The sequence below is a fragment of the Macrotis lagotis genome, chromosome 6, assembly GCF_037893015.1.
Source record: "Macrotis lagotis isolate mMagLag1 chromosome 6, bilby.v1.9.chrom.fasta, whole genome shotgun sequence".
Classification (NCBI taxonomy): Eukaryota; Metazoa; Chordata; class Mammalia; order Peramelemorphia; family Peramelidae; genus Macrotis; species Macrotis lagotis.
Genome location: NC_133663.1, coordinates 190,822,399 through 190,894,487, shown reverse-complemented (window position 1 = coordinate 190,894,487; position 72,089 = coordinate 190,822,399). Strand labels below are relative to the sequence as shown.

The 72,089-nt window shown below is 35.2% G+C and overlaps 1 pseudogene; it reads left to right on the top strand.

Moving 5' to 3' along the window:
* The first annotated feature begins 37,272 nt into the window (after positions 1–37,272).
* On the top strand, positions 37,273–37,787 carry LOC141491953 (vesicle-associated membrane protein 4 pseudogene; annotated as a pseudogene).
* The last annotated feature ends 34,302 nt before the right edge of the window (positions 37,788–72,089 follow it).

Below are 72,089 nucleotides of genomic sequence, written 5' to 3'. Positions count from 1 at the left end.
CCCGATCCCATCAACAACAATACCGAAGAGAGACAGTTTTTTTTCTATTTTGTCTCTGCATGGACTTGTTCTTGTTTGGTTCATTCCTAACTTTCTCCTTGCCTTGATTCATCTACTCTCTTTACTTAAAAAGTTGCATTTTCACTTCAGTGAATTTAAAGTCTATATTTCCTTCAAGTTTCAGCTCAATGTTAATTGAGTAATTAATGTCATGATTATTTTTTGCTTGGATTTTCTTTTTTATCTTTTTTTTCCAAAGTTTTAATTTATTTTGAGTTTTACAATTTTCCCCCTAACATTACTTCCCTCCCCCCACCCCCCACAGAAGGCAATTTGCCAATCTATACATTGTTTCCATGGTATACATTGATCCAAACTGAATGTAATGAAAGAGAAATCATATCCTTAAGGAAGAAAAATAAAGTATAAGAGGTAACAAAATTACATAATAAAATAACTTTTTTTTCCTAAATTGAAAGTAATAGTCTTTAGTCTTTGTTCAAACTCCACAACTCTTTCTCTGGATACAGATGATATTCTCCATTGCAGATAGCCCCAAATTGTCCCTGATTGTTGTACTGACGGAATGAGCAAGTCCATCAAGGTTGATCATCACCCCCCCCCATGTTGCTTTTAGGATGTACAATGTTTTTCAGATTCTGCTCATTTCACTCAGCATCAGTTCATGCAAATCCCTCCAGGCTTCCCTGAATTCCCATCCCTTCTGGTTTCAAATAGAAAAATAGTGTTCCATGACATACATATACCACAGTTTGGTAAGCCATTACCCAGTTGAAGGACATTTACTTGATTTCCAATTCTTTGCCACCATAAAAAGGGAAGCTATGAATATTTTTGTACAAGTGATGTTTTTACCCTTTTTCATCATCTCTTCAGGGTATAGACCCAGTAGTGGTATTGATGTACCAAAGGGTTTACACATTTTTGTTGCCTTTTTGGCATAATTCCAAATTGATTTCCAAAAAGGATGGATGAGTTCACAGCTCCATCAACAATGCATTAGTGTCCCAGATTTCCCACATCCCTTCAAACATTGATCATTATCCTTTGCGGTCATATTGGGCAGTCTGAGAGGTGTGAGATGATACCTCAGAAATGTTTTAATTTGCATTTATCTAATAAGTAATGGTTTCGAGCAGTTTTTCATATGACTATAGATCACTTTGATTTCCTCATCTGTAAACTGCCTTTGCATATCCCTTGACCATTTGTGAACTGGAGAATGGCTTGTTTTTTTTTTTTAAATTGAGTCAGTTCTCTGTATATTTTAGAAATGAGTCCTTTGTAAGAAATACTAGTTGGAAAGATTATTTCCCAGTTTATCACATTTCTTTTGTTCTTTGTTGCAGTGGTTTTGTCTGTGCAAAAGCTTTTTAATTTGATGTAATCAAAATCACCTAGTTTGTTTTTAATGATGTTCACCATCTCTTCCTTGGTCATCAACTGCATCCCTTTCCATAGATCTGACAGCTAAACTACTCCTTGATCTTCTAGTTTGTTTATAATATGGTTTTTCATGTCTAAATCCTGTATCCATTTGAATCTTATCTTGATATAGGATGTTAGGTATTGGTCTAATCTAAGTTTTGTTCATACTGACTTCCAATTTTCCCAGTTTTTATTGAAGAGAGAGTTTTTATCCCAATAATTGGACTCTTTGCATTTATGAAACAGCAGATTACTATAATCATTTCCTGCTATTGCACCTAGTTTATTGCCCTGATCTACTATTCTATTGTCTTAGCCAATACCAGACAGTTTTGATGACTGATGGCTTATCATATAATTTTAGATCTGGTAGGGCTAAGCCACCTTCTTTTGTATTTTTTTCATTGAATCCCTGGGAATTCTTGATATTTTATTTCTCCATATGAATTTACTTGCAACTTTTTTGGGGGAATTTTGATTGGTAGGGCACTAAACAGTTTAATTTTGGTAGAATTATCATTTTTTATTACATTAGCTTAACCTATCCATAAGCAGTTGATGTTTGCTCAGTTATTTAAATCTGATTTTATTTGTGTAAGAAGTGGTTTGTAATTGTTGTCAAAAAGTTTCTGAGTCTGCATTGGCAAATAGTCTCTCAGGTGTTTTATATTGTCTGAGGTTACTTTGAATGGGATCTCTGTAGCTCTTCCTGCTTTATTTTGCTAGTCAGATATAGAAAAGTTGAGGATTTGTAAGGCTTTATTTTATATCCTGTGACTTTACTAAAGTTCGTAATTGTTTCCAGTTGTTTTATAGATGGTGTTTTGGGATTCTCTAGGTATAAGATCATGTCATCTGCAAAGTGAGAGTTTTGTCTCTTCTCTCCCAATTCTAATTTCTTCAATTACTTTTTCTTCTCTTATTGCTGAGGCTAACATTTCTCATACAATGTTGAATAGTAGTGGTGATAATGAGCATCCTTGTTTCATCTTTGATCTTATTGGGAATGCCTATCCCCGTTGCATATAATGCTTGTTGATAGTTTCAGATAGATAATGCTTATAATTCTAAGGAACAGTCCGTTTATTCCTTCACTCACTAGTGTTTTTAGGAGGAATGGGTGCTATATTTTTGTCAAAAACTTTTTCAGCATCTATTGATATAATCATATGGTTTCTGATAGGTTTGTTATTGATATAATTAATTATACTAACAGTTTTCCTAATATTGAAATAACCCTACCTTCCTGCGATAAATACTATTTTATAATAATGTATTATCATAGTGATAACTTGTTGTAATCGTTTTGCTAAGATTTTAGTTAAGATTTTAACATCTATATTCATCAGGGAGATGAGTCTATAATTTTCTTTCTCTGTTTTAACTCTTTCTGGTTTAGGTATCAGCACAATATTGGTATCATAGATAGAGTTAGACAGAGTTCGCTCTTCACCTATTTTTCCAAAGAGTATATACAGAATTGGGAACAACTATTCCTTAAATGTTTGATAAAATTCACTTGTGAATCCATCAGGTCCTGGAGATTTTTTCTTAGGGAGTTCAATGATGGTTTGTTGAATTTCTATTTCTTAGATAAGGTTGTTTAGGTATTTAATCACCTTTTCATTTAACCTGGGAAACTCATATTTTTGTAAATATTCATCCATTTCACTTAGATTGTCAAATTTATTGGCAGAGAGTTGGGCAAAATAATTCTGAATTATTACTTTAATTTCCTCCTCATTGGTAGTGAGTTCACCTTTTTCATTTATAATACTAGCAATTTGGTTTTCTTCTTTCATTTTTGTAATCAAATTGATCAGAGATTTATCAATTTTATAGTTTTTTCATAAAACCAATGAATTTTTATGTAATAATTCAATAGTTTTTTGTTTTTTGATTTTATTAATTTCTCCTTTAATTTTTAGAATTTCTAATTTGGTATTTGAGTTTTTTAATTTATTCTTTTTCTATTTTTTTAGATGCAGATTTAGTTCATTTATTTCTTCTTTCTCTAATTTATTCATGTAAACATTTAAAGATATAATATATCCCCTGACAGGTGCTTTGAGTGAATCCCATGGGTTTTGGTGTGTTGTTTCATTATTGTTGTTATCTAGGATGAAATAATTAATTCTTTCTATAATTTTTTGTTTGATACACTCATTCTTTAAAATGAGGCTATTTAGTTTCCAATTAGTTTTGGGTCTATATCTCCCTGACCCAATATTGCATATGATTTTTATTGTATTATGATATGAGAAAAATGCATTTGCTATTTCTACCTTTCTGCAATTGATCATTAGATTTTTATGCCCTAGTACATGGTCAGTTTTTATGTAAGTGCCATGTACTGCAGAAAAGAAGTATATTCCTTTCTATCCCCATTCAATTTCCTCTATAAGTCTATGATATCTAGCTTTTCTAACAATCTATTTACTTCCTTAACTTCCTTCTTGCTTATTGTATGATTAGATTTATCTCAATCTGAGAGTGGTCTCTCGCTAGTAGAGTTTTGCTGTCTATGTCTTCCTGGAGTTCTTTCAGCTTCTTCTGTATGCTATCCCATTTGATGCATACATATTCAGTATTGAAATCATTTTATTTTCTATGGTACCTTTTAGGAGGATATAGTTTCCTTCTTTATCTCTTTTAATGTTATCTATTTTTGTGGCTGCTTTGTCTGAGATAAGGATTGCTACCCTTGCTTTTTTCACTTCAGCTGAAGCAAAATGTAATTTGCTACAACTTTTCCCTTTATATGTATCTCTCTGCTTCAAATGAGTTTCTTGTAAGCAGCATATTGTAAGATCTGGTTTTTTAATCTACTCAGCTATTTACTTACATTTTAAGGGAGAGTCCATCCTATTCACATTCAAAGTTATAATTACTAATTCTTTATTGCCCTCCATGCTATCTTCCCTCTGATTGAATTTCCCCCCCACCCCTGTTTCACATTGTCTGTATTCCCCAGTATTTTGTTTCTGAATACCACTACCTTCAGTGTGTTTTCCCTCCTATATCCACCCTTCCCCTTTCTTTCCCTTTTCCCTTTTTCCCTTTTTCTTTCCCTTCTTTCTGTTAATTCCCCTTTTGCCCCCCCTCACTGTCTCTGTCCTCCCCTCCCCCTTTTCCCTTTTAATACTTGGAAGGTAAAATATTTCTAAAGTTAACTGTATGTGTGTGTGTGTGTGTGTGTGTGTGTCTGTGTGTATGTTAACCTTAAACCAAGTCTGATGAGAGCAAGATTTAGGTGTTTCTCATCTCCTCCCTTCTTCTCCTCTATTATAATAGGTCTTTTGTACCCCTTAATGTAATGAGATTTACCCCATTCAATCCCTTCCATCCTCTGGTCTCCTTCCTGTCTCCCTGTTTAAGCAGGTATTGTTTTTAAATCATTCTATCTGAGTGAGAGAAAATCATGAGTATCCATCACTTCTGATGAAGTATATTCTCTGGGATAGAGTTACAATTCTCAAGAGTTATTAGAGTCTTTCTCCCAAATAGGGATATAGCCAGTTTCTTCCCATTGGATAGCAGTCTCATAGATAAGTCATGAGCATCCATTACTTCTAGCTAAGTATATTCTCTCTCATACAGCTACAATTCTCAAGAGTTATGAGAATCTTTTTCCCATTCTGGGAGATAGCCAGGTTCATCTTATTGGGTAGTAGTTTTTTTTTTCCCTTTACCCCCCCCCCTTTTTTTAATCTTTTCATGTGTCTCTCGAACCTCCTGCTTTGGTGGAAGTCTCCCATTTTGTTAAATGACCATCTTCTTCCCTGGAAGAGAAGGCTCAGTTTTGCCATATAGTGGATTCTTGGTTGCATTCCAAGCTCCCTTGCTCTTCGGAATATCTCATTCCAAGCCCTTTGATCCCTTGATGTTGATGCATCCAGGTCCCAAGTAATCCTTACTGTGGCTCCTTGGTATTTAAATTGTTTCTTTCTGGCTGCTTGCAGAATTTTCTCTTTTATCTGATAGTTCTGGAATTTGGCCACAACATTGTTTGGTGTTTTCATTTTAGGATCTCTTTTCAGAAGGGATCAATGTATTCTTTCAATAACTATTTTGCCTTTTGGTTCCATGATATCAGGACAATTTTCCATCACTAAATCCTGTAATATTAAGTCCAGGCTTTTTTTTCTCTTCAATGTTTTCAGGAAGGCCTATAATTCTCAGGTTGTCCCTTCTGGAGCTATTCTTGAGGTCAGTGGTTTTGCTGATGAGGTATTTTGCATTTTCTTCTATTTTTTTCAGTTTCTTGGTTTTGTTTAACAGACTCTTGATGCCTCATGAAGTCATTAGTTTCCACAGACTCCATTCTTTTTTATTTTTTTTAGGTTTTTGCAAGGCAGTGGGATTAAGTGGCTCGCCCAAAGCCACACAGCTAGGTAATTATTAAGTGTCTGAGGCTGCATTTGAACTCAGGTACTCCTGATTCCAGGACCAGTGCTCTATCCACTGTGCCACCTAGGCACCCCTTCATTCATTTTTTTAAGAATTTTCTTCATTTACTTTTTTCAACTCCTTTTCCAATTGGTCAGTTCTATTTTTGAAATTTTTCCATTTGACCAATTGAGGTTTTGAAAGAATTGGTTTCTTGTTCCAAGGTGTTAACTTTCTCTTCCAAATTTTCCAATTGAATTTTAAACTCCTTCCTTATTTCTTCAAGGAAATCTTTTTTGTGCTGGAAGCAAGTCATATTCTCCTCAGAGGTTCTAGGTCTCTCTAAGTTAGTGTCTTTTTTCTTCCAAGAATTTTCCTATGGACCCTCCTTTGTGCTGACCTTTCTTCATTATCCTAAGACCTTGTGTTGGATAGGGGCTGGTTCACAGAGGTTTGGTGTTGGAATCCCTATGGACTTTACTCACTGAGTGTAATATCTTCATCGGGTCAGTAGGGGGTGCTGGTTGCTTTCTCTGGAGTGTCTGTGACCTTGAGTGAAGCCCTCTCCCTTGGCCTGGAGGGAGTGGTTGAAGCTGTGGAATACTTTTATCTTGATCACTGGTGGTCTATACCCTGGGGTGAGTTAGTCACTCTCCCTATTCACAACTGAGGTGGTTCTGCTGCTTGGCCTTAGCCTGATGCAGAGGTGGGCTGTACTTACATTTGTTCTGGGAAGAGCCTTCAGCTAAAATGAAGGTATGGACTCTGGGTTTTTTCTGACCAGAGGAGCCCAGGGATCAATGTCTGCAGCTCTACCATACCAGAACTCTCCCTCCAGCCCTGCAGGCAAGCTTCAAATGGTTAGTGCCACAGTCAATGCCTCTGCTCCCTAGTTGGCCTGAGACCCTGTGGCTGACCAGGCTCTAGCCCCACCGCTGATCAAGCTGGTCCTGTTCTCAGGCCCTCAGGCTCTTGGGCACCTGCCCCACAGCTAATCAGACTAATTGGAAGCTGATCCAGGCTCCCAGTCTCACTGGTCCGTACTCCCAGTAGAGTCTACCCTCTAGACCCAGACTTACCCATGATTGGGGAAGACAGCTCCTGAGGTGGATGTTCTTCTCCTGGCTTTTCTTTCTGGGTTTTATAGATTGGATTTCTATTAAGAGGTTTGTTTCATATCCTATATGAGGGAAGATCAGGAGGCATTTAGCACTGTGCCTGTCTTCTCTCTGCCATCTTGGCCAGAAGTCATTGCTTAGATTTTCAATCCAAAAATTTGAACATAATCTCTGACAATTTTTTTCCCTTCTGATTTGTGAAATACACTTACTATTTTATGTGTTATCCAGATTGACTTTTAGGAGCTAAATTGTTGCTGTTTTTATTGTTGTTTGTCCTTTATTTTGAAGAGAACCATGGCATCAGGGAGATGATGCCATTTTATACATGTGAATTGGATTTGGGAGAAGAGGTGCTGTGCTGTCACCAGTCTCAGTTTCTCTTCCATAGCCATTTGGATCCAGTGGTCAGATATCAATCAGGACAATTGGAGATGAACCTGGATGGGAAGTAATCAGGGTTAAGTGACTTGCCCAGGATCACACAGCTGGCGTGATATATCACTTTATTACAAAGTGATAAATTTATCAAAACAAATCTGTCTGAGGCTGTATTTGAACTCAGTTCCTTCTGACTCCAGGACTGGTACTCTATCTATTATGTTACCTAGCTAAATTAGACAGATCATGACTACCAAGCCCATATGTGTGTATATCTCTCTATCTCTCTATCTCTATCTATCCATCTATCTATAGAGAGGGAGGGGGGGAGTGAGGAAGGGGGAAGAGAGAGAAAGAGATAGTAGAAGTATTAGAAGTATTTCCAAATATTCCAAATATTCAGGAGCAATCAATATGTTTCCTTGACCCAACACTCCTTAGTTTTTTGGGCAAGTCACTTAACCTATCTTCACCTCAGTTTCTTTATTTGTAAGTAGAGATATTAGTAACCCTATTTCATAGGGTTATTGTGAAGATCAAATTAAAAAGGGAAAATATAGGTAAACACTGCAAACTTTTTATAAATGCTAGCTATTATTACTTGGGAAAATAGTCATACACTTGTTAAGTGACTTTTTTGGTTCTTCTTTCTTCTTCATGGAGGGTTCTAGATAAGGCATTTCCTCTAACAATACTAATCACTTCTGTTCGATTTATGGTCTTAAATAGTTACTTGAGACAATAAGATGTTAAATGGTTTGCTCAGGATCCCATAAGTAGCTTGGTGACACTGTTGACAGAGCATTGAACTGGGAATCAAGAAGATTCAACTTCCAGAGAAGGTAAATCCTGCAGAAACTTACTAGCCATGTGACTCTAAGTAAGTCCCTTAACACTGCTTGCCTTACTTCCTCATTCATATATACTAGAGAAGGAAATGGCAAACCACTCCAGTATCTTGGTGAAGGAAACTTCAAATGAAATCACAAAAATTCAGACATGACTGAAATGTTTCCATAAATGAATAAAAAATCATTTATTAAATTCTTTTAATGTGAAAAACACGGTGCTAAGGGCTAGGGACACAAGCTGAAAAGCAAGAAAACTGTTATCTTCAAAGAGTTCACATAATAATGGTAGAAAAAAGTCACATAGAAGGTTTTAGCTGGAAAGGTCTCATGGTTCTTAGGTATAGCAGGAATGAAGATGTTAATACATCTTATTTAATATCATTTCCTCTAATAAAATCATATCAGTTTCTGTTGCTGAATCATTTGACAGTGCCAAGGACTTTGGGCAAGAACTTTCTTTTCTGGATTTTCAGTAACTGTGACTGTAGCCCATGAAGGAAATTTTGTCAGGTTATAATTTCCCAGGAGTTTTTTCCTACAATAATGACTATTGGGGCTGGGTCAGAAAGATAGCCAGAGCAAATTGTTTTTCCAAAACTCTTGGGTTCAAGGTCTTGGGTTATCATCATGGGGTAAGAGGGGAGGTGGTATGTGTTTTGACTCACCTAGTATATGCTCCTTGTTTCTCTTTTAGGTGACTTACAACTTTAGCTAGTATACTAGAGTAATTATACTGTGGTGGCATTTGATGGGCATAACTGGCCCATTCTCCAAATACATTCTTTCCCTGAATCATAACCTCCTGTCTTTCCCTTAAGGAGTCTTGTTCTTTCCAAACCTTCACACACAGTCAATTATTTGTCCACAATATGGCTTTGAAGTGAAATCCCCAAGCAAATCCATATTGCTAGTAATACCTATAATATTAAATATTATTATATTAAATATTAAATACCTATAGTAATAGTATGCTTAGAAAAAATAAGAGCTGTTGCTCATGAGAACAAATCCCAAAAATCTGAAATAGATCTAGAAATAAATTTATTAAGTTGTTTGGTAGAAGAGAACAAGTCATAAAAGAGACATGGATTCCTTTCCATCAGCCACTGGAAGATTTACATTATATAAAATTTAGATGAGTGCAAACCACACAAATGTTTGAAGTTATATCATCAAGAATGCAACTTGAAAGTTCAGTAATTGAGGGTTGAGCCAAGATGGCCACATGAGAACAGGCTCTCTCCAAAATATTTGAAAAATGTTAAAATTATGACTCTAAATTTTTGAGATACAGAACCCACAGAAAGATTCAGTAAGGCAAGTCTCCAGCCCAAGTTAACCTGAAGATCATGGGAAGGCTCTGCTCATCGGAATTTGAGGGGATGGCAGCACACACAGGATCACTGGATGCAAGCGAAGTTGCATCAGCCATCTGGAAACAGCATAGGGGGGGCCTTGGTTCCTGGAAGCAGTGGCTCCTGGCAGCAGAAGCCATTTCCTGACCTACTAACCCAGGGAACACCGTGCACAACTTGGAAGAACAGTAGGTAAACCTCGGCCAGAGTGAGCAGGGAGCCAGCTTGGCACTCTGCACAACTCAGATCCCAGGAAACAGAAGCAGGCTCACAAAGTTGCCCAGGAGGGAGCCACTCAGCAGCTAATTCCAGAGTACTCAGCCCATGGAAGGTAAGGGCCTGGGGGGAGAGAGTGTCAAAGTCTCTCCTCTGTCCCTAGGACAGGACTCTGGTGTTTTGCCCATATTCAGACCCTGGTCACAGTCTGGGCCCCGCCATTGCCATGGAGCAGGGACCCTCCTCACAGCCCTGGGGCAGAGGGCTGTACTTGTAATCATTCACAGACCAGAACATAGGCAGGAGAGCAGTCAGAGCCTCTCATAATACCTTGAAGGAACTGAGGCCCTGTACGGGTGTCACAATAACACTCAAAAGGTCAGAAAACATCCCAAAACCAGGGCCCAGACTGGGGAAATGAGTAAACAGGATAAAAGGAACCTGACCATAGACAATTACTTTGGTCCCATGGAGGATCAAAACATACACTCAAAAAAATGACAAAGTCCAAGCTTCTGTATCCAAAGTCTCTAAGAAAAATAGGAGTTGGGCTTAGGTTATGGCAGAACTCAAAAAAGATTTTGATAATCAGGTAAAGGAAGTAGAGGAAAAATTAGGAAGAGAAATGAGAGTGATGTAGAAAAAAATATGAAAACTAAGTCAGCAGCAAGGAGATTGCAAAAAATGCTAAAGAAAATCACAATTTAAAAAACAGTTTAGGTCATTAGAAAAGCAGTCCAAAAAGTTGATGAGGATTAAAAAGTAGAATTGGCCAGATGGAAAAGGAGATAAAACTCTCTGAAGAAAACAACTCCTTCAAATGTAGAATAAAGCTAAAGGAAGTGTATGGCTTTGCAAGGAATAAAGAAACAATAAAACAATGTCAAAAGAATGAGAAACTAGAAGAAAATGTGAAATATCTCATTAAGAAAAACAACTGACCTGGAAAATAGATCCAGCAGAGACAATTTAAAAGTTGTTGAGCTACCCGAAAGTAATGATCTTGACTTCATTTTTAAAGAATTTCTACAAGAAAATTGTCCTGATATCCTAGAGGCAGAGGGCAAAATAGACATTGAGAGAATCTACCAATCTCCTGAAAGAGATCCACAAGAAAGAAATAACCCCCAGGAATATTATAGTCAAATTCCAGAACTTCCAAGGCAAAGAGAAAATAATACAAACAGTCAGAAGGAAACAATTCAAATATTGTGGAGCTACACTCAGGATTACACAGGACTTAGCAGCATCCACATTAAAAGCTTGTAGGTCTTGGAATATAATATTTTGGAAGGCAAAAGAACTTGGCATGCAACTGAGGATCAACTACCCAGCAAAACTGAACATTTTCTTCCAGGGGAAAGGATGGACATTCAATGAAATAGGGGAATTTCAAATATTCCTGTTGAAATGGCCAGAGCTGAACAGAAAGTTTGATCTTCAAGTACAGGAGTCACATGAAGCATTAGAGAGGGTAGAAGAGAAGGGATTTTATGATGGGATTTTATGAGGGATTTAATAATGATGAACTGTGTGTATTCTTGCAAGGAAAGATAATAATGATAATGCTCATATGAAGCTCATTTAATAGAGCAGTTAGACAAGGCACAGGAGGGAGTCGAATTTGATCGTTTAATATATTTTTTAAAATGGAACCAATGGGAGAAAAGGGAATGTACTTGAATTAAAGGAAAGGAGTGGTAGAATGGGCTAAGATATTTCATGTAAAAGAGTCAAGAAAAAGCTTTGCAATGGAGTGGAAGGGGGAAAGGTGAGGGGTGTGGAATGAGGGTGATTTCATTCTCATCAAAAATAGTTCAGAAAGGTAACAACATGCATACTTAATAGGGTATAGAAATCAAGAGGAAAAAGGAGAAAGAGGGGATGGGATAAAGGGGACAGTGGGAGTGGAGGGGAGATATAGGTGATAGAAGGGAGGGTAAATCATGAGAGAGGCTAGTTGTATATAACACATTTTTTTTTACTTGTTGCATGGTGGTAGCATTGGGTAGCCTGCCCAGGACCACAGGGCTAAGTGGTTGCTGGGTTTCTGGGGTGGGATGTGGGCTTGGGGTCTTCTGGCCCCAGGGCTGGTGCTCTGTCCACTGTGCCACTCTACTGCCCCACATCACAGTTTTAATGAAGGACAGAGTGAAAGGAGAGAGAAAAATATGATAAATGGTAGTGGGGAGGAATGGATGGAGGGAATTACAATCAATAAGAGCAACTGTGGAAAAATATGAATGCAATACACCCCAGAGACAGAGCTGATGATATATAAACACAGACTGAAGCACATTTTTTTCTCTTTCTTTCACTTAATTTCTAGAGGAGATTTTCTATTTTTGTGAGGGGGATGGAGGATTACATTTACTCTTTCAAATTTACATTTTTATCTATTTACACATGAGTAATGTGTAAATAGATAAAAATGTAAATTAAAATTTTTTTAAAAGTTTTGGTGATTGAGATAGGGACATCTGTAAGCATTCAATAAAATTTAGGCAAATCCAAAAGGAAATCCAAAACACAAAAGTGGGTATCAAAATTCCTGGATATAGGAACCTAAAATAAGAATGCTTGGAAAATCTCAAATACTTTGTAGCCATCTCTGACATTCCTAGATATATGTACATATATATAAATATATATATGTATATATACATATGTATGTATATATACATATATATAAATACATTCCTAGAGAGTTAATGTTGTTAGGTAACATTGTGAGCATGAATAAAATTTTAAACACACAAGATTGGACTTAAATTCTATAATAATATTTTTCATTCTGAATAATATAATAAATCATTCCTTGCCCCTTCCCCATCACCCCCAGGGCACTGTGTAAGAGTCATGCAAAAATTCTTGTACCAAGAAGAACCATTTCAAATTATATTCTTCTCTACTAATTTATGAACAATAAGGGGAAAAGTTCTTTGACATAATTTTCAATAATTAACACAATTTTAATTAAATTTAAAACCAAAAAGATTCAGATATATGCTAAATATATAAATAAAATAATTAGAAATTGGCAGTAAGGTTCAATGTGGAGGACTTATAAACAGGAAGACATGGTTTCAAGTATAGCTTCTGATACTTTTGAGAGGTGTAGCCATGGTCAAATCACTTAACCTTTAGGAATATAAACTGAGAATAAACTGCCAATTAATATTTATAAAAGAACTTCTGCACCTACCACCAGTATCAGGATGAAATTACAAATCCAGAAATAGATAGATAGATAGATAGATAGATAGATAGATAGATAGATAGATAGATGATAGATAACATATATGTACATGTTTTGAAATATAATCCAAAAATGTTATATATTATCTACAACATAGCCTTTATATACCTATAATTTCTCTCTCAACCCCCCCCCCCCACACACACACACACACAGACAGTGAAAGGGTGCTTAATTAGGAGTCAGTACCTGTATAATCTTGGACAAATTATTTGATTTTTCCAATGTCTTTGTAAGTTTCACCAGGATAATATCTTATGAATGGTGTTTTCTTAGACCTAACAGAGAGAGCTTAGCAAAGTACTGGGGAAACAGTAGGTACATAACAAATGCTTTTCAAACCAAAATGAACAGAGAAATACAGATTCTTTGGGGGAGGGGTTATAAGTCATTAGTTTTTCCTTGAACTGTATTTGCATAATTGTTCATTTAGGAATAGCTGGAAATCAGAGTATACATGCTTTTTGAAGAAATCATTTATCAATTCCTGGTTAGTGCACCAGGAATTTCCTTGTTCCATGGATGAACAAAATAATGAGACAAACATTTGTGTAACTTTCTTGGAAATTAGTTTCTTACTTCACAATCATACTTCCGAAGGTGTTTGACATTCTCTTCTGGTACAATATTTTAGCATAATGCATACTTTTGCATGACACACAGAGATTCTTTAAATGAATGTTTAACTATAGTTCTTTATCATTAAAGAAGGAAAATCAACACGATTTATATTTGTATTTGTTGTAGTCATTTCTATATGCTCTTTACTTGGAGAACTAGGATACCTCAATTTTGCAGGAAAATGCAGAAAGTAGTTTTATTCATATCCGTTAATTCTTCCATTAAAACTTTGAGCTTCTTATCTCCTACTATATCACAGTGATAGACCTACAACTGAGTTGAGCTGGGAGTAGATTTAGCCAGAGTTTATACAGCTTAAGTTAAGTCCCAACTCCAAGGAGATGATTTGGCTGGGAGGGGGTCCTTTTGTGGGCATGAAATTTTCATGCCTTTCATAGGTTACCAAGAAGTCTTGACATGTCACTAGTAATGAAAGTGAGAGATTTTATGCAACTACTAACTAGTCTTTGGTGAGGGCTGTTCCGATCTCAGTTGCTGGTGAGTCCTTAGAAAAGCATCTTGTATTTATTTTGTGAATATGTAATAAATTATATTATATTTTATTTATGTATGTATATGCAGTCTATATATGATCCATTATTTATGCTTATATTTATCTGCATAAATTTTAAATATAAATACATATTATACATTTTTATATGCATAATAAAATTTAAGTTTGATGATGGTATGTACTTTCATTTTTGTCTTTGTATCCCCAATAACTAGCACAATTTCTGGTACATAGTGAAGACCTCCATGAAGTTGACCTTAATAAAGAATAAGACCAATATGTGTTAACCTTCAGAGTTTGTTCACAAAAAAAGAAGAAACACAATTAGATTAACATACGTGCATATTGACTTCTTTAAGTGTGAGAATTATACATGGGTGTGTGGGGCCTGGCTAGAAAATAGTATGCAAAATGTGGTTTGGAGGAATGATATTTGTACAATTTCATAATAAGAAGACAGGATCTATGACAGCTAGGTGACATAGTGGATAGAGCACCAGTCCAAGAGTCAAGAGGTCCTGAGTTCAAATAATGCCTCAGGTACTTGCTCCTTACTAGCTGTATGACCTTGGGCGAGTTACTTAACTTCATTGCCCCACCCAAAAAAAAAAAAGCAGAATCTCACCAATTCATATTCACTGGGGTAGAGAATTTGCTATTAGAAATTCCATTAAGAGTGTCCCCTCCTTATCAGTTATGCTAAAGACTGCCACAATCTTTCCCTCCAGTGATCACCAATATAATGTGGAGAATCATATTTGTTATTAAAAAGAGAAAAGCAGATAATGAAGTAGGGGAAATGTTGGACAAAGAAATATGCTTTATAATTGTTGATCTGGTCCCTCTGCATATACTTTACATTAACATTGACCTCCCTTTCCCCTATCTCAATGTCCAGGTTTTGAGATGTGGGCAATGAACTTTAATAAAGTATCTTGTCCCTCTCTAGCTAGGATTCAGAAAATCCTGCCTCCAGACAAAAGACAAGTCTCTATCAATATGACAATGAATCCTTGCCTTAGCCTGAAGAGATTATCTTTGAGCTACCACCCCAAAATTGCATATCTCTCCTTATTCCATCTCTGCTCTCTGAGCTACCAGCCTTCACTCCCTATATTTTGCTCACTCCTCAGTTTAGTTTCTTGTCTTTATGTGAAGCTTATCCACTCTGGAGGAGCCTGATTCTCCACCCCTATGCCCTTCTTTACTACTTATTCCCTATTGGCATGCTTTCCTTTGGAGAGCAGCCCTCTCTAGAGAAGCATTATCCCCCGAACTCTTCTACACTCTTCTTTATGCTGCTGGACCCATGTGATATCAGGTCCATGCTGCTGGATCCATGTGGTTCCATCTCTAAATTCGCAGACTATGTTGTCTAACTGGAGAGCCAAACCCCTGAAAGATACTCTTAAAACTACCTTGAACTCTATGGAGGTGTAGCCTCTGGCTACTTGAGTTTGTTTCTGCCTATGAGAAATCATTCATACTCAGGAAAGCAAGAGTGGAAATAAAACAAAAAAAATTATTTAAAAAGGTTACAAAGCATAGGAAGGGATAGGGGGGAGAGAGGGAGAGAGAGAGAGAGAGCGAGAGAGAGAGAGAGAGAGAGAGAGAGAGAGAGAGAGAGACCAAAAAAAGTCCCTATCAACAAAACCATGGATTCCTACCTTATCCTGAAAGGATTAAATCTTTGAGCTATCATCCCTTATCTACATATTAAATACTTCATTCTTCTCTCTTGTTACTGCATCAACACATACCTAAATTACCTCATCTTCCTGCCCATTTAAAAACTCACTCACTTCTCTTTTGGATTGCTCTTCTTCCTTTTAGCAGAGCAGTAAGCTCTGGGGGAGCATGATTCCCAACCCCCCCCCCCCCCCAATAACTTCTCACATTCCTATGCCCTTTTTTCTTACTTAACCCCTGATTACTTGTCCTCCAGTGAAGCCAGGCTGCTCCTCTTGGGGAGCATAGTTCCTCATGTAATCTCTCTTGCTACTTTTTCTTATTGCTGATTCTCTCATGACAATTTAGGCTGCTTAGATTGTTTAGAGATCAGTGGTTTCCTCCCTTTGATCTTTATTTTCCTTAGCTTCTACTATACTATGGATGTTTTATATATAATATATTTTATAGCAAAGAAACCTCAAAGAAACCTTTTTGTCCCTAACATTTATTGTGGATCCGAGTTAGTCTTTTACATGAATTCTTTCCTATTCTTCCCAAACCTTTAGCTGTCTATATTTTACCTTCAGCACCAGTGTTAATGGAGAACAAACCCTCATAAGTTCTAGTGAGCTAGAAAACTTTCCAATGTAGCTAGGTAATGGACTGGAGCAATTTAAACCTCAAAGACATTCATCTTCAGGTTGTCTGAAAGATAATGAATATGTTGATTCCATCAACCCACAGATGCTATCCACCAAATTCTAGAGTAGTTGGAATCTGTGTTGGTCAAAGGAGGATAACATCAATTAATTTACAAATCTCTGAAGCATTGTTATTAATCTGTCTGAATTAAAGAGTTGAGAGGTAAAACAGATGTAAGAGTTGTTCTTCAGGGGAAGATTTTTTTCTTGATCTTTAGACACTAGAAGAATGATACTAAGGGAGAGACAATGATTTTGTAGCTGCTGGCTAGTTTCTTGAATTCAATAACTGCCCCAAGATGAATCAGAACTCAGACTCAGGAATACAGGTGTTTGGAAAGAAAATAGAGATTTTTTAAAAAGAGGCTACATCACATTAAGAAAGTTATAGAGGGGTGGCTAGGTGGTACAGTGGATAGAGCACTGGCCCTGGAGTCAGGAGTACCTGAGTTCAAATTTGACCTCAGACAATAATTGCCTAGCTGTGTGGCCTTGGGCAAGCTATTTAACCCCATTTGCCTTAGAAAAACTAAAAAAAAAAAAGGTAATAGAAGAGTTTAAAGAGAAGACCACGTGGATTGCTGATTGAACTGGTCAGGCCAGCTGACCAGGGTTTTCAGCAGGAATCTGGAAGGTCAAAGAGCCCCCTTACTCTTTCTCCTTAAATTCTCCCTCAGAAGCCATGGAAGAGGTGGTGATCTGGGAATGACCCAAATGGGAGATTTTGCCTTTTTGGGAGGGTCTCTTTTGGATGGTCCTGGGTGTTTTCAGCACCTTCAATGCAATCCAAATCAGGTTGAAGGTCAGGCCCTCAGGTGTGGCCTAAATTAGATGATAAAGGAAGAAGGAAGATTCCCTTAATAATGCAAACAAAAGATTTAAAGTTTGTCTTCAATTGATCTCATCACCCCATATGCCCACCTTCCTCGGCATCAGTTGCATCTTGTAGTAAGTATTTAAAGAACTGGAAAGGAGCTGTGTTTAAGGAGAAAGAAGATACTTTTTGAAGTTGTCATTTGATTCTCACAATGACTCTGGAAAATAGGCATGTTATTCCTATTTTACAACTGAGGAAACTATTACAGATAGCAGATAAGTGAGCTTCCCAGAATCACACAACTAATGTGTCTGAAAAGAATTTGAACTCAAATCTTCCAGCTTTAGACCCAGAACTCCAGGCACCCTAATGTTCCCTAATGGTGCTGTAAGATTTGAAAGATTTATTTTAGCAAAATTTTATTTTTATTTTATTTTATTTATTTTTATTTTATTTTAGCAAAATATTTTTTATTAGCAGCATGGTTGAGAAAGAATCAACACTTATTAAGCACCTGCTCTTCTTAAGACACTAGGATGCTAGGAATAACAGTCAAGAATGAAAGGGCCCTGATTGCCTAGTATTAGGGGAGGGGTGGCTAGGGAGAAGGAAGACTACTTGCATACAATTAACGGTGCATACATGATAAAACAAAAGTCAAGGAGAGAGAAGACCTAAACAATGAGTCTCAGTAAAGGCTTTGTAGAAGAGGAGGTATTTTCTCCAGTAGGAAGAAAATTAAGAGCATATTCCAGCCTTGATATCTGGGAAATGTTGCTTTAACGACTACATGAATTGGATTTGAATGAGGAGGTGCTGTGTAAAGTCACCAGCATCACTTTCTCCTCTAAGAGTCATCTGAGTCCAGTGGCCAGATCAGGATGATTGGAGATGGTCCTAGATATATCCCAGGGGAGAATAGTTGTTCAAATTCTTTAGTGATAGATTGAAGATTGAAAGTTCAGGTCAAGGTGTAATTTGTTCACCTTCCACATCAAATACAAGATACAATTCTGATGAAAGATAATTTGAAAAGGTGGGAGTGAGAGTAGGAAGAGACTCAAAGTAGGGAGTAATAAAATACTTAAAGCAATAGTTCGGGTGAAAGGGATGATGAGTACCTGGACTAGGGATATGTAAAAGAATATTTACATGCACTTTGGTAGAATTCATTCATTCTCTCCAAAAATGTTTAACTCCAGACCTGGTGGCTCATAGGGATCCTGAACAGCAGACTAGCACACATTGGATTTTTTCTTTCTTCTTGCAGACACACAATATGCCCATGATCCCTCAAACTCAGTGAATCATTTTATCATTTGTTCAGATTAGTAATGCTATGGCCTTTATAGATTTAACATGAAAGTCCTACCCAAGGTGAAAGGGAGAGTTCCAGGGCAACAATCTCTCTCAGATCTCACAGCTTTTAAAGGTTTCCACTATGCCAAGCCTTGAGGCAGTTTTACTGTCATTAATGTCAACCACAGTTTGAAAAGTATTACAGATGACAGTTCTTTTATATCTACTTATTTATTTATTCTATGCATTTCTATGGCAACAATTCATGTAATCACTAGATCCTCATTAATCCTTACACTGTATATATGAGCTAAGAAGTATATAGGAGATAATACTTATCTCTATGTTGTAGAAAGAACTAAAGGTTAGCACTATCTGTTACTGCAGTAAGAATGAGAAAAATGTCATTGTGTCCCTTGATAGAATGCAGTCTGCTTGAGAACTTCTATCTTGCTTTCTTTTGCTTTTCCTTTTTCATTCTTTCTTTTTCTTCCTTCCTTCCTTCCTTCCTTGCTCCTTTCCTTTCCTTCTTCTCCCTCCCTCCTCCCCCCCTTCCTTCCTTCCAATTAGCCTGAAAAAGGCTCTTTTGAAAGCACACCCCTATGTTGGCTTTTGACCTGACTATTCTCTATAAGCAATAGTTTCAACTTTTGTTTTAATTATCTCTTCACTCCAATAATTAGCCACAGGTCAAAATTATTACAGAAATGGGGAAAGATAAGCCAACCAACTATGACCTGTTTAGGATTGAGTAGGTAATCCATTTGAACATGAACACCTTATGGATCAGTGAATGCTTAAAAATCAGCTCTTGATTTATTGTTTTATTGGTTATCTAGATTTAAAAACAGATTATTAATGAAGATTCAAAAATACTTAGTAGTGACTCCTGCATATACATCCCCCTGCCCAAATTGATTATTAAACATTTACAAACACATCACTGGGTCTAGGCATTGTTCAACATCATTTTGGGGCTCATCTGCTACCTGGGTCAACTAAAAAATTTGGTCACAGGTAGATGGCATGTTTTATAAGACATGGAATTTTTCTGCTACATATTCAGCTTATTTTGCCACTGTCCATATTTCTTGTGTTGCTTTTATGTTCATTACTATTCTCTATTGCCAGAATTCAGGCACTTTTGAAATAATATTGGATTAGTCTAAGGTGGTAAAACTTGACTACCAGCAAATTCAATGTACCAAAAACTAACAGGGCAGGAAAGAAATTTAATGACATTGCACAGATATAATAACCTCTTCAAGAAGAATCTTTATGTCTTGATCCAGGGACTAAAATTAAAATCAACATTAAGATTAGCCAAGTAATTCTTTTTCAGACTTGAAGTATTTACAAAAAATGGTATCAGAGGGGTAGGTGATTGTGTGAAAGTGTGATAAGATGTTTAAAGAATGAGGATAAGAAGGAAGCTAGTAACAGTATTAAGGCACCCTCTATCACCATCTTCTCTTCCTGCTAGTGCCAAAGAGAGTTGGCAAAGGAATCATCTCTCTAACATCATTTTATCTAGAGGTATTAGTGGAGAATTTACTTTCTGCATTAAATCACCCTAGGTTTCTGCCTAAGAGGTGAAGGTAGTATTGGTGGAAAAACTAGTTGCAAGAAATGGGGATTAATTTCCTGAATATGTATATTGTACTGGAAAGTACTCCTTCAGAGGGGAAACTGGAGGCATTGGAGTTGGGAGGAGAAGAATTAGATTCAAGTACTTGGAAACAGATTCTTCAGTCACAACTCAATGAAATGGTACATGGGTTAGTGGCATACTTTGGTTGTGATTTTCATGCAATGTGACAAGGAAATAGCATAGTTGTCCTTAGGTTTTTGATTTTTTGTTTCATTTACTGCCCATTCCTATTTTCTATTGCAAGAATTCATATTCTTTAGAAATAATGATGGGCTGATATCAGCTAATAAAACTATCTGCCAAGGAGATCAAATATTCTAATGGCTAATAGGGCAAGGAGGAAATACACTGACATTTTAAGGATAAATAATGATTTTCATAGAACCTTGTTAGGTCAGAACAGTGACTAAAATTAAAACCATCATTAGGATTAACAGGTGTTCTGGCTTATGCCTGACTCAGGTCAGTGTACTGGTTATCTAGATTTGATAATGAATGAATTAGGCTACTTGTAAGTCATTCAACAGTTAAATAGAGATTTACTTAGTTATAGCAAGAAGATAGGCAATGAAGATTCCTCTGAGCAAAGCTCCCATCACAATCTGCCAGGTAAGCATCTGAGATGTCTTGGTGTTTCTCATGGCCTCTTTGTACTCAGGAAATGAGGAAGACTGACCCCCTTAGATGGCCAAGTCAACCAAATCTTAAGGAATGTTGCAATAATTTAAAAGAAAAAAATAATTAGCCCAGCCTGCATTGGGGGGAAGATTAAATAGTTCCTTCCACAACAGTGTTGTACAGTTCAGGTACATGGTGATCACATACAATTTTAAAAGGATGCGTGATTGTGTTAAAAATTTTTGTTTAAAGGAAAGAAAATAGCATACCCCTAAGGACATATTTTTTTTTAGGTTTTCTTGCAAGGCAATGAGGTTAAGGGGCTTGCCCAAGGTCACACAGCTAGGTAATTATTAAGTGTCTGAGGCCGGATTTGAACTCAGGTACTTCTGACTCCAGGGCTGGTGCTCTATTCACTGAGCAACCTAGCCACCTCTCCTAAGGACATTTTTAAGTGAAAATTTATGAGTTCAGTAATAATCACTCTGAGTTCCCAGTTAGGTAAATTCCAACATTTAGGCATAGTTCAAGTTCTCTGATTAACTTTATAATATAATCCCAGCCTATGTATGGATAAAGCAGTTTTAGTTTATTAGAAATGTCTAGTTATTGAAACATCATTTTATATACTATGAATAAACAGGAACAGAGAGGGACAGTTGAGGAAAAAGTTGTCCTGCTATCATAGATTCAAGAAAAATAAACTACTGGGGCAGCTAAGTGGTGCAGTGGATAAAGCACCAGCCCTGGAGTCAGGAGTACCTGGATTCAAATCTGGTCTCAGACACTTAATAATTACCTAGCTGTGTGACCTTGGGCAAGCCCCTTAACCCCATTTGCCTCACAAAAAAAAAAACCTAAAAAAAAGATTGATCATCAATCTCATGTTGCTGTTATGTTGTACAATATTCTTCTGGTTCTGCTCATCTCGCTCACCATCAGTTCATGCAAATCCCTCCAGGCTTCCCTGAATTCCCATCCCCCCTGGTTTCTAATAGAACAATAGTGTTCTATCACATACATATACCACAGTTTGTTAAACCATTCTCCAACTGATGTACATTCACTCAATTTCCAATTCATTGCCACCACAGAGCTGCTATGAATATTTTTTATAAGTGGTGTTTTAACCCTTTTTCATGATCTCTTCAGGATATAGACCCAATAGTGATGTTGCTGGATCAAAGGATATGCACTTTTTTTTGTCCTTTGGTCATAATTCCAAATTGCTCTCCAGAAAGGTTGGATGAGTTCATAACTCCACTAACAATGCATTAGTTTCCCAGATTTCCCACATCTTTTCCAACATTGATCATTGTCCTTTCTGGTAATATTGGTCAATCTGAGAGGTATGAGGTGGTACCTCAGAGATGATTTAATTTGCATTTCTCTAATAAGTTATGATTTAGAGCAATTTTTATATGACTATGGATCACTTTGATTTTCTCATCTGTAAATTGCCTCCATATATCCTTTGACTATTTGTCAATTGAAGAATACACTGCATCATTAAACACACACATACACACACACACAAAAAAAAACCATACATAAAACCTCTTGTTTTTGTGATGACTTACACTAATTTACATTTTTCACCATATCCCTTAAAAGCAAAATAAACTTGATCATATAAGTTCTGTGTCAAGACAAAAGTCAAGATGACAATGATAGCCCAGGATACATCATCTTTGATACTGCTCTGCAACAACTGTTTCAGCTACCTTGATAGCCTATTATAATAAATTGTTTTCATCCATCCATTTTGTTGAGGAAAGGTTTCACATGCTCGTGGTAGACATCCCCCTAATTCACCCTGGTTTGAGGTCTGTGGGTTACTTTCAAATCGGTTTAATCCATCTGTCAAGATACTTTACTGGGGTGAGGCCACTGCACGTGCTAATGCTTCTTGGAACAACAAGTGAGAATTGGCTGATAGATGGGCATCACTAAATAGAAGGATAAGCATTCAAATCCAGATCCTCTGAACAGGGCAGAATGATAAAATAAAAAAACTGTGGCTCTGGGATCAGGGTATATTCAAATCCCACCTCTAATGAAAAATGACATAAACCAACTATTTTCTCCAGGACTCATTTCTTCATCAGTAAAATGTGCAAGTTATATTATATGGCCTTTGAAATATGTTCCAATATATGTTGCATTATGTTGCTTAGATATCTATTCTTTGTCACCATCTTAGGATGACAATATTAGTTCTACACTATTTTCTCTTAAATCTTCAGGCTATTCAGATCAGCTCTAGTCTTTCCCAGGCCAAGATCAAGCTATTTTCTTCTCTGTATCCATTCCAGAGTGTCTTCCTGAACCTTTGCTCCATTTTTCCCACAAAAAATTTTCTATATGTCTTTTTTATTTTTTGTAAGAAATTCTTTTTAAATCAGAAGATATGCAGAAACAATTCTCAAAGAAAACAAGACCTTTTATAACCATATAAAAATATTCAAGTCATGAATAATCAGAGAAATGAAAATTAAAGCAACTCTGAGATACCTTTTCACTTCATTGGATAGGCAAAGTTGAGAATAAAGGAAAAGGACAAAATGTTGCAGGGGTGCAGGGGAACAGGAAAATGGGCATAAGATTATATTATTGATATAACTATGAATTGGTGTAGAAAAGCACTTCAGAGAATAATTTTGAACTATGCCTAAAAGTTATAAATTGTGCATATTCTTTGATCCAGGAATATCATTTCAAATCTATACTTCAAAAAGATCAAAGAAATCTAAGAAGAACCCATAACACAAAATTTTCATCTCATTTATGTTTGTGGTAACAAAGAAAATAAAACTAAAGAAGAACCCATTAATTTATGCCAGTTCCTAATATTTGACATTCATTTTACCAGCTTATTGTGGGTAGTCATGCACTTCCTTGTCGCACATTAGCGATCATTATGTTCTTTAATTCTAACTCCTCCAAGATCTGGAACTTTGAGATTTTTATCCAACTACAATCTTAATTTCTTGCTCTTTGCTCTTCTATACCTATTAACTTGTCTTTTAACTCTTCTTTCTGTCCATCAACTTCTTTCACAATGTCATTCATTTACCAAATCTTATGTCATGTTGATGATTCCAACATCTCCATATCTCAGAGGTTTTTGTTTGTAACATTTGTGGGAAGTAATCAATATAATCAATTGTGATTAAAGAAGCATAGTATTGGAGATGAGACAATATGATTTAAGATTAAGAATTGGAAAGGGCCTGATAGAGTTAGTCTCAACTCCATAGTTTACAGTTAAAGACACAAAACCCAGAAAAGAAAAGTAATATATCCAACTTACATTGGTGAGTAGTAGATTCAAACCCAGATCCTCAAAACCTAAATTCAAAAATACTTTTGATGGGCCACCACCTCACCTCTACAATATCACCTTCCACCAAAAATATGAAGAAGATGAAATAGGACTTTGTTAATATTAGCCATCTTTTTTTATAGCATTCCTTTTCTATGTCACTCTCACCTTCTACCTTTGTCGGGCATCCAGTTAAGCTTGCCAAACTCACTTATAAGAGACTATTCCAGCTTCTTCAAATTCTTTGTTGGAAATGAAGTTAAGCATTTTATTTCTTCTATTATTCTGAGCTTATAGTTTTATAAATATTCATCTATTTTTATTTTTATTAATAGTTTTATATGATATATCATATTAATTATATTATATTTTATATGGTTGTATATTTATATATAATCATATGTTATATTATTATATATTTATATATAATCATATATTATATATATTATTACATCTTATATATTATACAATATATTATATTTATATTAATCTTTTATATTTTAATAAATATTCTTCCATTTTACTTATGTTGTCAGATTTGTTGGTATATAATTAACAAAATAGTTCTGTTTTATTATTTTAATTTTTTCCTCATGGGTGGTGATTTCACTTTTTCATTTTTGATGCTGGTAATTTGGTTTTCTTTCATTTAAAAAATCAAATTAGCCCAAGGTTTATCTATTTTATTGATTTTTTTCTTTTTTAGGGGGTTCTTTTTTTCTTAAAGCCAACTCAATTTTATTTATTAGTTCAATAGTTTTCTTGTTTTCAATTTTATTAATTTCTCCTTTGATTTTCAGAATTTCTAATTTGTCATTTAATTGGGAATTTTTAATTTATTTTTCTCCAACTTTTTTTTAGTTGCAAGTCTAATTCATTGATCTCTTTCTGTAATTTATTCATGTAAACATTTAGGTATATAAAATTTTCCCTATTAACTGTTTCAGCTGCATCCCAGAAGTTTTGGTATGTTTTACATTATCATTTTCTTTAATGGAATTTTTTATTACTTTTGTGATTTTTGTTGTTTGATCCATTATTCTTTAATATTAGGCTATTTAGTTTCCAATTAATTTTTAACTTAACTTTCCAAGGTCCTTTTTTACTTACAATTTTGACTGCATCATGATAAAAAAAATGTATTTAGTAATTTCTGCTTTTCTGCATTTGATTGTGAGGGTTTTATGCCCTAAAATATGGTAAGTTTTCATGAAGGTACCATGTACCACAGAAAAGAAGGTATTCCTTTCTATTTACATTTAGTTTTTTCCAGAAACCTATCATATCTACATTTTCTAAAACCCTATTCAATTTCTTAACTTCCTTGTTGTTTATTTTGCGAATGGAGAGGGAGGTTGAGATCTCCCAATAAGATAATTTTATTGTCTGTAACTCATCTAGTTTCTCCTAATAATATGGATGCTCTACCACTTGGTGCATATATGTTTAGTACTGATATTACTTCATTGTATATGGTACATTTTAAGAAGATGTGGTTCCCTTTCTTACCCCCTTTTAATGATATCTGTTTTTGCTTTTACTTTGTCTGTGATCAGGATTCCTATCCCTTTTTTTTATTTCAGTTAAAGCATGATATATTCTGCTCCACCCTTTTCCCTTTACCCTGTGTATAGCTTTCTGCTTCAAATGTGTTTCTTGTAAACAGCATATTGCAGGAGTTTAATCCACTCTGCTATTCTCTTCTATTTCATGGGAGAATTCATCACATTTACATTCACAGTTATGATTAATAACTCCATATTTCTCTCCATCCTAACTTCCCTCTGTTTGTACTTTTCTCTTTCCTTTCCCCTTATTCCTCCTATCAATGTTTTGCTTTCGGCTTCTGCCTCTGAATCAGCCCTCCCTTCTGTCAGCGCTCTTCCCTTTCTTTCTCTCTCTCTCCTACTTTTTTTAAACTTTTACTTTAATTTTAACTTTATTTTACTTTCCCTCTTCCTTTTATGATGTCTTCCCCCGCCCCTTTTCCCCCTTCTCTCTCCCTACTTCTCTTTAGGGAAGGATAAATTTTTAAAGTGAATTGGAAATGTAAACAATTCTCTCTTTGGGTCAAATCTATTAAGAATTACATTTACTCAGTGTTCACACCCTCCCTTTTCTCCTTCTAGCATAATAGGTCCTTTATGCCTCATCATATGGTACTATTATCCTTTATTGCCTCACCTTCTTCCAGTGTATTCTTTCTTTTCATGTCTTAATTGTTTTATTCCTGTCTTATACCCACAACCTCTATCAAGGTATATTCCATTTATCTGTTCTCATGGAAGTACAATTTTCAAGGGTTGATTGATTGATTGATTGATTGTTAAGCATCACTACTTCATATGCATTTCTTTCCCACAGCCTCTGAGTGCACTCCCCTGAATGGTTTCATTGGAAATACATTTATCAAAAGTCATAAGTGTCATCAAATTATAATTAATTTTTACCCTTTGTCTAATTATGTTTTTGTAACTATCCTAAGAGAAGTACAATTCTCAAGAATTACAAGTATTGTCTTGCCATTTACTCTTATTGATTAACTTCTCTTCCTTATTCTTATTGACTGACACTTTTTCTTTCCCTTTAGCTTTTAACACATCTCTTGAGTCTTGGGTTTGAAGATCAACATTTCTGTTCAGTTCCTTATATCAGGAAAGTTTGAAAGTCTTCTATTTCCATGAAAATCAAATTTTCCCTTGAAAGAATATGCTGATTTTTTCAGGATAGTTGAGTCTTGACTGTAATTCTAGTTTCTTTGCCCTCCAAAAGATCATATTTCAGATCCTCCAGTCCTTTAATATTGAAGTTAATATGTCTTGCATAATTCTGACTGTGGTTCCCTGGCATTTAAATTGCTTCTTCTTGGCTGCTGGTAGTATTTTCACAAGTGAATTCTATTAAACATTTAAGGAACAAATGTTTCCAATTCTATATAAACTCTTTGGAAAAATAGGTGAAGACAGAACTCTGCCCAACTCTTTCTATGACACCAATAGGGTGCTGTTACCTAAACAAGGAAGAGTTAAAACAGAGAAAGATTATAGACCTATCTCCCTGATGAATATAGATGCAAAAATCTTAACTAAAATCTTAGCAAAGCGATTACAACAAGTTATCACTAGGATAATACACTATGACCTGGTAGGATTTATTCCAGGGATGCAGGGATCATTCAATCTTGAGAAAACTGTTAATATAATTAATTATATCAATAGCAAACTTATCAGAAATCATATGATTATATCAATAGATGCTGAAAAAGCTTTTGACAAAACATAGCTCCTATTCCTACTAAAAGCACTAGAGAATATAGGAATAAATGGTTTGTTCCTTAGAATAATAAGCTGTATCTATCTGAAACCATCAACAGCATTATATGCAACAGGGATAGGGTAGAGGCATTCCCAATAAGATCAGGGCTGAAGCAAGGATGCCTATCATCACCACTACTATTCAATATCATATTAGAAATTTTAGCCTTGGTAATAAGAGAAGGAAAAAGAAATCGAAGCAATTAGAATTGGGAAGCATGAGACAAAACTCACTCTTTTCAGATGACATGATGGTATACCTAAAGAATACAAAAAAAATCATCTAAAAATCTATTAGAAATAATTACCAACTTTAGCACAGTCATAGGATATAAAATAAAGCCTCATAAATCCTCAACTTTTCTATATATGACTAGCACAGCAGAAAGAGCTAGAAAGAGAAATCCCATTCAAAGTAACATCAGACAATATAAAATACCTGAGAGTCTATCTGCCAAGGCAGACTCAAAAACTTTTTTGAAAACAATTACAAAACACTTCTCATGTGAATAAAATCAGATTTAAATAACTGGGCAAACATCAAATGCTAATGGATAGGCCGAGTTAATATAATAAAAATGACAATTCTCCCAAAACAAAATTGCCTGTTTAGTACCCTACCAATCAAAATTCCAAAAAAATTACTTCAACAAATTAGAATAAGTTGTAAGTAAATTCACATGGAGAAATAAAAAAAGTCAAGAACTTCCAGGGATTCAATAAAAAAAGTGCAAAAGAAGGTGGCTTAGCCTTACCAGATCTAAAATTATATATTATAAAGCATCAGTCATCAAAACTGTCTGGTATTGGCTAAGAAATAGAGTGGAAGATCAGTGGAATAGATTAGGTGCAATAGCAGGAAATGATTATAGTAAACTGTTGTTTGATAAACCCAAAGAGTCCAGCTATTGGGATAAAAACTCTCTCTACAATAAAAACTGTTGGGAAAATTGGAAGTTAGTATGGGAAAAACTTTGGTTAAACCAACACCTCACCCCCTATACAAAGATAAGATCAAAATGGATACAGGATATAGACATAAAAAATATCATTATAAGCAAACTTGAAGATCAAGGAATAGTTTACCTGCTAGATCTATGGAGGGGAAGCAGTTTGTGACCCAAAGAAGCGATGGAGAAATCATTTATAAATAAACTAGATAATTCTGATTACATTAAATTTTGCACATATAATAAATAAATAAATAAAGCCACTGTAACCAAGATCAAAAGAAATGTAGTAAATTGGGAAACAATTTTTATAACTAGAATTTCTGACAAAGGAATAATTTCTAAAATATACAGAAAACTGAGTCAAATTTTTAAAAAAAGCCATTCCCCCATTGACAAATGGTCAAATGATATGCAAAGGCAGTTTACAGATGAGGAAATTAAAGCAATCCATAATCATATGAAAAATTGCTCTAAATCATTACTTATTAGAGAAGTACAAATTAAAGCATCTCTGAAATACCACCTCACACCTCTCAGACTAGCCAATATGACCAGAAAGGACAATGATCAATGTTGGAAGGGATGTGGGAAATCTAGGACACAAATGCATTGTTCATGGAGCTGTGAATTCATCCAAACTTTCTGGAGAGAAATTTGGAATTTCATCCAAAGCGCAACAAAAATGTGCATACCCTTTGATCCAGCAATACCACTACTGAGTACTGAGTCTATACCATGAAGAAATCATGAAAAAGGTTAAAAACATTACTTATACAAAAATATTCATAGCAGCCCTGTTTGTGGTGGCAAAGAATTGGAAATCAAGCAAATGTCCATCAATTGGGGAATTTTATGCTTGGTCTCTGAATCAGATTCTTTACCAGAATAGCCATCTTCTACTTCCATAATTTCCAGCTCTTCATTTTTTTCCCTCTTGCCCTTGCTGATGCATCATACCATCACCATTAAATCTCATCATCAATCTTTTATTCCTCTTCTTCATTACCAGTCATTTGTTCTATCTCCTACTTCAGAATCTCTTTTTCCCCATCATTTCAGGCTCTACTATTTCTCATGCCTGGCCAACCTTACTCTGTATCTGCATTGATTTAGTTCTGCAAACACTGAAGTTGATAATCACTTGGTGGGTCTGCTTCTTGCTCTTTGACTTTCTTGACTTTTTATCTGAGAACTCCAAATATATAATATATAATATTTCACCTTCACTTTACCCATTCAAATCTCTCTCTCTCTCTCTCTCTCTCTCTCTCTCTCTCTCTCTCTCTCTCTCTCTCTCTCTCTCTCTCTCTCTCTCCATTTTTTTCCTGTCACATATAAAGGCAATTTTCAACAATCAATTTTTATAAGATTTTGAGATCTAAATTTTTCTCTCACTCCCCTTTTTCAAGACACTAAGCAGTCTGATATAGATTACATTTGCAATCATGTAAATCATATTTTCATGTATATAATGTTATGATAGAAGAAAAATAACAAAAGAAAAAGCACAAGAAAAAGATAAAGAAAATTGTATGCTCCAATCTACAAAATTTCCCCTTTCTCACTACAAACACTTAGGGACATGACTTTGGAAGAATGGAGAGGAAGTTCTATGAGGGCTCTTGGTTCTTCACATAATCATAAAATGACATGTCTGCTGCAACCCCTGAAACACAAAGAACAGTCAATACGAACAATGAAAATTATGCCTCCCTCTTTCCTAGTGATAACTACCAATAGGGTAGGAAAGAGGCCAGAAGTATTCATCAACATGTTCAATTAGTGGTTTGTGACTTCAAGGCAAAGCAGATTATGGGTTTCTGAGAGAAGAGGTGCCATGTAACTCTTGACAGTTATGTTTTAATCATACAGTAAAATTCCTTTCTTGTCCATTTGAATAGACAAAATGTGTGTTGTTTAAAATATATATTCATAAACTTTCACTGAGGACTTGCAATTTTATTTAAACAGTTAATCTTCAAAGCAAAATAAAAATAAACAATAAAACATGGTAATTATTCCCTCCTGGGGTGATGTGGGGAGAAGAAGAATAGACCACAATTTGTGGAATCACTGGCATCACTTTACTGTGCTGGTTTACAGAATTTCATAGTAGGAAAAATTTGTTCTTCATGTTTCTTTTACATTTCAAAACCATTGGAAGGAGAGAATTTTTCCCCCATGTAAAGAAAGCTCCCTATATATGAATTACATTTTTGATGTAAAATGCAAGCATCATTTCTCTCAAGGTTAATTTTTTAAAGCCAAATGGTTATCTTTCTTGGAAAATTTGATTATAGTCTTATGAGGATACAGAAGGGTAGATAGGATGTCTCAGAATCTTTACCATACTAAGAACTGTGATATTGTCTCGATAATGAAGAATATTTCTGCCCCTCTCTGCATTCTTAATCCTATTATAATAGGATCATGGAGGAATATGTCAGCACAGTGAGCTGAAATGACTTGCCCAGGGTCATACATTTAGTAAATGGAAGAGGAGGGGATGTTAATTCAAGCCATCTGATTTCAAATTCAGAACTTTATTACACCTCACTGGCCTAGGTTTTGAATCTTAAGTCTGCTACTTTGAATTTTATTAAGTGACTGGTGTAACCTAGGTCTATGTTTTCTGCCTATTACACTGAACTATTTAAGTAAATGAGTATGTCTAAGACATTTTGTAAATGTGAGAGTTAAGTGACATTCTACAGATGCAGAACCTGAATTCAAGAAAGGCAAAGGAAACCTACATCTCCAGAGAAATAGAACCAGGATATAAATCCTAGTTCCAAATTCAGCATTTTCCCCGGGTCTCTATTATTATCATTATTATTATTATTATTATTATTATTATTATTATTATTGCCAACATTATTATTTTGAAAGGAAGCATGCTTCAGTGGATGATCTAGAAACCAAGAAGATCTAGGTTTGAGACCCATCTCTTTCATAAACTCACTGTGATCATATCATTCAACCTTAGGTCTTCAGGAAATACAAAAAAACTATACATTGTAGAAAAAGTCCTGACCTGGATTGGGAGAGTGAGTTTTGTCAATCGGGAAATTCCTCCACCAAATTTTTTCTGATGATAATGATGATGCCATGCAGACCAGATGTTCTTTTTGTGTCAGAAAGAAGAAACCTTGTAACTCTAGGGGGAAAAAAACCCAATTTTCCTATAATCATTAATGACAGCTTAGGAGCAAATAAAATGAGAATGGAACAAAAGAAATTCCAGGAGGAATCACAGACATGTAAGATAGCTTTGAAAGTTATAAGAAAAATTTGTTATACGTAAAAAGAAAAACAAATTCTACATTACAAAGATTTAGGTTGATGTACAATATACTCCTTCAACTACACAACTGTATATATAAATATTCATTTTATTCAGTTGCTATTAAGTTCATAATTAACAGAAAGGAAAGTAGAAGAAAACAAATAGGCATGAGATTTCAGGCTTTCCACTCTGGTCTTCTTCCCAGTCCAGGGTCTTAATTCAGAAGAGGAGAAAAGGAAACTACAAGACCATATTTAGTGACTGCAGAAGATGCTGCCATGTCTATAGAATGAAGTCTTGCTAGATCCAGTTTAGGCCCATATGAGTTAATGTGAGGTAATTAAAGACTGATACTATCAACAAAACCTGGTTGTTACAGATTGCCCAGGCAGTGTTATAACTAAGCACTCACCTGGTAGTCACATGATGTATTAAGTCAAACCTTCTTACATCATTTAGAAGGAAAGGAAAGAAAATGAGTGATGAGAATGACCAGTTGTACTGTAAACACTAACTCTCTGTGGTAAAGTCATATATGCCTGGGAGGTACTGTCACTTTGGGTAATGTCTAAATCATTTGTTCTCATTCTCACTTTCTATTCCAGTTCACTTACTTAGCTTTAGATTTTAATCTGACTCAAAAAAAAACCTAATTCATGTTATTAATAAAGAGTGCTTATTTAACATTCCCATCAGGTTGATGTGGTTGCTTATTAGTGGCTCAAAAATATTTATTTAGTGCCTTTTATGTGCAAAATACTGATTATCTATTGATTTTTTTAAAAAAATACTCAGCCAGATTTGAATAGGATAAAATGATAAATCAAGTATATTTTCTTTTCAACAAGGATGTCAAAGATTTCTGGAACCAGCGACTAATTAAGATCTACCAGGCAGAGTTCCTAACAACTTTTATTCTTCAAAAGTTGAATTATAATGTCTCAGAGGGTCATGCACTGAACATAACAAGCTTGCTAAATAGTAGGTAGAAAGATAGATAGTAGATAGATAGATATATTACTTAATGATGGATGGATAGTTGGGCAGATAGATGGATGAACAGACAGCTAATAGTGTTCCATATATAGTGTTCCAAAAATCAGTGTAATTTTGATGCAGTTTAAGATATCAAAGTTTGTAACTACAATAAGATTTCTGGAAAATAATGAATACATAATGAAGATCATATACTTGTATTATTTTCCCTTGATAGAAAATAAGATCCCTGAGGACAGAATCTGTTTCCCTTTAGACTCTGTATCTCCACCACTGTGCTTGATAAGCAATCAACAAACACTTCTTAGATGCTTACTATTGTTAAAGTGCTGGCTATGTTAAATACTAGGGATAAAAGAAAATAAAAACCAGTCCCTACTCTTATAGAATCTACTTTCAGTTATGGGAGACATTTTGTATTGTTTGTCCTTTGTTTCACAGAAGACCAATGGCATCAAGAATGGATTGGATTTCAATGAGACACAAAGTCATCAGCCTCACCATCTTCCATAGTCATGAAAGTCCACTGGTAAGACAAAAGTCAGGATGATTGATGCTGGTCCAAGATAAAGTGGATGACCTTAACATGTCTATATGTCTGACCAAGCTCTGTGTCAATCAGATAAATGTTGTACATATACATTTTTAAAAAAATATTTCCATTAGTCATGTTGTGAAAAAGGAATTAGAACTAAGGGAGGGAAAATGAGAAAGAAAGAAAAAGCATAAGGGAAGTTTTAAAAAGTGAACATAATATGCTTTATTCTGCATTCAAACTTCATAGTTGTTTTTTTCTGGATGAAGATGGTGTTTTCCACATCAGGTTTCTCAGAATTGTCCTTGATCACTGAATTGCTGAGAAGAACTGTATTAATCATAGTTGATCAGCTCACAGTGTTGTTGTTAATATATATAGATAATGTTCTCTTGGTTCTGCTCATTTCATTCAGAATCAGTTCATGCAAGTCTTCCCATGCTTCCCTAAAGTATAGCCTCTCATAAATTCTTACAGAATAATAATATTACATAACATTCTTATACCATTTCCCAATTGATGGACATTCCCTCAAGTTCTAATTCTTTGCCACTACAAAAAGAACTACTATAAATATTTTTTGTACATATGGGACTTTCCTATTTTTTTATGATCTCTTTGGTAAATAGATCTAGTAGTGGTATTGGTGAATCAAAGACTGTGCAAAGTTTGTCCTTTGGGCATAGTTCCAAATTGCTCTCCAGAAAAGAATTTAAAGCTCCACCAACAGTGATCCAATTTCCCCACATCCTCTCCAACATTGATCATTTTCCACATTTGTCATCTTAATTATTCAGATAGATATGAGATGGTACCACAGAGTTGTTTCAATGTACAGTTTTCTAATCAATAATGATTTGGAGCATTTTTTCATATGACTATAGATAGTTTTTAATTTTTTTATCAGAAAACTGCCTGTTCATATACTCTGACCACTTATTAATTGGAGAATGACTTATAATCTTACAAATTTGGTTCAGTTTTCCAAATATTTTAGAAATGAGCCCTATCAGAAACACAAGCTGTAAAATTTGTTTCCCAACTTTGTGCATACCTTCTAATCTTGGTTGCATTGTTTTTATTTGTGCAAAACTTTTCTTTAAATTTAATTAGGCAAACATCATCCATTTTACAATTTATAATGTACTCTATCTCTTGTTTGTTCACAAACTTCTCCCCTTTCTATAGATCTGACAAATAGACTATTTCTTGTTCTCTTAGTCTATGGTATCACCTTTTGTATCTAAATCCTGTACCCATTTCAACCTTATGTTGGTATAAGGTGAGAAATGTGAGTGTATGCCTAGTTTTTGCCATATTATTTTCCAGTTTTCCCAGCTGTTGTTGTCAAATAGTTCTTATCCCAAAAGCAAATGTCTTTGAGTTTCTCAAATAGCAGATTGGTATAGTCATTAACTACTGTTTCTTTTTTTTACCTAATCTAATCCACTGATCCACTTCTCTATTTCTTAGCCTATACTAGACAGTTTTGATGATTGCTGCTTTATAATATAGTTTTAGATCTGGTGGCCAGACCACCTTCCTTTGCATATTTTTTTTCTTTTTTTTTTCTTTAATTCTCTTGATATTCCGGACCTTTTTTTCTCCAGATGAATTTTGTTGCTATTTTTTATAGCTTTGTAAATATTTTTTTGGCAATTTGTTTGGTATGTCACTGAATAAGTCATTTAATTAGTAGGATGTTCATTTTTGTTATATTAGCTTGGCTTAACCATGAACAATTGACATTTTTCCAATTCTTTAGATCTGGCTTGATTTTGTGAAAAGTATTTTGTAACTGTGTTCATATAATTTGGGGGCTTATCTTGGAAAGCAGATACCCAAGTATTTTATTTGGTCTACAGGTACTTTAACTGGAATTTCTCTTTCCATCTCTTGATCTTGTTTTTTTGTTGGTCATATAAATAATAATTTATGTGGGATTTTTATTTCCTGCTACTTTGCTAAAGTTAATTGTTTGAAGTAGTTTTCAAGTTGATTTTCTAGGATTCTGTAAATATACTATCATATCATTTGCACAGAATGAAAGTTTTATTTCCTCATTACTTATTCTAGTTCCTTCAATTCCTTTTTCTTCTCCTCTTTTTATTTTGATTTTTGCAAGGCAATGGGCTCAAGGTCCCACAGCTAAGTTTAGTATTAAGTGTGTGAGGTCAGATTTGAACTCACATGCCCTGACTCTAGGGCTGGTGCTCTACCCACTGTACCACCTAGCTTCCCCTCATTTTCTTCTCTTATTGCTAAAGCTTAAATTTCTAAAACAATATTGAATAATATTGGTGATAATGGGCATCCTTGTTTCACCCTGATCTTATTGGAAATGTTGCTAGTATATTCCTGTTACATATAATGTTTGATGATGAATTTAGATAATCCTTACTGTTTTAAGTAAAACTTTATTTATTTCTATACTCTATGAATGGATGCTGTATTTTGTCAAAGGTTTGTGAGTATGTGAGGCTCTGACTGCTCTCTACTAGCTCATCCCTCTGCCCCAGGGTTCCCTGCTCTCCAGTCTGTGATCAGGGTCTAAATATGGTTAAATCTCCAGAGTCCTGTCCCAGGGACAGAGAACAGACCTTGGCAGTCTCCCTCCACTCCCTTACCTTCTGTGAACTTCTTTTAACTATTCTAAGAGAAATACAATTTTCAAGAATTATAAGTCTTGGGGCAGCTAGGTGGCATAGATGATAGAGCACCAGTCCTAGAGTCACTAGTACCTGAGTTCAAAGCCAGCCCCAGACATTTAATAATTACCTATCTGTGTGGCCTTGGGCAAGCCACTTAACCCATTTGCCTTGCAAAAAAAAAAAGAATTACAAGTCTTGTCTTCCCATGGAGGTATGTATACTGTTAAATGTTATTGACTAAATGCTTTTTCCCCTTTCCTTTTACCTTTTTTTTTTTTAGGTTTTTGTAAAGCAAATGAGATTAAGTGGCTTGCCCAAGGCCACAGAGCTAGGTAATTATTAAGTGTCTGAGACTGGATTTGAACCCAGGTAATCCTGACTCCAGGGCCTGTGCTTTATCCACTATGCTGTTGGGAGCCAGGGTCTCTAAGCTGTTTGACACAGTCACAGCAAGAAGACTCAAGGCAGTCACACTGCCTGATTATATATATATATATATAAATATATATATATATATATATATATATATATATATATATATTTTATGCATACCAATATTTATAGGTTTATTATTTATTACAATATTTACTCACCCTAATATTGGAATGACTATAAAGGAAGGATTTCAGAGAAATTCCTTGTATAAAACAGATTGTAAACTCTGTCCAAATTTAACAAGACTGCTTCACCCTGAGGCATACAAAAGGCTTCAACATTATGAAATCTCTGGAAAACCCAACACTGGGAATTCCAAGGAGATGCCAGAATATTTACAGGGAAAACAGATACAAGATGGGTCAGATAGAATTCCAGGGAAATTAATAGTTTTGCCTCCTCTTACCATACACAGGAATATATGAAAAAGATGGTGAGAAAATAGTTAGTACAGGTGACCAATATGTGAACTCCAACAGCCTTAGTTTCATGGGAAAGAATAAAAAAGTCACAGAAACTGTGGCTTCTACCAACTAGGCCAGAAAGGAAAATTGGTTATTGTAAGAGTTAACGGATGGGTAGACAAGCATAAAGACCCTCACTACAGACTGTTAAGGAAGTGTATTGAAAAACATTACCTAGGATGCTCCCTGGTCCCCCAGGCCTGAGGCCCCAGCGGCCCAGCCACTGAGCAGCTGACGCCCCTTCCCCCTCCTCCCCTTCCTCCCCTCCCCCCCCCCCACTAGCTCTGCCCGGCCTGGCCTGGCCTGGCTCCAAGGGGCGCCCCTGAGCCTCCAGCGGACTCCAGGTGGTATATATCTATCTCTTAAAGTTGGGAAAAGAAAAACAACTTTTTGAGTAATAAAAATGCCACCTAAATTCAAGCGCCACCTAAATGATGATGATGTCACTGGCTCTGTGAAAAAGTGAAAGGAGAAATCTTTTGAAAGTAGATTCAGATGAAGAGGATTTTTTCCTAAGGGGACCATCTGGACCAAAATTTGGACGCCAGAATGACAAAATTAGACATGTACAGAATCAGGTGGATGAAGTAATTGATGTCATGCAAGAGAATATTACAAAAGTGATTGAAAGAGGAGAGAGACTGGATGAGCTACAAGACAAATCAGAAACCTTATCAGATCACGCAACAGCTTTTAGCAACAGATCAAAACAGCTTTGAAGACAAATGTGGTGGCGTGGATGCAAAATGAAGGCCATCATGGCTCTGGTTGCTGTTATCCTTTTGCTGGTGATTATCATTCCTATTGTCCTGAAATATCGGACTTGATTCTGTGACCAGAGATCTCTAATAAAACATTTCTGGGACAATTTAAAAAAAAAAAGAAGATTGCTGCATAATTTAAAGATAAATGTACATGACTTTGAAAATTGTTTTTTCTAAAGAAGAGGCAAGTGTCCTGTTCAAATTGGAGAATTGACAAATTTCCGATTAGCATCCTCTCCTTTACCAAAATATGCTGTCATTAATTTATTTTTAAAAGAAACATCTACTTTGCCTTGTTATAGGAGCCTAGTTTGAAACTAGATACTTGCCAACACATTATTTGTATATAGAGTTAAACGTTGATGATGTTATTTATAATTTAACATACCTTCCTACTGTAAATTAGAGAGGGAGGGATTTATTGCATCAAGTTCAGGGATAGGATCGGAGGTAAGAGATGAAACATTATGTAAAAAGGATTGGTAACCATTCAATTAATGATCACAACGTGTATAATTTTTCTCATGTAAAAAAATTAGAGTTTGGAAATGGTTTCCATTATTTATGATGAAACCAAAGTTTTCAATACTGCTACTTTCAACTGTGACTAAAGACATTCCAGTAGACCTATTTTGTCTGTAAAAAAAAAAATTACCTACACAAAAAATATAAAAATCTTTCCATTAAAAGAATTGCTTAATTAATAACTTTAAATGAATTAACAATTATACAATGTAGTAATAAATATGTTAACAGATAGGTTAAGGTCATCATGGTCTGAGTAGGGATAAGAAATTAATTAACTATTCGATTATTACTTAAATTTGTAATCACATGATTAAAACTTGTAACCATATAAACTATATGATTGATGAAAATTGTATACTCTTGTAACCAAGGAAATGATCTTAGCTTGCTTGCTTGCTTGAAACATACATGATTCTGAAACTATAAAAATAAATCCAAGCAGCTGGCAGTCAACCTGCTCCTGCCTTTACCCACTTGTTGACTCAACTCATTTCGCCGACTCTATCCCTCCTGTTAGGTTCCAAGAACCCCGCAGAGGCTGGACCCCCACACTACGCCACCTAGCTGCCCCTTACCTTTTACATTTTTATGCAACTCTTGACTCTTGTATTTGAAGATCTAATATTCTGTTCAGTTCTGGTCTTTTTAATCAGATAAATTTGAAATTCCTCTATTTCATTGAAAATCCATTTCTTTCTCTGAAAGAATACATCATTATTTTCCTAGGTAGGTGCTTCTTAGTTATAACCCAAGCTTCTTTGCCCTCCAGAGTATCATATTACATACCCTCCAGTCCTTTAATGTTGAAGCTAGTAAGTCCTGATTAATTCTGACTGTGGTTTCTTGGAATTAAATTACTTCTTTTGGCTGCTTGTAGTTTTTTTCCCTTTTAACTGAGACTTTTGAAATCTGGTTTCAATATTGCTTGGAGTTTTTAATTCTGACTTCTTTATCTAGAAATGAGAGATGGATTTCTCAAGGACTACTTATCATGTTGTTCTAGTATATTTGGACAGCTTTCCATGATAATTTTCTGCTAGATATCACCCAGGATCTTTTTTTCTGAACATGACTTTCAGGTAGACTACTAATTTATAAATTATCTCTCTTGAATCTATTTTCCATTTTTTCCTAAGAGATATTTTCTTAAACTTTTTTATACTTTTGGTTTTGTTTGATGGAATTGTGGTGTCTCATAGAGTCATTAGTTTCCATTTGTCCAATTCTAATTTCTAGATTTTTATTTTCTTTAATTGGCTTTTTTTCCCTTTTCAAAGTGCTTAATTTTACTTCTGAGTTGTTTTCCTTTTCCAGTTGGAAAAGGATGAATTTCATTCCTTTTCTAGTTTTTCATTTTTCTTTTTAAAAAAGGGGTAGTTTTGGGGGTGGTTAGGTGGCACAGTGCATAGAGCACTGGGCCTGGAGTCAGGAGTACCTGAGTTCAAATCTGACTTCAGATACTTAATAATTACCTAGCTGTGTGGCCTTGGGCAAGCCACTTAACTCCATTTGCCTTGCAAAAACTTAAAAAAAGAGTAGTTTTCCATTTAATAAATTTTACTTTTAAAGAAGTTGATTTCTTCAGTCATTTACTTTCTAATTCTGCATGGCTCTCCTTTTCTTTCTTCATTGGTTTTTTAAATTCTTTCTGAGCTCTTCCAAGATTTTTTTTTGTATTTAAGACCAATTCATAAACTCCTAAGGCTTCAAATGTAGGCAATTAGTCACTGCTTTCCTCTTCTGAGATGGCATTTCTATCATTATCAGAATAGTAATTATCTATGGATAGCACTCTTTTGGGGTTTTTATTTGCTAATTTTGATAAACTCTGGGGCACAAGAAATATAATATTAAGCTTTTTGTGTTGGGACTGGTATCTGTGCACTGGTTTATCACTTGCCAATTATATTTCCTATGTAGCAGTTAGTTATCTCTTTTACTGGAGCCCTGGGCTTTCCCCTTGTTGCCTATAATGAGGTTTGTTCCCTGCAAATTCTCATCTGAACTAGGATTGGGACCCTCACTGTTGGCCTACTGAAATGCTGGATTGCTGAGCCTTGACCTGAACTGTGCTGTGGCTTTCAGTTCTCCCACCTATGCTGGGTAATACTCCCCTTTTACCCAAGTGAAACAGACCTTTACTGAAGTTCTTTCTCGATCATTTAAGCTGAGAAATTGCTTTGCTCTTTTTTTCTTTTTTTGTGGAATCTGTAGTATCTGTGTAGAAGCTTCTTTTAAAATTGTTTCTGGAAAATCTTTGGTAGTTCCTAGCTCTGAGCTGTTGCTTGGCTCTACATCAGAAGTCCTTCCTCATTCCCTTTACCACAGAATCCACTTCTGTTTTCTGTACCACATGGAAATCATCAGATAATTGCTTTCATTTTCTATTCTGTCTTTTTTATATACAAGTGACTCAGACTAAGCAACTGAGAAGGGTTAGCATATATCTTGTCATATTTCCTGTTGTGGCCCCACTCACCTTGTCAGAGTCACTATATAAAAATATCTTCAGTTTATATTTTATTTAAGTTTTTAGTCGAAATTGTCTGAAGGATTTCTCCCAATACAAAAATCCCTCTCTATAACAAGAAATAGCAAACCCTCATGTGAATCTTCTGTGGTTGAGTTTATAGCACAGATTTATATTTTGGAATGTTACTTAAAAAGGAAGGTAGGGGAAAGTTGCATTGACTACAAATATGCTTCTCTGTTTGAGGAAAATACTACCAAATACCTCTGAGCCTTGACTAGATGAAAATAGTTGGACTGGAACTATTGGATAAGCTGCCATAATGAGATTGAGCACATCTTGAGAAATAGCTCTCAAAATATAAAAGGCAAAAGAAGTATGCTTCAGGTGAGTCTAAAATGTAGTGAAGAAACTATATTGTGCTTCTGGGAGGAGAACTGATTCTCAAGAAACAGAATTAAATATTTGGGTTTTTCCCTTTATATCTAAGTGTAATTTTGTTTAGTCATTCCATGAAGTTTAAATTCTATTAAAAAGATGCTTCAAAGAGAATCAGGAAAGGCTTGTGTGGGCAATATAAAGCAGTGTCAAGCTAAAGAGAGAGATTATATTTTTCACTCACCTAATGTTTGGCTTAAAATGGACAAATTTAGAAAGAAATGAATAGGAAGAGGGGAAAGGCAAGAGTGATTTTTCTTTTGCATTTATCTTGGAGTAGATATTTCTGCTATTGCCTGATGCTAAACATTTAATAATAACTTATTCTAGCATTTCTGGGGTATACTGAACATTGCTTAAAGCTAAAATAGTAGTTAACATTAACAATAGTTTCATTATTTATTAAATAAAGTCCAGGACCTGTATTTTTAAAATAATACTAAGCATTTTAGAAATAGTATTTAATGGAATTCAGCCTGGTCAATGATGCTGAATTCTACTTAATATTTACAAAAATCCTTTATCCAAACATCATATATTAACCATCATGCACTATGCAATGGCAATGGTCCTGTACACAAAATGAACTTTTATATATAGAACATTGACTTCAGTCATTTGTTCTATCTCTAAATCGATGTAGATTGCCATATTCTCAGGTCCTCTGACAAAGATGGTATTGATCATTGAAAAAGTTAAAATCATAGTGCTCAAGGTGTGATATAATTGTAAGTATTTTCAGTCACAGTCATCATCTCACTTTTTCTAAAAAGAAAACCAAGATCCTGAATACTGAAGTGAACTTAAGATTAGTATATAAACTGGATCTAGATTCCAGCTCTCTTCGTTTCTCAATTAAGAATTGTATCTGAATATGCAAAGGCAATTTACAGATGAGGAAATCAAAGCAATCCATAATTATATGAAAAATTACTCTAAATTACTACTTATTAGAGAAATGTAAATTAAAGTATCTCTGAGGTATCATCTCACACCTCTCAGACTGGTCATTATGACTAGAAAGGACAATGATCAATGTTGGAAAGGTTGTGGGAAATCTGGGACACTAATGCATTTTTGGTGGAGCTGTGAATTCATCCAACCTTTCTGGAGAGCAACTTGGAATTATGTCCAAAGGGCAACAAAAAATGGGCATACCCTTTGATCCAGCAATACCACTACTGGGTCTATACCCTGAAGAGATGATGAAAAAGGGTAAAAACATCTCTTGTACAAAAATATTCATAGTAGCCCTGTTTGTGGTGGGAAAAAATTGGAAATTGAGTGAATGTCCACCAATTGGGAATGACTTAATAAACTGTGGTATATGTATGTGATGGAATACTATAGTTCCATTAGAAACTAGGAGGGATGGGAATTCAGGGAAGCCTGGAAGGATTTCCATGAACTGATGCTGAGAGAGATGAGCAGAACCAGAAGAACATTGTACATCCTAACAGCAATATGGGGGTGATGATCAGGCTTAATGGACTTGATAATTCCATCAGTGCAACAATCAGGGACAATTTGGGGATATCTGCGATGGAGAATACCATCTGTATCCAGAGAAAGAATTGTGGAGTATGAACAAAGACCAAAGATTATTACTTTTAATTTTTAAAAAAAAGTTTTATTATGTAATTTTGCTATCTCTTATACTTTATTTTTTTCCTTAAGGATATGATTTCTCTCTTATCACATTCAGTTTGAATCAGTGTATACCATGGAAACAATGTAAGCACTAACAGACTGCCTTCTGTGGGGGAGGGGAGGGAAGCAAAATTAGGGAAAAAATTGTAAAATTCAAAATAAATAAATAAATTAAAAACTAATTAAAAACTAAAAGAAGAACAGTTCTAAAAGACTTGTGATGGAAAATGCCATCTGGAGCCAGAGGAAAAACCACAAGGTTTGAATGCCAAATACACCAAAGTGTATTTTCACTTTACAAAAAAGTGTGCCTGAGTATTTATTTATTTATTTTTCTTTTCAGTAACCTTTCTTTCATTCAATGATGAAAGACTGTTAGGATAAGCAAAGATGAAAAAATCATCAATCTCTGAGCTCCTTCTCTGGTCAGATTTTCTTATTGGACTACAGGATACAATATTATCTTACAAAGAAATAAGAAACTCAAATTGTGGAAGCCAAGCTTATAGAGAAAGAAATAAAAGGAAACATATTCTTTCTTTTTATTGGGTTGGGTAGGGAATTACAAATATGTATTCAAAGAAATCCTGCCTTCTGGAAGGAACTATTTTAAATCAAACAATCTCTTAGTAATATAGGTAAGAGCCAGTAAAGAATAAATGGAGAACTTTAATAATAATAACAAGTATTCAGTAGTGTTTTAAGGTTTGCAAAACATTTTGCATATGCTATCTCATTTGATCCTCAAAACAACCCTGATCATTAGGGATTGTTATTAACTATTTTACAGATGAAGAAAATGAGTCTGAGAAAGATTGAATGTATTCAAGGTCACAGAGCTAGTAAGTATCAAGGCTGGATTTGAACTCATGTCTTTTTGACTACTATAGGTCTATTGGTCCATGTTGTTTCTTCTAATAAAATCCTAAGTGCATTCCTCTCTTCCACACTCCACTAGAGAGAGACCATCGGGTTTTTTTTTTTAGGTTTTTGCAAGGCAAACGGGGTTAAGTGGCTTGTCCAAGGCCACACAGCTAGGTAATTATTAAATGTCTGAGACCAGATTTGAACCCAGGTACTCCTGACTCCAGGGCCAGTGCTTTATCCACTATGCCACCTACCCACCCCAAGAGACCATCTTTTGACACCTTTTGTATATCCAACAGTTAGCCCAATGACTGACATATAGTAGGTACTTAATGAATATTGATTGACAGACTGACTGGTTTATTTATATCTTGTAGAGGACTGGGAATTTACAATATCTCTTCCTGTCCCAAATAGAACCAATTTAAAGATTCATTCTGTTTATTTTTTCCTTAATTATTTTTTTCTACATTTGGAATTATCTTTCTCTTTCCCTCTCAATCTTACATTAGAGAAGGTCAACTTTTAATATATACTTATATGCTCCACATATCAGTTCTTTTTCTGCAAATGGATGATATTTTCCTTCATAAGTCCTTTATAGTTGCTTTGAATAATTATATTACTCAGAATAACTTAATTGTTCAATTCATATTTTTTATTACTTATCCATACTTCTAATTTGTGCTATGCAATTATTTGTTTTGTTAGCAGGCTGTCCTTCCAACACTGAGAACAAACAAAAATCAGTGGGCTTTGAGTCACCAAAATGCATTCAGTTCTCTTAGATACTTCATCTACCAATGGGAAGTAGATCAACTGGCTGAAAAGAGCAGGTCAGAGAGGTCAGGTGTGGCCATGAGCTGTGAAGGGGAAGCCCGACAAATTCAGGCAGATTGATTTGAATGGCTTGTTGTGCCTGACCATTTATGTGGTTGCTATGGTGATGATCTGCTTGGATATGGAGCAAAAATATGGGCATTGTCAGTCTCTCCAAATGAGCTTTCAGGTTCCCAGTCACATTGTCTAAAGGATTTTCTTTTGTAGCATTTTGAAATGCCTTCTTTCTTGTTTTTTCAGTGGCCTAGGCTAGCAGCTTTTGCTGAAAGACATTTTTCCCCTTCAAAATATTAAGAAATGATCTTGTTTATACAAACTATAAACTTTAGGAGACAGATGCAGGAATTGATCAGGGGCATAGTTGGTTGATGGGAGACGAAGTATGAGCTGGCATAGGGCTTTTCTCAAGCAGATTCAGGTCTCACAAATAACTAAGCCTAGACATAAATTATTTTCAGGTTGAAATTAGCATCATTTAAATATGTCTGATGGAAATAAATATATCCCATATCTAGGATTTGTCAGAGATGAATTAGGCACATTTTAATTTTGTAGTGATTTTGTTTTGATATCTCAGACTAAACTGATTTCAATATGATGTTATAGGGAAATGAGAGCTGTCCCTGAAATCAGGAAAACTTTTGATACCTACTAAGTTCTTTGAAACCCATCAATAACCTTACCTTCTATGGGTTTAAACAATTACCTCTGAATGGTCTACTAAGTCATATATGGGTTTCAGTATGAATGATCAAGAAATTTCCTAAGTTGGGAGTTCCTCACAAAGTAAAATCAAAGCAAATCAAGTTAACAACCTTTATTAATCTCCTACTATGTTCCAAGCACTTTGCTGAGAGCTGAGGATAGGAAGGAAAGACAAATTGCCCTAAGACAACTTACAATCTAATGTAGGTGACTAACAATGTATATATAAAGATAAGTTAGAAACAACAGACAGAAGGCATTTATATTAAAGAGGACTGGGAAAGTCTTCTTGCAATCATGAGGATTTTGGTTGGAACTTGAAAGAACCCAGGAAAGGGAATTGATGAAGAAGAGGAGTGAGGTATAGGAGACAGCCAGTGAAGATGTTTACAGTTGGCAGTCTAGCATCACTGCAAGAATGAGTCTGTAGAGTAGGTTAAGGTATAGGAAGAATGGGAAAAATATCAATATCCTCAATCAAACTGAGGATTCCAAAATGAGGAATATCTGATGATCAAATTTCATGATAATTCACCCTTTGACAAGTACCTATTAACTGTCTAAAAGAAACCTTAAAATCTTTAGGTTACACGATTATAATACTGTTCTTGAAACTAAACCATGTTTCCATTTTTAAACTTTGATGTATATTTTATCATTATGTTTTATATTTATTGTTTTATTTATATTATATATTTATAATATATAAACATATATATTATTTCTTTTTCTTTGATTTAGGTTAACCATGTTGCTTTGCATAGACTAGGCATTTAATAAATGTTTATTGAATTGAATTTTTTTAAACATTTTATTTGTTTTCCAATTATATACAATAGTAAATTGTACCCATCATTTTTTTCAAGGCTCTGAATTCTACAATTTTCCCCCTCCTCCCTCCCCCCCCCCGCTGTCTGACAGTGTCTACATTGTTTCCATGCCATACATTGTTGTAAATTGAATGTTATAAGTGTAAACATAAGAATAAACATAACCCCCCCCCCAAGAAGATGGGAAACCTCAAGAATAGAGAGAGGAAAAAAAAATTGTACTTCAGTCTGTATTCAGATTCCAACTCTGTCTCTGGGGTGAGTACCTTTCTTTATCATAAATCCACCAGAGAAGTTGCTTCAATATTTTTCCTTCAGTTGCTTTCACTAACTGTACCTCCACTCTATTCCTCCCCACTCTCATTTATTCTATTCTCTCTCTCTCCTTTCATCCTGGCCCTGTCCAAAAGCGTGTTGCATCTGAGTACCCTCTCCCTTGATCTTTCCTCTCTTCTGTCACCTATTCTCCCCTTCCCTCCCCCCATTTCCCCTCATCCTGTCCCTTTTTTCCCATCCTTCTCTAGGGCAAGACAGATTTCCTCACACTATTAAGTGTTTATGCCATTTCCGATGAGAATGAAGGCTCACTCATTCCCCCTTGCCTTCCCCCTCCCCTCCATTGAAAAAAGCTTTTTTTTGACTCTTATGGGAAATCTCTCAGCTTCTTCATCATCTCCTTTTCCTTCCTTCCAGTACTTTCCCCCATCACCCTTTCACTCCCTCCCTTTACCACATCATACCATTATATTCTACTCCTTCCTATGTCCTGTCTATATATGCTCCTTCTAGCCGCTCTTATAAATGAGAAAGTTCATATGAGTTATCAATATCTTCTTCCCATGCAAGAATACAAACAGCTCAACATCATCAAGTTCCTCATAGTTAGTCCCTCTCTTCCACTCCCTCTATGGTTCACCAGAGTCCTGTACTTGGAGATCAAACTTTCTGTTCAGCTCTGGTCGTCTCATTAGGAAAGTTTGAAAGTCCTGTTTCATTGAAAATCCATCTTTTCCCCTGAAAGAGGATGTTCAGTTTTGCTGGGTAATTGATTCTCGGTTGTAAAACAAGATCCTTTGTCTTCTACCTATCATATTCCAATCCCTATGAGCCTTTAATGTAGATGCTGCCAGATCCTGTGTAATCCTTACTATGGAGCCTCGGTAGTTGAATTGTCTGTTTCTGGCAGCTTTTAGAATTTTTCTCTTTGATTTGGGAGTTTTGGAATTTGGCTATAATATTCCTGGAAGTTTTTCTTTTGGGATCCCTTTCAGGGGGTAACCAGTGAATTCTCTCAATTTCTATTTTACCCTCAGCTATTAGGATCTCAGGGCAATTTTGCTGTATTATTTCTTGAAAAATGAAGTTTAGGCTCTTTTCCTGGTTGTGGCTTTCAGATAATTCAATAATTTTCAAATTATTTCTTCTAGATCTGTTTTTAAGGTCAGTTGTTTTTCCAGTGAGATATTTCACATTTTCTTCTAATTTTTGGCTTTTTTTTGGAAGTTTTTTTTCTTCCTGATTTCTTGCAAAGTCATCAGCTTCCTTTAGTTTCATTTTGCATTTGAAGGAGTTATTTTCTTCAGAGAGCTTTTTTTTATCTCCTTTTCCAGCTGGCCAATTCTGCTTTTTTAAGGCATTCTTCTCCTCATTTGCCTTTTGTTTTGCTTTTTGCATTAGGCCTAAACTGGTTTTTAACATATTATTGTCTTCAGTATTTTTTTGTATTTCTTTCACCAAGCTTTTGATTTGGTTTTCATGATTTTTTCCTCATTGCTCTCATTTCTCCTCCCAATTTTTCCTCCACCTCCCTGAATTGCTTTTCAAAGTCTTTTGTGAACTCATCCATAGTCTGAGCCCATTTTCTATTTCTCTTGGAGGTTTTGGATACAGAAGCTTTGATTTTATCATCATCAGAGTATGTGTTTTGTTCTTCCATAGGTATTGAATTGAAATTTAAAAGAGGCTGGATATTGACTTGTTGGATATTTGTAGAAATACAATTGGTAAAATGCAAAAAGAAAATAATTCCTTCAAAAATAATAGAGGTCAAATGGAAAAAAGTTAATAGCTCCTTTAAAAATAGAATTGACCAAATGGAAAAAGGAATTACAAAAGATTACTGAAAAAAATAACACCTTGAAGAATAGGATGGGGCTAATGGATATTGACTTCATGAGATACAAAGAATCAGTTAAGCAAAATTTTAAAAATGAAAAAAATAGAAGAAAATATAAAATACCTCATTGGTAAAAACAACTGACCTAGAAAATTCAGGAGAGATAATTAAAGAATTATTGGACTACCTGAAAACCAAGATCAAAATAAGAGATTGGATGTCAGTTTTCAGGAAATCATCAAAAATATTACCCCAATATCCTGAAGTCAGAGGGCAAAGCAATCATTGAAAAAATCCACCAATCAAAACTTGAATGGGATCTCAGAATTAAAATGACAAGGAATATTAAAACTAAATTCCAGCATTATCAAATCAAGGAGAAAATTCTGCAAGCAACCAGAAAGAACCAATTCAAATATCAAGGAGTCATAGGATCTGACTGCATCAACATTGCATGATTGCAGGGCCCTGGAGGGTAAGGAAGCTTGGATTCTACATTGGAGGAAAATGTTCATAGTTCTTGAGAATAATAACACTTTTAGAGGAATTAACATGCTGAATGTATGGACATAATTTGATTTTGATAGAATCATTTAAAAATTAAGATATTAAAAATGAGGGAGATTGTAATGAGATGGAAGCTAGGGGGATGCAGAATGGGGTGAATTGCATCAAATGAAGAGGCACAAAGTAACCCTGACAGCAGAGGAAAAGACGAGAGAGAGAGTGAGAGTTGCTTGAATTTTACTCTGATAAGATTTGGCTCAAATAGCAGATCATATAAACTCAGTTTGGTTTAGAAATTTATCTTATTCTTCAGGTATTAGGAGGGCAGAGGGAGAAAGGAAGGACAGGAGAAGGAGAAAGGAACTGATAGAAGAGAGGGAAGGAAAGAGGGAAGGAAAATGAAAAGGGGGGAGAAATGGAATGTGGCTGCTAGAAGGAAGGACAAATTGAGGGAGATGATATTCAGATGTAGAACACTGGTGAGGAGGAATAGGGTAAGAGGAGGGAAAAAGTACAAATGAATAGGAGATAGCATGGAGGGTAGTAAAGAGTTAGCAATCATAACTATAATTTGGAATGGGTGGAGCTCTCCCAGAAAATAAAAGCAGATAGCGGAGTGGATTAAAAAAAAATCCTAAAATATGCTATTTAGAAGAAACACATCTGAAGCTGAAAGATACACATAGAGTAAATGTAAAAGGCAGAATATATATTGCTTCAGCTGAAGTGAAAAAAGGAGGAATAACAATTCTTTTCTCAGATAAACAATTGAAAAAACAGATATCATTCAAAGGGATTAGGAAGGAAACTACATCCTACTACAAAGGTACTATAAACAATGAAATAATTTCAATAGAAAACATATATATACACCAAGTAGTATTTTAACATTGAAGTGCTTAGAGGAAAAGTTAAATGAGTTACAAGAAGACATAGACAACAAAACCATACTGGTAGGGAATGTTAACCTCCCTCTCTCAGAATTAGATAAATCTAACCATAAAATAAACAGTAAGGAAGTTAAAGTGGTGAATAGAATGCTAGATCTTTAGAGAAAATTGAATAGGGTTAGAAAGGAAGATACATTTTTTCTCTGGTACATGGCAGTTACTCAAAAACTGATGATATATTATGGCATAAAAATCTCATAATCATATAAGAAAGGCAAAAATATTAAATGCAGTCTTTTCAGATCATAATGCAATACACATCATAGGCAAAAAAGTGTCTTGATGAGATAGGTCTAAAATTTATTGCAAATAAATATCCTCATTTTAAAGAATCAAAGGTTAAGGGAAGTATGGATGCAGAAATTTGCAGAAATTCTTCCCCTGAAACTCCAAATGCCATAAAATTATGACTAATCATATTCTAGAGTGGCAAAACCCACAGAAAGACTAAGTGAAATAATTTTCCAACCTAAGACAATTAGGAAGATCCACAGGAAAGGTCTATTCCATCTGAACCAGGATAGGAAAGAGCCACAGCATGGACCATATTACAACTCAGACATGTTGAGCTGGTTCCAGCCATTCAGGAACAGTCTGCAAGGTACATGGGTCCTTGGAGGCTTTTGGGTCCAGGACAACGGGAGCAATATCCAGACCTCTCAATCCACATATCATCTAAGACAACTTGGAAGGTCAACAGGAAAACTCTGCCACACTAGAGTGAGCATAGAGTCCACATCAGCTCAGGTCTCAGGGTGGCCCCCAATCCAGGAACCTGTACAGCCAGTGAGCAGCAGCTTCCAGAGTGTTCCTCTCTGCGATGTCTGGAGCAGGACTCTGCTGCTTTGCCCATACTCAAATCAAGGTTGCAGTCAGGGGTCTCATACTACCATAGCAGATCAGGGACCAATCCTCACAGCTCCAGGGCAGAGGAGAGTGCTTGTGGTCATCCACAGGGCATAGCACAGGTCAGGAGAGCAGTCAGGGGTTTGCAAAAGACCTTGAAGGAATTAGGCTTCCCTGAGCAGTGACCCAAAAACCCACAAAAAATTTGGAAGTAGATTAAAATCAGATCATAGATTGGGAGATTGAACAAATAACATAAGAAAAAGAATTTGACTATAAAATATTACTTTGTTCTCATGGAGGATCAAAATATACACTTAGAAATAGCAAAGTCAAAGATTCTATATCCAGAATCTCCAAGAAAAATAGGAATTGCTCTTGGGCTATGGAAGAGCTCAAAAAAGATTTTGAAAAACAATTAATGGAAGTAGAGGAAAAATCGGGAAGAGAATTAAGAGTGATGTGGGAAAATCATGAAAACCAAGTCAGCAGCTTGGTGAAAGACATACAAAAAATACTGAAGGAAACATGCTAAAAAACCAGTTTAGGTCAAGTGGAAAAGCAATCCAAAAAAGGTAAATAAGAAGAAGAATGCCTTAAAAGGCAGAAAAAGACAGAAGGTAAAGAAGATTAAACAAAAACTCTGAAGAAAATAACTCCTTCAAAAGTAGAATGAAGCTAAGAAAACCTTATAATTTTGTGAGAAATCAAGAAACAATAAAAGAAAGACAAAAGATTGAAAAGCTAGAAAAAAATGTGAAATATCTTATTGGAAAAACAACTGATCTGGAAAAGAAATCTAAGAGAGATAATTTTAAAATTATTGGGCTACCTTGAAAGTCATGACCAGGAATAGCTCTTAGGCTTCATTTTCAAGAAATAATCCAGAAAAATTGCCCTGATATTCTAGAAGCAGAGGGTAAAATAGAAATTGAAAGAATCCACCAATCACTTCCTAAAAGAGATCCCAAAGGAAAAACTCCCAGAAATATTATAACCAAATTCAAGATCTGAGTCAAAGAGAAAATATTAAAAGCATACAGAAAGAAACAATTCAATACCTGTGGTGCTACAGTCAGGATTACATGAGATTTAGCAGCATCTACATGAAGGATTCAGAGGGCTTGAAATATGATATTCTAGAAGGCAAAAGAGCTTAGATATTTTTTATTAAAGATATTATTTGAGTTTTACAATTTTCTCCCAATCTTGCTTCCCTCCCCCCACCCCCACCCCACAGATAGCACTCCCTCAGTCTTTACTTTGTTTCCATGTTGTACCTTGATCCAAATTGGGTGTGATGAGAGAGAAATCATATCCTTAAACAGAACAGAATTCTCAGAGGTAACCAGATCAGACAATAAGATATCTGATTTTTTACCAAATTAAAGGGAATATTTCTTGTACTTTGTTCAAACTCCACAGCTCCTTATCTGGATACAGATGGTAATCTCCTTTGCAGACAGCCCAAAATTGTTCCCAATTGTTGCAGTGATGGAATGAGCAAGTCCTTCAAGGTTGAACATCACTCCCATGTTGCTGTTAGGGTGTACAGTGTTTTTCTGGTTCTGCTCATCTCACTCAGCATCAGTTCATGCAAATCCCTCCAGGTTTCCCTGCAATCCTGTCCCTCCTGGTTTCTAATAGAACAATAGTGTTCCATGACATACATATACCACAGTTTGTTAAGCCATTCCCCAATTGAAAGACATTTACTGGATATCCAATTCTTTGCCACCACAAACAGGGCTGCTATAAATATTTTTGTACAAGTAATGTTTTTACCCTTTTTCCTCATCTCTTCAGGGTATATACCCAGTAGTGGCATTGCTGGGTCAAAGGGTATGCACATTTTTGTTGCCCTTTGGGCATAGTTCCAAATAGCTCTCCAGAAGGGTTAGATGAGTTCACAGCTCCACCAACAGTGTAATAGTGTCCCAGATTTCCCACATCCCTTCCAACAATGATCATTATCCTTCCTGGTCATACTGGCCAATCTGAGAGGTGTGAAGTGGTACCTCAGAGAAGCTTTAATTTGAATTTCTCTAATAATTAATGATTTTGAGCATTTTTTCATAGGGCTATGGATTGCTTTGATCTCCTCATCTGTAAATTGCCTTTGCATATCCTTTGACCATTTGTCAATTGGGGAATGGCTTTAAAAATAAGACTCAGTTCTCTGTATATTTTAGAAATGAGTCCTTTGTCAGAATCATTAATTGTAAAGATTGTTTCCCAATTTACTCCTTTTCTTTTGATCTTGATTACTTTGGTTTTATCTGTGCAAAAGCTCTTTAATTTAATGTAATCAAATCATCTAATTGGTTTTTAGTGATGTTCTCCAACTCTTCCTTAGTCATAAACTGTTCCCCTTTCCATAGATCTGACAGGTAGACTAGTCCTTGATCTTCTAATTTGCTTATAGTATTGTTTTTTATGTCTATGTCCTGTAGCCATTTGGATCTTATCTCGGTAAAGGGTGTGAGGTGTTGGTCTAATCTAAGTTTCTTCCATACTAAAATCCAATTATCCCAGCAGTTTTTATCAAAGAGGGTGTTTTTATCCCAGTGGTCGGACCCTTTGGGTTTATCAAACAGCAGATTACTATACTCCTCTCCTGCTTTTACACCTAGTCTATTCCACTGGTCCACCACTCTATTTCTTAGCCAATACCAAACAGTTTTGATGACTGATGCTTTATAATATAATTTTAGCTGGGGTAGTGCTAGGCCACCTTCGTTTGCATTTTTTTTCATTAAGCTCCTGGCAATTCTTGACTTTTCATTTCTCCATATGAATTTACTTACAATTTTTTCTAACTCGTTAAAGGAATTTTTTTGGAATTTTGATTGGTAGGGCACTAAACAGATAGTTTAGTTTTGGTAGAATTGTCATTTTTATTATATTAGCTCTCCCTATCCATGAGCAGTTGATATTTGCCCAGTTATTTAAATCTGATTTAATATGTGTGAGAAGTGTTTTATAATTGTTTTCAAAAGGATTCTGAGTCTGTCTTGGCAAATAGACTCCAAAATATTTTACACTGTCTATGGGTACTTTGAATGGGATTTCTCTTTCTAGCTCTTCCTGCTATTTCTTGCTAGACATATATTGAAAATTTGAGGACTTATGGGAGTTTATTTTATAACCTGCAACTTTGCTAAAATTGCTAATTGTTTCCAGTTTTTTAGATGATTTCTTGGGATTCTCTAGGTAGACCATCAAGTCATCTGCGAAGAGTGAGAGTTTTGTCTCTTCCTTCCCAATTCTAATTCCTTCAATTTCTTTTTCTTCTCTAACATTTCTAATACAATATTGAATAGTAGTGGTGATAATGGGCACCCTTTTTTCACCCCTGATCTTATTGGGAATGCCTCTAGCCTTTCCCCACTGAATATAATGCTTGTTGATGGTTTCACATAGATACTGCTAATTATTTTAAGGAACAGTCCAATAGTTCCTACACTCTCTAGTGTTTTTAATAGGAATAGATCCTGTACTTTGTCAAAAGCTTTTTCAGCATCTATTGATATAATCATATGATTTCTGATAGGTTTGTTATTGATATAATTGAGTATATTAACAGTTTTCCTAATATTGAACCAACCCTGCATTCCTGGAATAAATCCTACTTGATCATAATGTATTATCCTAGTGATGACTTGTAGTCATTTTGCTAAGATTTTATTTAGGATTTTTGCATATATATATTCATCAGGGAAATAGGTCTATAATGTTCTTTCTCTGTTTTAACTCTTCCTGGTTTAGGTAACAGTACCATATTGGTTTCATAGAAAGAATTAGGCAGAGTTCCATCTTTCCCTATTTTTCCAAAGAGTTTATATAGGATTGGAACCAGTTGTTCCTTAAATGTTTGGTAGAATTCACTTGTAAATCCATCAGGCCCTGGAGATTTTTTTTTTTTAGGGAGTTCAATAATGGTTTGTTGAATTTCTTTTTCTGAGATAGGGTTGTTTAGGTATTTAATCTCTTCTTCATTTAACCTGGGCAACTTATATTTTTGTAAATATTCATCCATTTCACTTAGATTATCAAATTTAATGCCATAGAGTTGGGCAAAATAATTTTGAATTATTACTTTAATTTCCTCCTCATTGGTGGTGAGTTCACCTTTTTCATTTATGATACTAGCAATTTGGTTTTCTTCTTTCTTTTTTTTTAATCAAATTGACCAGAGGTTTATCAATTGTATTGGTTTTTTCATAATACCAACTTTTGGTTTTATTTATTAATTCAATAGTTATTTTGCTTTTGATTTTATTAATTTCTCCTTTAATTTTTAAAATTTCTAATTTGGTATTTGATTGGGGATTTTTGATTTGTTCTTTCTCTAATTTTTTTAGTTGCATGTTTAGTCTTTAATTTTCTCTTTCTCCAATTTATTCATATAAGCATTTAGAGCTATAATATATCCCCTGAGAGTTGCTTTGAATGAATGCCATAGGTTTTGGTATGTTGTTTCATTATTATCATTATCTAGGATATAATGTTTAATTCTTTATATAATTTATTTTTTGGCCCACTCATTTTTCAAAATGAGGTTATTCAGTTTCCAATTTGCTCTGGGTCTACATCTCCTTGGCCCAGTATTGCATATGACTTTTATTGCATTGTGATCTGAGAAAGATGTATTCACCATTTCTGCCTTTCTGCAGTTGATCATTAGGTTTTTATGTCCTAGTACATGGTCAATTTTTGTATAAGTACCATGTACTGCAGAGAAAAAGGTATATTCCTTTCTATCCCCGTTCAGCTTCCTCCATAAGTCTACCATATCGAATTTTTCTAACAATCTATTTACCTCCCTAATTTCTTTCTCGTTTGTTTTATGATTCGATTTATCTAGATTTGATAGCAGGAGGTTGAGGTCTCCTACTAGTAGAGTTTTGCTGTCTATGTCTTCCTGTAATTCTTTCAGCTTCTCCTCTAAGAATTTGGCTGCTGTCCCACTGGGTACATATACATTCAATACTGAAATGACTTTATTGTTTATGGTACCTTTAGGAGGATAAAGTTTCCTTCCTTATCTCTTTTAACTCTATCTATTTTTGCTGCTGCTTTGTCTGAGATAAGGATTGCTACCTCTGCTTTTTTTACTTCAGATGAAGCAAAATTTATTTTGCTCCATGCTTTTACCTTTACTCTATATGTATCTCTCTGCTTCAAATGCGTTTCTTGTAAGCAGCATATTGTAGGATTCTAGTTTTTAATCCACTCTGCTATTTGCTTACGTTTTAAGGGAGAGTTCATCCCATTCACATTTAAGGTTATGATTAAAAAATAATTCTTTATTGCCCTTTGTGCTATCTTCCCTCTGTTTTTATTTTTCCCCTCCCCCCTTTTATCCATATTCCCCAGTATTTTGTTTTTGAATACTACCCCCTTCAGTATGTTTGCCCTCCTATATCACACCCTCCCCTTTCTTTCCCCTTTCCCTTTTTCCCTTTTCCCTTCCCTTCCTTTTGTTATTTCCCCTTATTTCCCCCACTCCCCTTCCCTTTCTCCATCCCCCCCCCCTTTTCCCCTTTCAATACTTGAAAGGTTGGATTTTTTATAAGTTAACTGAGTATGTGTAGGTTGACTTTAAGCCAAGTCTGATGAGAAGAAGATTCAGGTGTTTCTCCTCTGTTCCCGTCTTCCCCTCTATTACCATAGGTTTTTTTGTACCTCTTAGTGTAATGAGATTTGTCCTATTCAATCCCTTCCCTCCTCCCGTCTCTTTCCTGTCCCCCTTTTTAGGGAGGTAGTGTATTTTTTTAGATCATTCTATCTAGGTCATAGAAAATTCTGAGTGTCTGTCCCTTCTAATTCAGTATATTCTATTGGATAGAGTCAAAATTCCTGAGAGTTATTAGAGTCTTTCTCCTAAGTGGGGTTAAAGCCAGTTACATCCCATTAGATAGCAGTCTCATGGATAGGTCATGGATATCCATCATTTCTGGCTAGGTGTATTCTCTCTGTTAGAGTTACATTTCTCAGGATTTATGAGAGTCTCTTCCCGCCCCCCCCCCCCCCCCGCCCCATGCTGGAATATAGCCAGTTTCAACTTACTGGATTGCATTTTTTTCCATTTACCGCCCCCCCCCTTTTTTTTTACCTTTTCATGTTTCTCTTGAACCTCCTGTTTGATAACCAAGTTTTCTGTTTAGCTCTGGTCTTTTCATCAGAAATTTTTGGAATTCTTCCATTTCGTTAAATGTCCATCTTTTCCCCTGGAATAGAAGGCTCAGCTTTGCAGGAAAGTAGATTCTTGGCTGCATTCTAAGCTCCCATGCTCTTTGAAATATCTTGTTCCAAGCCCTTTGATCCCTTAAAGTTGATGCAGCCAGGTTCTGTGTGATCCTTACTATGGCTCCTTGATATCTAAATTGCTTCTTTCTGTTCCTTGCAAGGTTTTCTCTTTTATCTGATAGTTCTGCAGTTTGGCCACAACATTCCTTGGTGTTTTTATTTTAGGATCTTTTTTCTAGTGGGGATCGATGTACTCTTTCAATAACTACTTTGCCCTCCAGTTCCATGATACCAGGGCAGTTTTCCATTACTAGATCCTGTAATATTAACTCTAGGCTTTTTTTCTCTTCAATGTTTTCAAGAAGTCCTATAATTTTCAGGTTTCCCCTTCTCGATCTATTCTTGAGGTCAGTGGTTTTGTTGATAAGGTATTTTACATTTGCTTCTATTTTTTCTATTTTTTGATTTTGTTTAACTGACTCTTGCTGTCTCATGGAGTCATTAGTTTCTGTACACTCCATTCTTTTTTTGGGGAAGGAGTTTTCTTCATTAACCTTTTGCAACTCCTTTTCCAATTGGTCAATTCTACTCTTGAAAGAGCTTTCCATTTGACCAATTGAGGTTTTGAGAGAATTAATTTCTTTTTTGCATTTGCTCATCTGAGGATCTGAGAGATTTATTCTCCTTTTGTGTTTGTCCAATTGTACTTAATAAGGTTTTGTTTTCTTGTTGCAAGGTATTAATTGTCTCTCCCAAATTTTTAAGCTCCTTCCTTATTTCTTCAAGGAAGTCTTTCTGTGCTGGAGACCAGATTGTATTCTCCTCAGAGGTTCCAGGACTCTCTGAGTTGGGGTCTTTCCCTCCCAAGAATTTTTCTATGGATCCACCTTTCCGCTGACCCTTCTTCATTATGCTAAGACCTTGAGTTGGGTGGGGGCTGGTTAACCTGGGCTTGGGATCTCTAAAGGCTTTACTGAGTGCAGTTTCTCTGGCTGGCCATTTGGAGGTGCTGGTTGTCCTCTTTGGAGTGTCTGTGACCTTGTTTGGGAGGCCTTCTCCCTTTGCCCAAAGGGAGGAGTTGGAACTATTGAATTCTTTTGCCTTCAATCAATGGTGGGCTTTACCCTGGCCTGAGGTGATTCCTCAGCTGGGCTGGTTCTTCTGCTCACACACCTGGGCTGAGGCAAAAAGTAGTTTGCATTTGTTTGGGAGGAGGCCTCTGTGCAATGGAGGCCTGCACTCAGAGTTTCTCAGACCTGAGGAGCCCAGGGATGGCTTCCACAGCTCTCCTGCATCAGACCTCTCTCTGCAGCCCCTTCCCCAAGCTCCAGGGGGAAAGCACCAACACCAGCATCTCTGCTTCCCTGTGGACCCAAGCCCCCTTTGTACAGCCCTACTGCTGATCCAGCATGTCCGGCTCTCCGGCCCTCAGACTCCTGGTTCCAATTCAGCTATTAATCTGGTTTATCCCAGGCTGATCTTCCCTTGTAGCCCAGACTCACCTGCCAGTACTCAGCCAAGGCTGCTGTGGGAGACAAATCCTGAGGGAGATTTTCCTCTGCTGGCTTTTCTTTCTGGTTTTCCTGGTTTGGAATTCTTTTAAGAGGTTTATTTCATATGATAGGTGGGGAAGAGATCAGGAGACTTTAGAACTGTGCCTGTCTTCTTTCTGCCATCTTGGCCAGAAGTCCAAGAGCTTAGATTTCAACAGAGAATAAATTACCCAGAAAAACTGAACATCCCCTTTCAGGGGAAAAGAGGGACATTCAATGAAATAGGGGACTTTCAAAATTTCCCGTTGAAATGACCAGAGCTGAACCCGAAAATTTGATCTTCAAGTACAGGACTCAGGTGAAGCATAGAGAGGGTGAATGGGAAGGACAAATTATGAGGGATTTAATGATGCTGAATTGCATGTATTCCTACGTGGGAAGAAGATACCAAAAATTCAGATGAACCTTCTCATTTAGTATAGTAGTTAGAAGGGGCCTATATAGACAAGGGACAGGAGGCAGCTGAATATAAAAGTAAAAAATATTCTCAAGATAGAATTAAAAGATAGAAAAGGAATATACTGGGAGAAAGGGAAAGGAGAGGTTGAATGGGCTAAGATATGTAAAAGGGTTAAGAAAAAGATTTTTCAATGAAGTAAAAGTGAAAAGATGAGGGAGAAATGAGTGAACCTTAATTTCTCATCAGAAGTGACTCAGAGAGGAAATAACATTCACACTAAATGGGGTATAGAGATCTATCTTACCCTAGAAGAAAAAGGAAAGGAAAGGAATGGGAGAAAGGGGAAAGGAGAGTATAGATGATAGAAGAAATAAAAGATCATGGGAGAGTGTAGTCAGATACAACATAACTTTTGAAAGGGTGAAAGGAGAGAGAAAATAGAATAAATGTGAGTGTGGAGGAATAGAATGAAGAGAAATACAGTTAAAAACAACTGTGGGAAATAAATTTTGAAGCAATTTCAAGACAATGACAATAAGGAGACAACATATCAAAACTTGCAGGATATAGCCAAAACAGTTATTGAGGAAATTCTATATCTCTAAATGCTTACATGAATAAAATAGAGAAAGAGGAAATCTATGTATTGGGCATACAACTAAAAAGACTAGAGAAAAAAAAATTTAATATCCTCAATTAAATACCAAATTTGAAATTCTGGAAATAAAGGAAGAAATTTAATAAAATTGAAAGTAAAAAAACTATTGAACTAATAAATTAAACTGGGTTTGATTTTTATGAAAAGTCAATAAATTAGATAAACTTTTTGTTAATTTGATTAAAACACAAAGAAAGAAGAAAATCAAATTACCCAATAGCAAAAATGAAAAAGGTGAATTCACCACCAATGAAGAAGAAATTAAAAGAATAATTCATAGCTATTTTGCTCAACTTTATTCCAATAAATTTGACAATCTAAGTGAAATGGATGAATATTTACAAAAATATAAATTGCCCAAATTAAAAGAGGAGGAAATAAAATACTTACAAAGCTCATTTCAAAAGAAATTGAACAAGTCATCAATGAGCTCTCTAAAAAAAATTTCTAGGGCCTGGTGGATTTGCATGTGAACTTTACCAAACATTTAAACAACAATTAATTCCAATTCTATATAAACTATTTGAATAAATAGGTGAAGATGGAATTCCGTCAAATTCCTTTTAAGATATCAATATGGTGCTGATATCTAAGCCAGGAAGAGTCAAAACAAAGAAACAAAATTATAGACCAAATTTCCTAATGAGTATCAATGGAAAATTTAAAAAAATAAAATATTAGCAAACAATTGAAGCAAATTATCCTTAGGATAATCCACTTTGATTAATTATGATTTATTAGGAAAACTATTAGCATAATATATGACAACAAACTTAACCAATATCATATGATTATTTCTATAGTTGCTGAAAAAGTAATTTAAAAAATACAGTACCTATTCCTACTGAAAATACTAGAAAGCATAGTGTTATATGTAATGGGGATAAACTAAAAGCATTCCCAATAAGATCAGGAGTAAAATAAGGATGTCCACCATTGCCATAACTTTATAGCATTTGCAATAAGAAAAGAAAAAGAAATTGGAGGACTGAGAATAGGTAATAAGCAATACTTTTACTCTTTGCAGATGATAAAATGGTGTGCTTAGAGAATCCTAGAAAACGATCTTAAAAACTAATTGAAACAATTAGCAACTTTAGCAAAATTGCAAAATATAAAATAAACCCACATTAATCATCAGCATTTCTATATATTACCAACAAGACAGCATCAAGAGATAAAAAGAGAAATTCCATTTAAAGTAACTGTGGAAAACACAAAGTATTTGGGAGTCTACCTAACAAGATAAAGTCAGAAACTATATGAAAACAACTACAAAAGACTTTTCACACAAATAAAATTAGATCTAAAAAATTGGACAGGGGCAGCTAGGTGGCTCTCTGAATAGAGCACTGGCTCTGGAGTCAGGAGGACTTCAGTTCAAATCCAGCCTCAGACACTTAGTAATTACCTAGTTGTTAGACCTTTGGCAAGTCACTTAACCCCATTGCCTTGCAAAAAACTGAAAAACAAAGCAAAAAATGTTGATTGCTCATGGGTAAACTGAGCTAATATAATAAAAATAGCAATTCTATCTAAATTTTTAATTAGTAATCCCATGTCATACCAATCAAACTACCATAAAATTACTTTATTGATTTAGAAAAGAATAGTAACAATTCATATGGAAGAACAAAAGGTCAAGAATAACAATGGAATTAATGAAAAAAAAATGCAAAGGAAGGTGGCCTAACCATACCAGATCTAAAAATGTTATAAAACATCAATAATCAGGATAGCTGGTACTGGCTGTCAAACATAATGATGAATCATTGAGATAGATTAGGTGCAAAAGAAACAGTAGTAAATGACTAATATTAAGAACTATTCTTTGAGGTCTTTCCCAGTAAAACTATTGGGAAAATTGGAAGATAGTATGGCAAAAACTAGGCATAGGCCATTGTCTCACAGCCTATACAGAGATAAGGTCAAAATGGATATAGGATTTAGGCTTATAGGAGATACCATAAGCCAATTAGGAGAACAAAGAATAGTTTATCTGTCAGATCTATTGAAAGGGAGCAATTTATGACTAAATAAAAGAGAATATTATAAACTACAAAATAGATAATTTTGATTACATTAAATTGAAAAGGTTTTGCATAAATTAAACTAAGATTGAAAGGAAGTCAGTAAGTTGAGAAACAATTTTTAAAAATTGTTTCTAATAAAGTACTCATTTCTAAAATAGCTGAGTCTCATTTATAAGAATTCAAGTCATTACCCAATTGATAAATGATCAAAGGATATGAAAAGACAATTCTCAGATGAAGAAATTAAAGCTATCTATAGTCATACCAAAAAAACTCTACATCATTGTTGATTGAGAAATGCAAATTAAAACAACGTCAAGGTACTATTTCATATCTATCAGATTGGTCAAATTAACTAAAAAGGAAAATGATCAGTGTTGGAAAGGATGTGCAGAAACTAGGACACTATAGCATTGTTGGTGAAGTTGTGAACTATCCAACCTTTATAAAATGCAATTTGGAATTATACCCAGAGGGCAATAAAGGTGTGAATACCCTTTGATCCAATAATACCTCTATTAGATCTGCATCCCAAGGGGATCACCAAAAAAGGGTTAAAAAACCCTCATGTAAAATATATTTTGGCAAGTCTTTTTGTAGTGGCAAAGAATTTGAAATTGAGGGAATGCCCTTCAATTGTGGAAATGACTGTGAAACTTTTGTTATCTGTCTCCTTTTAATGCACTCACCTTTCCCCTAGGAATCTGGATGTTATACCACTAGGTGAATGCATGTCTAGTAATGATATATATAATGATATGTTCTATAAGCAATTATGAGGGACTTCAGAATAATCTGAAAAGACTGAATATATACTGAGTGAAGTGTGCAAAACTAGAAGACCATTGTACACACTTAAAACAATATTGGGTGATGGTCAGCTGTGATGGATTTGTTTACCTCAGTAGTACAATGATCAAAGACAATTCTAAAAGACTTGTAATGGAAAATACCATCCATATCCAAATACAATGGAGTTTAAATGCAGTCAAAGCTTACTATCTTAAATTATTTTAAGGTTTTTGCAAGGCAAATGGGGTTAAGTGGCTTGCCCAAAGCCACACAGGTAGGTAATTATTAAGTGTCTGAGACTGAATTTGAACCCAGGTACACCTGACTCCAGGGCCGGTGCTTTATCCACTGCACCACCTAGTCACCCCACTATCTTCAATTTTCAAAAATTGTCATATATTATGTTTTATTTCTAATTTCTAATTTTTCCACCATTTCAATTTGATTCTTCTTTCACAACATGACTAATAAGGATTTATGCTTAACCTAGTTATGTTTAACTAGTTAACCTAGTTATAAACTTTATTAGATTAATTATTATCCAGGGGTGTGGAGAAGGGGAGGGAAGGGAGGAAGGGAGTAAAATGTGAAATACAAAACCTTGTGAAAAAGTAAATCTTGCAAAAAATTAATTGTTGAAAACAGTCTTTGCATGTGGTTGGAAAAATAAGCAAAACAATAAAGAAAAAAAAGAATGCCATCATAAAACTCATATACCATACTGATGAACTCAGGGAAATCAAATTTCTCCATTACCTTTCACAAAACCTCATGTACAATAATCTCAAAGATCTTGACTGGAGCAAGAAGCATTTGTTATATTCCCCAATTGATGGGCATCTTCTCAATTTCTAATTCTTTGCCACTACAAAAAGTGTTAGTATGAATATTTTGGTGCATATAGGACTTTTCCCATTTTTTATGATTTCTTCTGAATATAGCCCTAGAATTGGAATTACTGGATCAAAGAGAATGAACAATTTTATTGCACTTTGGGCATAAGTTCTATATTGCTCTCCAGAATGATTGGATCTGTTCACAACTCCACCAGCAATGCATCAGTGTCCTAATCTACCCACAACCTCTCCAACATTGATCATTTTCCCTTTTTGCTCATCTTAGCCAATCTGATAGGTGAGAGGTGACATCTCATAGTTGTTTTAATTCTCAATTCTCTAATCAATGATTACATGATTATATACAGCTTTAATTTCTTCATTTGAAAACTGTCACTGACCATTTATCAATTGAGAAATGACTTTTAAACTTATAAATTTGATGTAATTCCCTATGTTGTTTAGAAATGCGACCTTTAATCAGAACTCCTAGTTATGAAGATTGTTTCCCAGCTTTCTGCTTTCCTTCTAATTTTGATAGCATGGATTTTATTAGTGAAAAAACTTTTAAATTTAATATAGTCAAAATCATTCATTTTGCAGTTGATAAAGGATTCTATTTCTTGTTTGATGATAAATTTATCTCCTTTTGATAGATCAGATAGAGTATTTCTTGTTCTATTAAAATATCTATGGTGTCACCCTTTATGTTTAAATGCTGTACCCATTTTTTTTTCTAACTTTTTTTTAGTTGCATACCCAATTTATTAGTGTTTTAACATTTCCCTTTAAAATTGCCTTGGCTGGGGGCAGCTAGGTGGCGCAGTGGGGGTGGCTAGGTGGTGCAGTGGATAAAGCACCAGCCCTGGAGTCAGGAGTACCTGGGTTCAAATCCAGTATCAGACACTTAATAATTACCTAGCTGTGTGGCCTTGGGCAAGCCACTTAACCCCATTTGCCTTGCAAAAAAACCAAAAAACCTAAAAAAAAATTGCTTTGACTGCATTCCATAAATTTTGGTATGTTGTCTCATCATTATCATTTTCTTGAAAATAATCATTGATTATTTCTATTCCTTGCTGTTTGATCCACCCATTATTCTAGATAAAGTTATTTAATTTCCAATGAGTTCTTGGTTTATCTTTTCATGACCCTTTATTACATCTAATTTTTATTGCATCATGGTCTGAGAAGTGTGTGTTATTTCTGCCTTTCTGTGTTTGATTATAAGGTTTTTGTGCCCTAGTATACAATCAGTTTTGGTGTAGGTGCCATGTACTGCTGAGAAAAAAGGTATATTCTTTTCTATCCCCATTAAGTTTTCTCCAGAGGTCTATAATATCTAAGTTTTCTAAGATTTCATTCACCTTCTTAACTTCCTTCTTCTTTATTTTTTTTTGTTAGATTTATCTAATTCTGACACAGAGAGAGAAGTAGAGGGCCCCATTATTAGTTTTGTTGCCTGTGTCCTTGTAATTCACTCACTTTCCCCTAGGAATTTGGATGCTATACCACTAGGTGAATGTATGTCTAGTAATGATGTAGTTTCATTCCCATTGGTACCTTCTAAGAAAATGTAGTTTCCCTCCTTATCTCTTTTAAAGAGATTGATTTTTGCTTTTACTTTATCTGAGATTACAATCACTACCCCTGATTTTTTTTTACTTTAGCTGAAGCATTATATATTTTGCTCCAACCTTTATCCTGTATATATATATATTTCTGCTTCAAGTGTGTTGCTTGCAAACAACATATTGTAGGATTCTGGTTTTTAATTCATTCTGCTATCTGCTCCATCCCATTTACATTTACAGTTAAGATTACTAATTCTGTATTTCCCTCCATGCTATCTTTTTTCATTTATATTTCTCTCCTTCCCTTTTTCTTATTCTTCCTCACCTAATTTTCATTCACTACCTTTCCCCTTTGACTTTTCTTTTAAAAATATAACTTTGTTTATTTTCATTTAGGTTATTTTTAGTTTTTGCAAGGCAAATGGGGTTAAGTGGCTTGCCCAAGGTCACACAGCTAGGTAATTATTAAGTGTCTGAGGCTGGATTTGAACTTAGGTACTCATGACTCCAGGACCAGTGCTCTAACCACTGCACATCCTAGCCACCCCCTTTTTGTAACTATTGAGTCAGGGATTTGGGAATTGAATTATCTGTTCAGTTCTGTTCTTTGTGTCAGGAAATTCTTGAAGTCCTCTATTTCATTGAATATCCATCTTTCCCCCTGATAGTATATGCTGAATTTTTCAAGATAGTATATTATGGGTTGTAATCCCAGGTCCTTTGCTCTCTGAAATGTAACATTCCAGGTCTTCCTATACTTTAATGTTGATGCTGATAGACCCTATGTGAGTCTGATTGTGTTTATTTTGTATTTGAATTGTTTCTTTTTGCTTCCAGCAGTATTCTTCATTTGTGAGTTCTGGAATTTGGCTATTACAGCCCTTGGAGGTTTTATCTTGGGCTCTCTTTCTGGAGGGGTTCTGTAGATTCTTTCAGTAGTTCTATTGTTATCTTATTCTAGTAGATTTGAACAGTTTTCCCTTATAATTTCCTGAATGATGTGTTTTCCAGGTTCTTTTTTTTTAATCCAGGCTTTCTGGTAGTCTGATGATTTGTAGATTGTCTCTTTTGGATTTATTTTCTAGGTCATTCATTTTCCCTAAGTGGTACTTTACATTGTCTTCATTTTTTTCAGCTTTTTTTATTTTGTTTTAAGGAAATTTGTAGTCTTGTAGAGTCATTGGTTTCTTTTAGGGTTTTATTTTCTCCAAATCCCTTTCATATTTCCTTTCTAAAGGTGATGGATGCTCATGTCAATTTTTCATAATTTTTCTGCATGACTCTCATTTCTTTTTTGAATTTTTCTTCTTCCTCTGTTCTTTGGTTTTTGAGATTCATTTTTAACCTCTTTGATGAACTTTTTGGATTTGACTCTTTTGAGATTTCCTCTGTGAGTGATTTTTCACTGTTTTTATTCATTAGATATGGTATTGTTATCACTTTTGCCTATAAAGTAGTTTTCAAAAGTGAGTGCTCTTTTAACATTTTTTGTTCATCTTTGCTTTTCAGTTCTGCTCTTGGGGTATAAGGAGTACAGATCCAAGCCTTTTTTTTCTGATCCCTGGCTTGTCATTGTCAGCCTTTCACTGAAGATCTTCTACAATACCTACCACTGAAAAGTTCTTTGAACATTCTGTTTTTCTTGGTAGGAACTGTAGTTTGAATGTCAGAGTAGAAGCTTCATTTATCTTCAGGAGGGAAAAGTTCCAGGAACATGTTAACTTCACATTGTCTTCTTGGCTCCACCCTGGAAGTCCACTTCCCTTGATTGTTTTTTTTACTTCAACTGAAGCATAATATATTTTGCTCCATTCTTTTACCTTTAACCTGTATTAAATATGGTTCTTGTAAACCACATATTGTTGGATTCTGTTTTTTAATACATTATGCTATCTGCTTCTGTTTTATGGGACAATTCATCCCATTCATATTTACAACAATTTGATTACTAATTCCATATTATTTCTCTTTGTGCTATTGTTCTCCATTTTTATTTTTCTCTTTCCTCTCTTCTTATTCCTCCTCACCAACATTTTACTCCCTTTCCCCTTTAACTTTTCTTTTAAATTTAACTTTCAGTTTATTTTCATCTATACTTTCACCTTCCCTTTTATCAGTCCCTTCTTCCCTTATTTTCCCTTTCTGTGTCCACTCCCCCCCTTTCCTGCAGAGTAGGATAGATTTTTAACCCCAAGTGGGAATGTATCTTAGTCCATCTCTGGGTCAAATCTATTGAATAGAATTTACTCAAAGTTCACACTCTCCCTTCTTTCTCTCTAAAATTATAAATCTTTGTGCCTCTTCACCTGGTGTTATTTAGTATTCAAGTACTATTAATTGGGTATCATCAATCACAGTTTGATTATTTGATAGTTTGATAAGCTCATATTGTTATCAAAGTATCATCACCGATTGATTGCTTGATTGCTTAATAACCAGCATTGTCTCAAATTACATCAAATTATAATTATAATAACTTTTTACCTTCCCCCCTTTTTAAGTACCCTCCAAGGACATACAATCCTCCTCATGAGCCAAAGTTACATCCAAAGCCAATCATATCATGAACTATTTGTACCCCTCCCCTGAACGTATTTTCTCCCACATTTACTGTCCCCCCCCCCCCCCATCCAGGGTACTTATCCTCTTGTTAAATAAAATAAAGATTAAGTCAAACTCTGATTTAATTAACTAGAAAAATTTCAATCTAACTGCTGGGAAGCTCTGGAGGTCTTACCTGAGAACTTTGCAAATGATTGTAAGTTATGGGAATCACTGACTCACAACTGCCCAGTTTATGATGTCCTCATCAGATAAAGTGCTAAACTTTGTCAGCACAGCAGAATTAAACATATTGCTGAAATCTTGGATCTCTTCAATGGGGAGACTAGACCCAGCTATATCCATATCCTTTATGTTCAATCCCTTCAATTATATTCCACTTTTTAATTAACCTAAGAGAAGTAACGTTCTCAAGAATTAGTAATGTTATATCTTCTCTTTTATGGTTGTATATGATTTGATGGTCTTGACCATCATTTTTTGTTTGTTTTTCTTCCCCCTTTCATTTACCTTTTTAAGCATCTCTTGAGTCATATATTTGGTAATTGAATTCTGTTCAGTTCTATTTTGTGTCAGGAAATTCTAGAAGTCCTCTATGTCGTTGAACATCCATATTTTTTCTGTGACAATATAAGTTGAATTTTGCAAGGCATTAAATTCTGGATTGTAATCCCAGGTTCTTTACCCTCCAGTATGTGCATTCTAAGTCTACCAGTCCTTCAGTGTTGAGGCTGATAGGCCCTGTGTTAGTCTGATTGTATTTCCTTTGTATTTGAATTATTTTCTTTTTGTTACTTGCAGTACTCTCCTCTTTCTTTGAGAGTTCTGGAATTTGTCTATAATAGTCTTTGAAGTTTTTATCCTGGGGTCTCTTTCTGGAAAGATTCCGTGTATTCTTTCAGTGGTTATATTGTTTGCTGGTTCCAGCAGATTTGGACAGTTTTCCCTAATAATTTCCTGCATGATGTTTTCCAGGTTTTATTTTCACCTAGGCTTTCTAGTAGTCCAATGATTTATAGATTCTTTTCTAGATCTATTTTTTCAAGTCATTTGTTTTCCCTGAAAGGTACTTTAGATTTCTTGAATTTTTTATCCTTTTTTATTTTGGTTGATGGAATCTTGTAGTCTTGTAGAGTCATTTGTTTCTATTCATTCAGTTCTAATTTTTAAGGTTTTATTTTCTTCAATTACCTTCTGTATTTACTTTTTAAATGTGTTGAATTCTCAGGTCAATTTTTCATAATTTTCTTGCATGAACTCATTTCTTTTTTCCATTTTTCTTCTTCTCCTCTGGTTTTTGAATTCTTTTCTTTAAAGTTCTTTGAAAACCTTTTGGATTTGAGTCCAATTCATAGACTTTTTTGAGACTTCCACTGTGAGTGATTTTTCACTGCTTTCCTTTTTTAGACATGATATAGTTATTTGTAAAGAAGTTTGCTATAGTGAGTACTCTTTTGGCTTTTTTCCTCATCTTTGTTGTTTTAGCAATTGTTCTGGGATGTAGGGAGTATAGATTCAAGTTTTGTCTTGTTTTTTAACTGGGGTAGCAGTCTTTTCCCTAGCTAGTTGAGGGCCAAGATGTTGCCCTTGCACTCCAGGTCTTGCCTTTAGGAAAATTTGTTTCCTCCCTTATGTCCAGTATCTGAGTTAGCAGTGGTTTGTTCCCAACCCAGTCCTGTCTATTACCCCAATGTTCCCAGGGTTCAAACTTTGTATAGGTTTGGGATCCTCACTGGTGGCTTGCTATCTAACTTCTGGGACTTTCGCTATTGGCAAGTTGTTGGGACCTGGACTGTACTGTAGCTATAAGCCACCTGCTGGCTTTCTGGCTTTCCTGCCTCCTGGGCTTTACTTCTCACTTTCCTCAAAAATGATAGACTTTCACTGAAGATCCTCCATGATGATTACCATTGAAAACTTCTTTGAATCTTCTCTTTTTCTTGGTGGAATCTGTAACTTGAATGTCAGAGCAGAGTATTTATCTTTACTAGGGAAAAGCTCCAGAAGCATGTTAACTTCACACTGCCATCTTGGCTTCACCTCAGAAGTACCTGTTCTTCATTCTTAAAGATATTGACATTAGCAAGGTGATATGACAAGCACATGTCATTTAAGAAAGGGGATGCTTTGCCAAGTCACCAGCCTCACTTCTTCTTTCAGAGTCATCTGGGTCCAATAACCAGATATTAATCAGGATGACTGGAGATGGCCCTGGATGCAAAACAATCAGGTTTAGGTGACTTGTCCAAGGTCATACAGCTAGTATGTATCAAGTGTCTGAGGACAGATTTGAACTCCCATCCTCCTGACTCCAAAGCCTGTGCTATGTCCACTGTGCCACCTAGTTGCCCTCTGACATCCTGTAGAGTTCACGTTTTTTGTCTGGCAGCTTCTAAAATTTCACACCATTTTCATCAAACCAGTTCTGATTGTTATCATTTTTTCTGGTTAAAATGAATATATACTGTATTGAGCAACAAAACTCTGAAAGTTGTCCATTACTTTTCTTCTTGACTGTTGCCAATTGTGTGTTGCCTCAGCTTTCCATCCAAGATAGAAACATACTATTTTCCTACCTTGTTAATGTTGAGTCTTCTGATTGTTGTCTTGCCTTGGTACCTCTGCTTTTATTGAATGTGAATGTTTGGTTCAGAGAGTATAAGTCTATAATTAGTTTAGCAATCTGCCACACATTATATATTGTCAGTCTCCTCTCCTTATAGTGACATAGTCTATTAAATGGCAATGTTGCTGCAGGTGTAAATAAGTGACATTTTATTGTGTTTAGGTAAAAGTTAGATATGCACAAGTTTTTAGTAATAAATGACCAAAATTATTGCTGTTTCTGATTCCATTCATTCTAAATACTATGGTATGTCTAATAAGTCTGTGTCTGCTTTGGTTTTGGCTTTCAAGTCATCTAGTATTACAAACTTGTTCTTTTTTGACATATTGATGAGAGTCTCTAGATCCTCATAAAGTTTTTCCTTGACCTCATCAAAGTTCATCATGGTGGAAGCATATGCATTAATGATGATTGCACTGCATTTTTCAGCAAGAAGCAATCAAATTCTCTTGAGCCTATCATTCACTCCATTTGGGAGGTATGGAAGATTGTTGACTGGATTAGATATGATTGCAAAACTTGTGTCAGCTTTAAGACATTCTCATCATGACAACCACTGCAGAAAAATATATGTGTGTCTACCTCTGGTGACCTTTGGTGACCATCATCATTCATTCTTGTTTTACTTAGGGCTGCAATTCAGATTTGATATGTGCTGAGTTCTATTGAAACAAGAGTTTTTTGTCTTTCAGACCTATTGGATTTCATATTGTATGAAAGAGTACACATATTCCATATGCCAATGATGAGTAAAATCATCTTCACAAAAGTTATTGTATTTTTTGTATGTTTTGACCACATAATTGGATCCCCACCTGCTGTGGAAAGCAGGTCAGAGTTAGATGAAATAGATAATTTTAGGGCATCTTTTCAAGTCTTTTACCCATGATAGGAGTTGAGCAGTATAGTCCTTAAAATGGCTGTTTAGATACTTAGGGAGGTTGTTGAATGAGAAAATGACTCTATATCCTATGCTACTTGTATGCAAAGTTGTGACTACAGCTCCTACTGTATCTACACCTGTTCCTTCATCACTAACCCACCTTCACAGGATTTCAAGGTGAATAAATAGTAATATAGTAAAATAGTAAAATACATTGAATGGTAAAATAATAAAATAATGAAATTGAAAATGGCAAATGGAAAATGGAAAAATGTATGGGTGATCCTTTTTATTATTATTATTTTTTGATTATTATTCTCAGTAGGGCGGGAGTTTGCAAATCAATGGGGTTAAGTGCCCAAGGTCACACAGTTAGGAAATTATTAAGTGTCTGAGGTTGGATTTAAACTCGGGTCCTCCTAACTCCAAGTCCAGTGCTCTATCCACTGCACAACCTAGATTCTCCTGGGTCTTTTTGGATTTAAGAGAAGTAGAATTGCATAAAGTCAATCAACCTCACTCTTTGGACTCATCTAAGTGTAGTGGCATGACAAAAGTCAAGATTACTGGTGTAATGTAATGTACTGTCTTGGGTTGCAATGGTTGACTTTGGCATCTTCTGATCAAACTCTATAGTACTTATTTCAACCACCTTCATGGCTTGTTGAAAGAAAAATTTTTTTCTCATTCATCAATTTCACCAAGGAAGTCTTTTCATGCTTGGAAGAGATATCTCTCTAGCTCACAGATGGGTTTGAGGTCTGTTGAATATCCTCAACCTGATTTAGCCCTGCTGTTGAGCTAGGGCATGACCACTGTGTATATGACAACTTCTTAGAGTCTTAGGTGAGAGTTGAGTGGAAGTTGAAGACCAAAGGTTTTCTGAAAAGTGATTAATAAGCCCTCACACCTCTTTGAACATCCCATACATTCCCATTGTCATATTCGCTACCACATGCTATCTATACCTATCATCAAGAAAAGTTTCTTTCATTATATGATTTTGACACTATTTGGCATTCATTATTCAATCATGTATCACCAGCACCATCTCTTAAATTTTAATGCATATCTTTCTTTAGTACATAGTCTTATATGCATTGTGAGACCTTAGCTTTCAATGACCAACCTTACTGTTGGATTGGAGTCTAAATAAACTTTTTGAAATAAAAATAGGAATTTTTTGTGATGTGGATATGTTTCACTCAACTTTTCTTTGTTATTAGAGAAGTTACTATGATTGTTAATATTTCATCCTTTTATCTCCTTTTAAAATGGGTTGTGTCATAATAAAAATATTAAAATAATTAACATTTATATAGTGCTTTATGGTTTGATAAATACTTTACATAGGCTTTCTCTTTTGATCTTCACAATAACTGTTGATACAGATGGTCCTATTATGCCCATTTTATGGTTAAGGAGAGAGAGCTGGCAAAAGCTAAGTGACTCATCAAAGATTACATAACTAATAAGTGTTTGAGGCAGGATTTAAACTCATATTTGACCAGAAATTCAAAAAATTACAGTCAAAGCAGTC